The following is a 72,089-nucleotide window of genomic DNA, read 5'->3' as shown; positions in this document are numbered from 1 at the left end:
ATGTTTAAAAAAAAAAAGTTTACCTGTTCAAAAAAAGGTAATGAATGAGCACTGTCAACATCATTAAAATAGTAAACTTCAATTTTGTCCTGAAATATGGAATTTCTTATTTCACTTCAAGGACAATTTTATTTTACAAATAGTATCTTAATAGGGGTCTTTATGTTTTTATATTTAGGAGACACTATCTAACCTACTTCTACAAAGTGTTTTACTTTTTCATTTACTTTCAAAACTTCTCCCAAATACTTATGGTAAATTTTATGATTTAGTCCCTACTTTCTTTCCTGAGCTCTACTTTGTTTGACCCAATGTCATTTTCCCCCAAATGTTAATTTATTAATGGCATTTTAAAAAATAGTGCCTAGGAAGAATCTGGGACTTCATGTTTTATGTATCTTGGCCAAATGAAATAAACCTATTGAGCTCTGATATGTGCACTATGGGCTGATGCTTATTATTAGTGAAGAAACAGAATAAATTTTGCTATTAGGAAAAAAAAGGCTACTTACAAAAAGAGCTCACATTTACACAGATTTAAAGAGCTTTACGTTATCTTATTTATGTCAACTCAGGTATTTAGTCCCAGTGTTCATCAACTTGTAAAACATCCAGAAGAGGATGCAGGCTCTGAAAGAAGAGAAGGGAGCTCCCACCCTCTTCTCCGCTCCTGCCTGGGGTTACTCCTTTGGAATTTGTACAGCGAACGACCCAGTTTGGACTTTAAACAGCTTATCTAGAAGACAACCCTAGCAGCTTCCCTCGAATATTATCTTCTTTGCTCTATTTATTAACGGAGCTCCGGCACGAAGACGCGAGAACCCCAGGGCGCCGGCGCGGCCGCGGCTCCTCCCATGGGCCCCCCAGTAGGGGGTCCGGGCGCCAAGTTCCGGGAGCAGGTGACAGACCGCCTTCCCCCCCCGGGCACGCTCCCGGGCACATTCGGAGGCTCGCGAAAAGCGCTCCAGACATTTAGCCAAGAAGACGACAAGGGGCGGGCTTCCCCTCCCCCCCGCCCAGCCCGGCCCTGCCCTGCCCCCTCGGCCGCGACACAGAACCCCTACCCTCGCTCCCTCCCTCCCTCCTTCGCACCACTCCCCCATTCCGGCTCTTCCCCGCCCCCAAGCCGCCGCTCTCACAGTTACCAAGCGGTCTCTATTCCTCCTCCCCCATCCATTCCTGCTTCCCTGTCGTATTCCACCCCAAACCCAGACCCGTACCCTTAGCCTCGGGCCGGCCTGCGTGGCGCGCGAGCCCGCGGCCTCCTCACCTCTAACTGAGAAGCCACTCTCTCCTCTTCACCAGGGCAAAGCTGAAGGTCTTCTCCACACCGACCCGCGTGCGCCTGCGCTGAAATCGCTCTCAGAGCAGCGCCTGCGCATCGCGGGACGCTACTTCTCCCGCCCCGCCCCGCCCCGCCCAACCCGTTCCCCCAACCCCACCCCAGAGCGATCGCTTCTTTGGCGCCTGCGCTGTTGTTTTCTGGCACCTGCCGAGGGGAGTGGCGGCGCGGCGAGGCGTGATGTCGTGGGGGGAATGGGAAAACCGAGGTGCCCAGAAGGGCGCAAAGCTACCCCCACAAGTTCCAGACTCTATATCGCTTACCGTGTACACGTGCGCAGGAGGGGTCCCCGACACACAAAGTAGCCGAGGGGCTAGGAGAGCGAGGGAATGGACGCTAGAGAAGTACGACCATCCCTGAATGTGCCTACTCTCGCGAGAACCGCCGTGGGCGGAACCCCGATTTCTGTTACCAAGGAGAAAGAAGGCGGAGCGTCGCTGGTTTGCGCGCTACCCTGGTCCTTAGAAATCCTCAGCAGATTCGGATCCCTGGGAAAGTCATTGAGGCAGTCTGACCCTTAGTCTCCTTCTCTGCAAAATGGAAATAATCATAATTAGCCAACCTCAAGGTTTTTGTGAGGTTTAATTAAGACAGTACAAATCGCTTTGCAAACATTTTGAAGGGCTCTATGAATGTTGGTTTTTATTTTGTATCATATAGGAATAGCCTGGACCATTCAACCTCCGTCCTGAATGGATGCTTTGGACCTTTTAATTTTAGGCTTCCCCGAGATATGTTTAAAAATTAAATGTTTTAAATCGGGTTACCGAATGCCTGGCCTAAACACATTACCATTATTTCATGTGATCCCCCATGCAAAGTGGAGGAGTAGCAGGAAGGTTCCCTATAAGATCAAGTAGAAAAGGATGGCTTATTTATTGACTAGGAGTGCTCTTGGACCTTCTTACAAGGCCTGAAGTCAAAACAGATGGCTTAATAAGCTTGTGCTCCTATTTTGTATGATCCATTTGGATTTGGAAGGTGTCCAAAAAGACTTTAGTTCTTTCTAATGACCTCCCATTTTTGTAGATCAGGAAATTAAAACTCTGAGTTGAGTGTTCTAGCCGAGGCTACCCACATAGTAAGTGATAAAGGATTGAAGTCCAAATCCCTTAACTCCAAATTACACTTTATTTAATTTGTTTTCACTACCCTTTATATTCTTTCCTTAATCCATCTTCACAAATAGTGAAAATACCAGGAGTCAATTATTTTTTCCCCTTAGCCTTCTATTTAAATATTCTAGCAAGTAACTTTTAAATTCTTAGTACCTATCAAATTTGGAAGACTTTGAATATGGGCTTCCCAATAGACTGCATATGTATTGTCCAAGAATCTTAGCTTTTTCTGAGGTAACTTAATCATGGCATCTCATGGAGAAAACCTACCAAAGCACATAGAAGTGATCAGGTACTTCTTTTAAATAATATTTTTTCCCATCACATATAAAGACAAATTTTAACATTCTTATTTTTAAATAAAATGTTGAGGTCCAAATTTTCTCTTTTCCTCCCTTCTCTCCCTCTTCTGTAAGAAGATAAGCAATTTGACATAGATTATATATGTACAATTATGTAAAACTTCTTTCCATATTAGTCATGTTGTAAAAGAAGAAACAAAACAAAAAGGGAAAAAAACTATTAAAAAAAAAAAGTGAAAATAGCATGCTTCAATTAGCACTCAAACTTCATTGATTCTTTCTCTGCATGTGAATAGCATTTTCCATGATGAGTCTTTTGGAATTATCTTGGATCACTGTATTGCTGGGAAGAGCTAAGTCAATCATAGTTGATCATTGCACAATGTTGCTGTTACCATGTTTAATGTTTTAATTCTGTTCACTTACAGGTCGTCTAAGTCTTTACAAACAGATACTTCTTGATAAGTATCTCAAAAATCATAATGCTAGAATGGTTTGAGATTTGCCAAGTTGGTGGAATAGGAGGACAGCTTAATGCTTTCGACAGCTATATGAACAAAGATTTCAAGAAAATACAAGATTGGATAGTGATCAGAAATCTAAGAAGAGATCAGAGTGGGTCATCTTTCCAAAACAAATTCAACCTATAGCTAGGTAACCAGGGCAGGAACTCTGGAATAGAGGTGGCCTCAAATCACAGAGCCAGACCTCAGAAGCAAAACAGGGAGATTAATCTCCAGACTCAGGCCCTGGGTTTAGGAGTATTTCTCTAACCTAGATTGGACTCACTACCCTAAAAAGAATGGGGCCTCAGCATTTTCCATATAATCCTTGGGGGAAGGAATCTGAGACTAAGCAAACAGCCCTATGGTATAGAGGTCCCAGCTGAGTTATTTGGCAATCTAAGACTCAGTTTACTACCTCAGAAGGTCGTGATGCTGTTGTTCTATCCAAGAGAGGGAATCTCAGAACTATGCTCTGGGAACCGAAGAGGATTACAGCTCTGACTCCATAACTCAGGAGAAGAGATTTTAGAAGCAAAGGAGTCAAAATCAGGACCAAATTGTAGTCCTATGGGAGTACAAATAGGCCTTCAATGAAACAGAGGACTTCCAAACATTCCTGGTGAAAAGACCAAGGCTAATTGGAAATTTTGAAGTATTGATTGATTTGATCTCTTTGTTCATATTCATAAGGGATGTTATTTAGGTCATATGGACCAATACAGTCTGATGATTTTTTCCTTCTTTCTTTAATTTAAGTCTAATTTTTCAGTAAGAAACTTATGATCTAAGCCATAAATCTTATTTTATTTTATCTGCAGGTCTTGTTTTAACTGGATATAAAGAACTTCTCCTATTTTGGCTTCAAAGTATATAATCAAACTGATTTCCATATTAACCATCTGGTGATGTTCACATGTAGAATTACCTTTTAGATTGTTGAAAATGAGACCAGATGCCATCATCTAGTATGTATGTCATCCATAGGCTGGGCTCTCAAATCTCTTCTTAGCCCATCTCCTAGAACACTCTTGTCCTCTCCAATGTTAAATGTTAAAACTAGTCAGTAACTTCCTCTATGAGGGAATGACACTGTAACCATCAGAACTAAGAAGTTCGTGACAAACAGAATTTTTTCATGTAAGCAGATGGTCATAGTTATTCTTCATCCTGAAAAGGCTATAGTATCTAAATATCTAAGATGGAAATTCAAGAAAAACTGACCAAGATATTTAAGACAATTCCAGATATCATTTTTGTCTTTGGATTGAGAATCCATTTTGGTGATCACAAAACAATAGGCTTTAGCATGATTTATGATTTCCTTGACTATGCAAAGAAAGATGAACCAAAGCATAATTTGTGTGAGAAAAGGCCTGCATGAGAAGACCCCAAGAAAGAGTAAAAGCACCACAAGCATAGAATGAAGAAAGACAGTGGTACTACTACAAAGGGAAATGTCAATGCTTGCAAAAAGTAAGCTAGAGATTTCATAACAGAAGTAATAAAAGATACTATGGATGATGTTTATACATGAAGATAATATGGATTTTTCATAAAGCGTACATAATCTATGTAAAAACTTTTTTTAAAAGAGTTTGTCATGACCAACAATTTATCTTGACAAGACAGTTAGTTAAGCAGTTGCCCTGCTTCATTTTGTACTCCAAGGCCAAACTTGATTTATTCTTATTATCTTTTGATTTTCTATTTTAGCATTCTAATCCTCTATAATGATTGTGACATCTCTTTTGGTTTTATTTCTTTTTAAAAATATTTATTTAATATTTTAATTTTTCCCCAGTTACATTTAAAACAATTTTTAATATTTATTTTTAAAACTTTGAGTACTAGATTCTCTTCCTTATTCCCATGCCAGCATACTTTAAGAAAGCACTTGTGAAGTTATGCAAAAAATTTCCATACAAGTAATGTTGTGAAAGAAAAGATAAATCTTCCCCTTTAAAAAACCAACAACAACAGTGAGAGACCAGAGAGATAGAGACAGAGACAGAGAGAATGTTTCACTCTATATTCAGACACAATTAGTTCTTTCTCTGGGTATGGATAACATTTTTCATAATAAATCCTTCAGAGTAGTCATGGATCATTGTATTACTGAGAATAGCAAAGTCATTCACAGCTGATCATCACAGAACATTGCTATCGTACATAGTACATTTCACTTTGCTTGAATTGGTGGAGATTGCAGAAACTCTCATAGCAGAGATGGAAACTTGTTCTGGATGTGACTAAAAAGCATTTCCAAGTTTTTCTGAGAGCATCCTGCTCATTATTTCCCATAGAACAATTATATTCCATCATAATCACATATCACAATTTATTCAGCCATTCTTTAATTAATGGGTATCTCCTCAGTTTCTAATTTTTTGCCCTGAGAAGAGAGCTGCTATAAATATTTTTGTACATTTCCTTTTTGAAAAAATCTCTTTTGGGATTCATGTCTAGTAGTGGTATTGTTAGGTCAAAGACTATGCATGATTTTATAGTCCTTTGTGTATAGTTAATTTCTTTTAATCTTTTCTCAATTGGGGCAGGTTCTACTTTTTATAAATTTGACTCAATTGAAAAAGGAGGCCTTATCAAAAAAACTTTCTTCAAAATTCTTTTTACAATGACTATTGCTAACTATTTCCCTCCATTTACTCTATTCTCTCTCTCCTTTCAAAAAAAGTACTTTGCTACTGACCACTCCCTCCCCTAATACATCTTCTCTTCTATCACTTCCCTCCCCATTCCCCTCCTATTTTCCTGCAGGGTAAGATAAATTTCTATATTTGGTTTTATATCCAGAAGTTATAAGACATCACAGAATTGACCAGGTTTAGCCTCTTTAGCTTTAGTGATTGGAGCATAGACATATTACTGTGCATCCAGCCATTCTGGAGAACAATTTGGAACTATGCTCAAAAAGTTATCTAACTGTGCATACCCTTTGACCCAGCAGTGTTTCTACTGAGCTTATACCCCAAAGAGATACTAAAGAAGGGAAAGGGACCTGTATGTGCCAAAATGTTTGTGGCAGCCCTGTTTGTAGTGGCTAGAAGCAGGAAAATGAATGGATGCCCATCAATTGGAGAATGGTTGAGTAAATTGTGGTATATGAATGTTATGGAATATTATTGTTCTGTAAGAAATGACCAGCAGGATGAATACAGAGAGGCTTGGAGAGACTTACATGAACTGATGCTAAGTGAAATGAGCAGAACCAGGAGATCATTATATACCTCAACAACGATACTGTTTGAGGATGTATTCTGATGGAAGTGGATCTCTTCGATAAAGAGAGCTAATTCAGTTTCAATTGATCAAGGATGGACAGAAGCAGCTACACCCAAAGAAAGAACACTGGGAAATGAATATAAACTGCTTGCATCTTTGTTTTTCTTCCCGGGTTATTTATACCTTCTGAATCCAATTCTCCCTGTGCAACAAGAAAACTGTTCGGTTCTGCACATATATATTGTACCTAGGATATACTGTAACCTATTTAATATGTAAAGGACTGCTTGCCATCTGAGGGAGGGGGTGGAGGGAAGGAGGGGAAAAATCGGAACAGAAGTGAGTGCAAGGGATAATGCTGTAAAAAATTACCCTGGCATGGGTTCTGTCAATAAAAAGTTATTTAGCAAAAAAAGAGAGAGAGAGAGAGAGAGAGAGAGAGAGAGAGAGAGAGAGAGAGAGAGAGAAGAAAAAAAAAGGAATTCTCCAATTCTTTCCTATGATATGGAAAAAAAGTAAATAAATGAATGAATGACCAAATGAAAAAAAAATAGACATATTCCTGTGATATTAGTTTTTTGCCTTGAATTTGAACAGCTATCGTTCTGTTATTTTTGAGATTATATCCTTACTGTTTTTCCCAACCTTTTATTATTAGGGCTATTCCATTTCTTCTTCAGAAAAATAACCCAGAAACCTCAGAAAATCTTGCTTATCAGCAATGTCCTTCAAACACTGACTGAATGACCTGCAGGGCTGGTTCCTAAATGAGGAAATAGAAAAAACTTAGATTTTAATGTAATAATTCATTATTAATATAATAGAAAAGCAATCATTTCTTTCATATCCATAAAACAGAATAATATAGTACATTGAATTGGAAAAAAATAATTATTGTGTTGTTTGTAACACATTTGAAACCAAAATTCACAAGTTAAAGAATTTAGAACAATCATGATTTTAGAAGAAGTGGCAGCAAAAACTTTTGCTTAATTAAATGCTTAATTAAGCATTTAGCATTAAATTAAATTAAATTAAAAGCATTAATTAAATGCTTAATTAAGAGATTAACAGTATAGGACAAAAAACAGTTTATTGAAAGATGCCATAGATAATGAATTTAAGTGCTTAAAATATAGGTACTGGAAAAATGGCATAGCACCTACATATTTAAAGCTAAACAAGTTGCAGGAAGAAAAAGACGGTAAAAACTATAAGATGGGGGACTTTGATATACCCCTTTGGTAATTAAACAAATCTAATAAAAAATAATAAAGAAGTTAAAAAATTGGATATTATTTTGAAAACCAGATACCATGGATCTCAGGAAATTTTTGAATGGAAAAAATAATTTAGCCGATTAAGAAGCAATATAGTAAAGTAAATAGAGATCACTGGAACCAGTTAGGCCTGAGTTTTTAAGTCACACTTCTACCTTACCCTGACTCTGTGATATTGAATGAGTCACTTAATCTCTTAGTGCTCTAGGCAGCCCTCCAAGACTATTAATTGCAGAGAAGGTTCGGGCCTGAATTGGTAGAGTTTCCTCATCCAGTTGTTTATTACACTAATGAAATCACAGTTCAAGAAAAGAAAAGGAAGGAAGAGAGAGGAGGTGGAAGGGAAGAAGAAGAGAAAGAAAGACGAAGGAAGGAAGGAAAAAGAGAAGGAAAAAATGAAAATATTATGGAGTAGGACAGAAAAACTTTACAAACAAATGCAGAAAAACAATAATATCAAACATTCTTTACTGACCACGATAAAGTAAAATTACATTGGATAAAGTCTTGGAGAAAGGATTAAAAATCAAATGAAGACTAATAATTCTAAAGAATTGTTGAGTCAAAGAACAAATTGTAGAACTAATGGAAATAATTAAATAATTTAAAGGTAAAAACAGTTTTTGAATGCAGCCAAAACAATTGCCTAGGGAAAATTTTTATCTCTAAATATTTTTTGTCAACAAAAGAGAGAAAAAGCTGTTCAAAAAATTCAGCATGTGACTAAAAAATGCTAAAAAAATTTTTAAAAAAAACTTAATTAAACACCTAAACAGAAAACCTAAAATGAATAAAGTAATGAAGTTAAAAGAAAAAAAAATCACTGAATTAATAAAAGTAGGAGCTTTCCCCCTCCAAAAAAAAAAAAGAAGACAAGAAATTAGCTAAATTGATTTTTTTAAAGTGAAAAACCAAAACACTAGTACCAAAAATGAAAAAGATTTAATAATAAATGTAAAAAGAAAATAAGGGATTGTTAGAAAAAAGTTTACCTAATTATAAGGCAATAAAACTGACAAATGAAATGGATTATTATTTTAAAATGTAAAATGTCCAGATTAACACGAGACAAAAGAGTATTAAAAAAAACAACTTTCAGAAAAATGTCAGCTATAATTACATAATTATAATTACATTATTACAAAAAAACCCTCAGGACTGTATGGATTCATAAACAAATTATATCAAATGCTCAAAGAGATGTTAATTCAATGATTACATAAGTTAATTTGTGCCATATTGTCCTTATGGTAAACAATGAACAATTCTGAAAGATTTAAGAATGGATTTATCAAAATGAACAATTATGATTCCAGAGAACCAATGATGACAAATGCTACCTATCTTATAACAGAGTTAAACTAATATGTGGAATGGGACAAACCTTTTTGGACATTGCCAATATGGGCATTTGCCTTGCTTATCTGCACTTATATAGATGTTTTGTTTTTCTTTTTTACCTCTCTATGGGAAAGAACAAGGTGAAAGGAAGAAAAAGATATGTTTGATAACTGAAAAAGATAAATTTTTATTTAAAAAGATCACATAGCTCTAACATGGATTTAAAGGAGGTAGCCTATAGATGTGAAATGTGAATCCTTATTAGTTACAGTAGGTCATGATCCCTGTACACATTTTCATATTTTCCCATAGCTCTCTGTAAGAATTTTCGCATAGTCCTTCAATTCAATAAGTGTTTGTTGAATGATTGTATGAATTAGAATCTCCAATAATTTCCAAACTCATTTTATTGCAGTGTAGAAGTAGGATAGTAGCACATGATTGCAGAAACTCTGATAGCAGAGATGGAAACTTGTTTTAAAATGGAAAGCCGTAGCCGTTGGTAGAAGTTGGAAAAATGGTTTAGATTTTTTTGCAAGAGGTTCTGTGATCTCATAAGCTCTCAAATCAGAATTTGGGCACTGCTTCTAGAATAAAGTCCCTACCAAATTATACTCTTCTGAACTCATTTTGGGCCACAAGGTGGAGCAATGAAATAAGAAAAGATACAAAAAATGGTAGATAAAGAACTTCAATTTCTACTTCATACTTAGGATAATATCCTGCCATTGTTTGATCAAAATATAGGAGAATGGTCTGCTCTAGATATGTGTGTGAGATTTCAGTTTTCTGGGGAATTCCTGATGTGGAAATTCCTTCTGTCTCTGTGATTAGCCATTTTCCCTTATAATTTATATAGTCAGAGATTTTGCCACAAGGACATGAGAGTTTAAAGAACTTATCTACCAATACAGCTAGTATGTATATGTTACATTATTTGAATTGTCCCTCTATCCATTATGATGTCTCTTGTACTACATCTCAACTTCTTAGAAGATACTTAAGAAAAGTTATCATGGTTGGATTGTTTGCCCAATGGATTCAAGTTGAGATATGCTTTCATATTTAAATTAAGAAGCTTGTGTTTTCTATTAAGTACATGTAGGCTATTGGGTTTTTTTAATTATAGAAAAGGAAAGAAGGACCACAAGACTAGAGATAAGCAAAATGTTCCTTTTTCCAAAATGGGAAAGAAGGAAAATTTTCAGATAATTGAACAACAAAATTGAATTTGGTTTCTGGTAAAATTTTAGAAAGCATTATTAAAGATATAGTTTGTACACCCTTAAAGAAGGTAGCAATCACTTTTGGTCATTTGAGCCAGTGTGGATTCATAAGGAACAAAGTATACCAGATCAATCTCACAGATTTTTTTGGCTAGATTTACTTACTGGACTTATAATTCAGGGAAAGGCCATTGATGTCAACTACCTGAATTTCTTTTAATATCCTTGAAAACTGCATGAACTGGATAATAACACTATTAGATAGATACAGAACTGACTGAATTATTGAGCTCAAAGTATGATGATTAAGGAAACACCATCAACCATGAGAACTTCCTAGGGAGAATACTATAAGTCTTTGCCCTCAGCCTATTAATAATAGTAATTCACATTTATATAGTGTTTTAAGGTCAACAAAATAAGTTTCTCAATCCTATGAAGTATTTTTTTTATTTTATAGCTTTTTATTTACAAGATATATGCATGGGTAATTTTACAGCATTGACAATTGCCAAATCTTTTGTTCCAATTTTTCCCCTTCTTCCCCCCACTCCCTTCCCCCAGATGGCAGGTTGACCAATACATGTTAAATATGTTAAAGTATAAATTAAATACAATGTAAGTATACATGTCCAAACAATTATGCTGTATAAAAAGAATCGGACTTTGAAATAGTGGAAATTAGCCTGTGAAGGAAATCAAAAATGTAGGCTGACAAAAATAAGGGATTGGGAATTCTATGTAATGGTTCATAGTCATCTCCCAGAGTTCTTTTGCTGGGTGTAGCTGGTTCAATTCATTACTGCTCTATTGGAACTGATTTGGTTCATCTCTCCTATGAAGTATTTTATATTTTAATCTTCTCTGTTCATAATTTTTCTTTCTGTCTTGGATGAAAGCATAAATAACATATCAAATTTTCAGGTGACACAAAGCTGGGAAACTAACATATTGAATGACAAAAATGAAAGCCCAAAAGATTTTGAAAAGCTAAAATAATTGGATAAATATAATATGAAGAAGCAATCATGGAATCACTCAAGTTTAAACGATCAATTGCACAAATGCCAGATAAGAGAATTGTGACTAGTTCAAATGAAACAGGCCTGGACATTTTGGGGGACATCCAGACTCAATATAGGTCAATGGCATTGTGTCATATTCAAGAGGAGAGAGGGAGCACCTTGAGGAGTCAGTACCTTTTGGAAGCATCATGTAGGGTGCATCAGCTGATTGATCTTTTCCATGAAACTGACTTAGCAGAACATGCTGTAGGTGTGCTCATGAGCATTAGGCTTATTGGCCAATTTCCGTTATTGAACTTAAAGTATTTCTGAAGTGGTCCAACTCTGTAACCAGTCCCTGAAACGGGAGTTCCTTGAATGTGCCTTTACTGAGAAACCCAAAACAGTTTGAACCTTGAACTTCAAACAGAAAGCTGAGAGTGCTAATTAGGAAGGAAGAAAGCAAAGTATTGATCTCCTCTTTCCTATCCATAAGGGAGGGGTCTGAAGATTACAAAATAATTGCTGCCTCCTGAGCTAGGGCCAATCTTGACCAGAAGCAAAATAAATCATTAGGAGAATAATTGGAAATAATGGAAAAAAATATTCCCTTCTCCCAAATTCCTTTGTGACCTAATTATATAGCTATTTCAATAAAAAGAGATTTTTTTGGGGGGGGGGGATTGAAAAATTAAGGTATAAAATGTGTTTTATACTGTATACCATATATATTTTAAAATATATACAATATAGAATATATTTATTGTACAAGGTTCTTTTTCAATTTTCCTTTTAAGCTAAAGAAGTTTAATTCATTTTTATAAGTGCTGCCCTCTTTATCTTAGTCATTTCATAGTTATTCTAGATGGCATAGTAGAAGAGTATTGGACTTTGAATCACAGAAACATGAATTCAAAGTCTCAGTCTCAAGTATTTACTAGTTGTGTAACCCTGGGTGTTGGAATCTTTACAAACTGTTAAGTCATTAGAGTTGAGATGTTTTGGGCTGAAACAAGGTACTAAGTAGAACTAATTGATACAATGCTTGTGTTTACACCTTTATTCATTGGAATTCACAAATATGGGAGATTCACAAAGTTAACTGTGTAACTTTGTGAATTCACACCTCCCTTGAAGTTCTTAGGGCCAGAGAGCATGCTGGGAGATATCCTATAATCCCACTCTCTGATATATAAGAAGAAAGCAGAGGCCCAGTTAAGGGAGTTCAGCTGAAAATTGAGAAGGGAGCATTAGTTCAGTTGAGGAGAAGCACTCTCTCAGAAGCGCAACCAGATTCATCTTCATCTCACACCACTGTGCTGGCTGGGCTCCTGCACTTCCCCCACTGAGACCAAACTGGTTTGAAAGACTCATCAGAAAACTAGCTGAGCCCCAAGTGAAGGAGACAAGAGATTCATTCCATCTTTGTGCTGGCTGGAGGCTGAAGAAAGCAGAGGCAGAAGCAAAGGACAAAGCTGCAAGAGTTCTTAGAACCAAGCAGAGAGATAGACCTCAACTAACCGGGAAGGAGAAAATATATGTTTGAACTTTTTATCACCTGGCTGCATTTTGAGGTGATTATTACTCTTAATTGAAACTAAGGCTGTCTCCAGAAAACTTCCCCGAGAAATCTGCTTTCCCCCAGAGAAAACCATCTCTTATATTATTTTAAAGAAGTACAAGAACTCCAACATTTTGGCACCCAACATGGAGCACCAAATAGGGAATAAAAAATAGCCCTACTATGTGCCAAATGTATGTTGCTGCTACTTTTGCTCCAGTAAGAAAAGCATTTCCAAAAGTTATGCTATTACATTATATGGATGATATATTGGGATGTGCACCTGAGGAACAAATGTTAGAAGCATGTCTACAAAAAACCATAGAAACACTAAGAAACTACAAACTTCATATCACTACAGAAAAAATTCAAAGACATGCTCCTTTTCAATATTTAGGATATGAAATATATCCTAAGGCACTTACAGTACAAAAACTGTCCTTAAGAACAGAGAAGTTAAACACCTTAAATGATTTTCAAAAATTAATAGGAGATATCCAATGGATGTGTCCACTGTTAGGTTTAACTACCAATCAATTGCAACCCCTATATGACATTTTAAGGGGAAACACTGCTTTAAATTCACCACGCCAGCTTACAAAAGAAGCTCGAGAGGCTTTAAGAGAAGTTGAACTGGCTCTATCCAATATGGTTGAAAGAGTAACTCAAAAACCCTTGGAAATATCAGTTTTTGCTACAAAAGAGGCACCTACAGCAGTCCTTCATCAAGGAGACAGTGTGATAGAGTGAGTGAACCTCCCGGCACAACCAGAACAAAGTCTTACTCTTACCAGTGCTTGTGGCTAGAATTTTATTAAAGGCCATTAAGCGAGCAGTACAATTATCTGGGACAAGACCTGACAAGATATATACCTTTTATACAAATGCACAAATTAATGTATGCTGTGAGACCATTGCAGAGTGGCAAATTTTATTGGCCACGGCTACAAATTTTGCACATGGGTCTCCATTAAAGATAACCAGATGATTGCATAATTGGCAATGGATTTTTGAGGAGAAGATTTCTAAGGTTCCTCTTAAAGGACCAACTATCTTTACAGACGCATCCAAACAAAATATTTGTGCTGTATACTCTCATGATTTAACCATAAAAAGAGTAGTCAGAACTCCTTTTCAGTCCACTCAGCAGAATGAATTATATGCGATCATGCTAGCTCTCACTTAGCTAGCATAAATATAATATCTGATTCAGCCTATTCAGTAGGTGTGGTACAAAGAATTGCCACAGCCCAAATAAAATTTGCAACTTCTAATATATATCACCTCTTTAAGGAACTTCAAGAGCAAGTGAGAAAGCATCCAGGAAAGATTTATATCTTGCATGTCCACTCACATAGTGGACTTCCAGGTCCTATTTTTGATGGGAATTCAAAGACAGATAGCCTTTTAACTATGTTAGTCAGTATGCCTTTATTTCAGGAGGCCCAGGAATCCCATACTAAATACCATTAGGCTGCTCGAGCTTTACATTTACAATTTGGGATAACAAAAGAGGAAGGTAGGAGCATAGTAAAAAGCTGTTCAGCTTGCCTTCCTTTCCACCCTCCTATGCTCCCCCCAGGGAAGAACCCTCGTGGTTTGAGACCCAATGAAATCTGGCAAATGGATGTGACCCATTATAAATCTTTTGGTCGTCTGTCTTTTATCCACATTGTAGTAGGCATCTTCAGGATTCACTTTTGCAATACCAGCAGCAAAAGAGACAGCCCGAGTGGTCACTGAATTCCTCCTTCAAGCATTCACAATTATGGGTGTGCCACAAGAAATAAAATAGATAATGGACCTGCATATACCTCCAAACATTTTGAACACTTTTGTGCACAGTATAAGATTTTACACACTACTGGCATACCCTTTAATCCTCAAGGTCAGGCAATCATAGAAAGAAGAAACGGGGACATTAAGACACTCCTCCAAAAACAAAAGAAAGGGGGAGCCACGGGTAACCCTAGAGAACTTCTAAATTTAGTTCTCTATACCATTAATTTTTTAATCTTTGATAAAGATGCACTGGCTCCAGCAGAAGGTTTTATAACCCATCAGAAGAGCAATGTCCAGTGCAAGCAGCTCCACTATCTTTAGATAATCGCCAGGTGATGTGGAGAGACCCAGAAAGTGGTGAATGGAAGGGACCAGATAGGCTAACTGCTTGGGGGAGAGGGTTTGCTTGTATCTCTACAGGGGGAGAAGGAATCAGATGGGTGGCAACGAGCCGCATTTGCCTTGTCCATTGCAGAGAGATAGAGCAGACCCTTGAAACGAAGGAGAAGATCCAAGAAATATCGGGTGGTTCTGTTGCTGATTGTGCTCACCACTGAAAGAGCATGGTTAACAATGAGACTGTTAAAAGAACTTTAAAATCTTCAGCTTTCAGTTCCTGAAAAACCAGCAACAATCACTGGATTCCCTGAGATGAAACAGAAAAAGAGAAAAACTTCAAAACAAAGGAGATTTAAGAAACATCTGATACTGAAAGAGCATGGCTGACAATGAGACTGTTAAAAGAACTTTTTAAAATCTTCAGGAATCATTGGATTTCCTAACACAAGATGAGACTGTTTTAGTTCTTGAAAAACCAGCAAGAATCATTGGATTCCTTGAGATGAAAAATTGTTGATGAGACTATTGCAGTACTTCAGAGCTTACAGGAACTATTGGATTCCTGGCACATGAACTAATGAACAATGGATTCCTTTTGGACTATTTCTAGGACTTATGGACTTGTGTAAATTTTCATGCTGATTCATGTTATTTGTTACATTACTACTAGCCTGTATTATATTGCTATGTGCTTATGTAAATTATATGTAGTGTCTCCCATATTGATGGATTTATGTATACCATGTATATCTATTTCAAGTTCTGGCCCATATTGATGGATTTATGTATATCTGTTTCAAGTGAGCCCCTTCAGAAACCTGCTAATCTGATATGACTTCCTATTTCCTTTGGTGTTTTCATCTCCCTTCCTGAGATGTCAGGGAGGGCATGACCATCTTCTTTTTATGGTGTTTTCATTCCTTTTTTGAGCAGTCAGCGAAGGCGTGATCACCTTTTTTAGGGGGATTCTCACCTCCTTGAGAAGTCAGGGAGGTCATAACCACCCTATGTTCTAAAACAAAAGAAAGCGGGAGATGTTGGAATCTTTACAAACTGTTAAGTCATTAAAGTTGAGATGATTTGGGCCAGAACCTGAAACAAGGTACTCAGTAGAACTAATTGATACAATGCTTGTGTTTACACCTTTACTCATTGGAATTCACAAGTATGGGAGATTCACAAAGTTAACTGTGTAACTTTGTGAATTCACACCTCCCTTGAAGCTCTTAGGGCCAGAGAGCATGCTGGGAGATATCCCATAATCCCACTCTCTGATATATAAGAAGAAAGCAGAGGCCCAGTTAGGGGAGTTCAGCTGAAGATTGAGAAGAGAGCATCAGTTCAATTGAGGAGAAGCACTCTCTCAGAAGCGCAACCAGATTCATCTTCATCTCACACCACTGTGGTGGCTGGGCTCCTGCACTTCCCCCACTGAGACCAAGCTGGTCTGAAAGACTCGCCAGAAAACTAGCTGAGCCCCAAGTGAAGGAGACAAGAGATTCATTCCATCTTTGTGCTGGCTGGAGGCTGAAGAAAGCAGAGACAGAAGCAAAGGACAAAGCTGCAAGAGTTCTTAGAACCAAGTAGAGAGATAGACCTCAACTAACCGGGCTATTTTGGAAGGAGAAAACAAATGTTTGAACTTTTATCACCTGGATGCATTTTGAGGTGATTATTACTCTTAACTGAAACTAAGGCTGTCTTCAGAAAACTTCCCCGACAAATCTGCTTTCCCCCAGAGAAAACCATCTCATATTATTTTAAAGAAGTACAAGAACTCCGACACCTGGGCAAGTCACTTAGCCTCTCTCAATCTCACTTTTCTCATCTGTAAAATAGGGATGATGACGATACCTACTGCATCAGGTAGTTAGAAGGACTGAATGAGATAATATATATAAGGTACTTTGTAAATCCTAAAATGCTATATAAAAGTTATACAAGATTACTGACCAATTAACTTCTACTGAAAATCTAGTCTATGGTAGACTGTTTCATTCATGAATTAATTAAATTGGAGAAATCTAGCAAAAAGCATCTTTGTGATATTCTTTTGTTAGGATGCGGTTCCCATTGATTATTGTTGTTGTTTTTTCTTCATTGTTGAAGAGGATCAGTGACATTACAAGGATTCCCATCTCACTTAAAAGTTCAGCAAGTGGATAGAGTTCTGGGCCTGGAGTTAGGAAAACTGGAATTCAAATATAGCCTTTGACACTTACTAGCCATGTGACTGGGCAAATCACTTAACCTAGGTTAACTCAGTTCCTCATTTGTAAAATGAATTGGAGAAGGAAATGGCAAATCACTCCAGTAATGTTGCCAAGAAAACCTCAAGTTAGGTTATGAAGAATTGGACAGAACTGAATAACAACAAAATTAATCTTTTATTTTTTAGAAACTTCAAGGAAACATTTATTGAGTTTATCAATTGGACATGATAGGCTGAACTGAAAAGAATTATCAACATAAGGGAAAAATCAAAAAAAGGAGAAGAATGCTGGACTTAGAGATGGCAGAGGAAGAGAGATCAGGAAGGACCATTGGTCCTGAAGCCATCTCAGCTCAGAAAATACAAACTATTAGCATCAACTGTACTCATTTCCTCAACACTGAAAGGAGTTTCAAGAACATATTTGTTTTTTCCTCTAACTTTCCCTCCCAGTGCCTATATATTAGCAGATACTGTAATATCCTTGGCTTCTTCTTTACCCCAAAATTTCAAATAACCTGAATTTTGTCACAAAGAAACTAGAGGTAAGTTAAAGCAAATAGTCAAACTTATTTTTAAATGTTGGGATTTTTTTTTAAATTGGAGACTTAGAGCAATTGAAAATATACTCCTAACCATTCATTTAATACAAATCCTTAAAATAGCAGAGGGAACCACATGGGCTGGGAGGCTGCTATATTGTCTTTAAACTTAATAGGAATAATGTGCTATGGTTTCAGACAATTCTTGGATCCTTTTCTCAGTTAAACAACCCCAATTCCTTTCATCTTTGCTTACCCCTTTATTTTTCCATTTCTCTTTTCTCTGAGTTTTTAAATATCTACCTGAAATTGCAAAATTCAAAATATTCAAACACTCAAATATATCTGTGATTTCCTCAATGTGGATTTTTCATCAAATGATGCAGATTGGAAACTATCCACTTCTGCCCATCTTGTATACTTTTATTCATATTTTTCCAAAAATTCACCACAAAGGGGCCAATTAATGTGCCAGAGACCAGTCTGTCCAATGGTCATCACTAGTTTTTCTTGTGTGAGGAGTCCATCATTTTTAGTCATAAATTTTCTTGGTGACATCTTCTATTCCAGTTTTTAAAAATTCTTTATTTGTTATACCTCTCTACTGATCTCTGAGTGATACTCATTTTTAATTCTTCAGAGACATTGAATTGCAGACATACAACAACACTGCTAAAATATTGGTCTTAAAAATATGAGCCTGGGGCAGCTAGTTGGTGCAGTGAATAGAGCACTAACCCTGAAGTCCGGAGAACCTGAGTTCAAATGTGGCCTCAGACACTTAACACTTTAAATCATTCTCTTGGCTTAATTCTGGGCCCTTGTTTCTTTCCTTTCTTCCTCTTCCAGCGCCTTACTTTCCGTTTTTCACATATTCAGCTTTTCTTCACTGTTGTTTTCCCCTAAATCTACAAATAGGGCCCAGTCTCCCTCTGCAAGAAAACTCTGCTTTCCATCCTTCTTCCCCAAGGGTTAAGCATTTTGTCTCTGTTCCCTATTACTGTCAAACTTCCTGAAAGAGTAGTCTGTTGCCTCCATTTCATCATACCCCACTCTCTCCTTCTAATCTTGTAACCCCTTTTCAACCTCACTTGATTTCCCACCACTATTTGAGCTTGCTGTACCAAAAGTCAACCACTAAACTTAATAGTCTCTTCACAGCACTCACTCATCCTCACAGATCTCTTTAGAACTTGTTGGCTAGTCCTTTCTTGATTCAGACTGACCTGGCTTACCTGACATTACACTATAATGTAGTGTAATGGTTCTCTTATCACCTCTCTGACTATACCTTCTCTGCCTTCTTTGCTACTGTCTATTATTCCTCTTTTACATGAAATAGATTCTCTAAAGTTCTCTCCTAACTTTATTTTCTCTGTATTTTCTCTGCCATAACCTTCTTGTCTCTTCCCAGTTTTCAGTTATTATTTCAATGCAGATAATTTTCAAATCTTTCCTCCATCCTTGATTTTTCTCACAGGCCCGAGAGCATTATCCCCAACTGCCTTTTGGGCACTTCCACCTGGGTGGTTCACTATACTACAAACTCATGTTCAAAGCTGAACTGATCTGCTTTCTTTTGATTACCCTATGGTATTCTCTTAGTCACTAAGGTTCAAAACCTTGGATTTGTTTTTGAGTCCTCTCATCCTTTCCCTTAATCTTCTTGTTTTTCAATTGTGTCCAACTCTTTATGACCCCATAGCCATACACTCCATTGAGTTTCTTGGCAAAGATACTAGTGTGATCTGCCATTTCCTTTTCCAGTGGAATAAGGCAAACAGAGTTTAAGTGACTTATTAAGGGTCACAATGCTAGAAAGTGTCTGAGACTGGAATTAAATTTAGGAAGAGGAATCTTTCTGACTCCAGGCTTGGTGCTCTATTCACTGTACCACCGACCTCAACTTGTTTAATCATTCTCCAATCTATGGGCATCCCTGCAGTGTCCAATTCTTTTCCACCTCAAAAATAACTATCATAAATATTTTTATACATATGGATACTTGTCCTCCTTCTTTAATCTCATAGATCTGACAAAAATATCGCTGAGTCAAAGCAGATGAACAGTTTAATAGTCCTTTGGATATAATTCCTTCTTGCTTTGCAGATTCATTAACCATACATTAAGTATACTTCATTTCCCATATCTCCTCTAACCTCATTTTCCTGTCCTATCCTGTTAGCCAATGTGATAGGTGTGATTTGATATTTCAGATGTGTTTAATTTGAAGTTTTCTAATTATTAGTAATTTAGACCATTTTTTCACTTAACTATTGATAGCTTTATTTCTTCCTCTAAAAACTCTCTATTCATATCTCTTGATTATTTATCAATTGGGAAATATCTCTTATTTGCATAAATTTGACTCGCTTCCCTATTTATTTGAGAAATGAATCTTTTATAAGAAAAACTAGCGGCCAAGAGTTCCCCTTCCCCATTTATTTTAATGTTAGCCACATGTTTTATTTGTGCAAAAACATTTTAATTTTTTTGTAATCAAAATTATCCATTTTATCTTTTGTGTACCTTTCTCTCTTCTTTGGTCATGAACTCTTTTCCTTATTCATAAATCTGTCAGGTAATTTCTTCCATGCTCTAGTAATTTACTCATTTTATTCTTCTAATGTCTAAATTTTGATCTTGTCATAGAGTATAAAATGATACTCTACTCCTGGTTTATGCCAATTACTTTTTTGCTGCCAACTACCCAATTTTCTTAATAGTTTTTGTCAAATAGTGAGTCCTTACTGCAATAAGAATCTTTGGGTTTATCAAAATTAGATTACTAGGCTCATTTGCTTCTGTATATTGTATAGCTAATCTGTTCCATTGATAAACTATTTTCTACCTTTTTTTTTTCGCAAAAGGTAGATTTATTTAAGAATAGGTTAAAGACAAAATGAAGGGATACAATAGACAATGGTAATGGTAAATATGAAATAGAGTGGGAGAGCATATGAAAGACAAATTCCTTAGTGGAACTCACAATTACCCAGTAGAAAGGGAGCACCTCATGAAGTTGAGGCAGGCCCTTAACTGGCAAAATAAATCTTGAAAGGGATTTAGCACCCTAAAAGAGTTAACTATAAGGAAGAGAAGTGGAATTGGGAAGCATAGTGGAATTTCTCTATCTTATTTTGTACCAACTGTTTTGATGATTACATCTTTGAAGTATACTTTGAGACCTGGTGACTCCTTTCCTTCATGGTTTTTTCCTCCATTAATTCCTTAGATATTATTGAACTTTTGTTTCTTCACATGAATTTTATCATTTTTTCTAATACTATAAAGTAATTCTTTGATAGTTTGATTGTTATACTACTGGTTAATTAAATTAATTTAGATAGTATTATAATTTTTATTATATTGACTTGGTCTATCCATAAGCAATTAATATTTCTCCAGTTATTTAGATCTGTCTTTATATGAATTTTATAATTTTGTGTTTCCTGTTTATGTCTTGGCAGGTAGACTCCCAAATATTTTTTCTTCCTCGTCTCTACCTGTTTCTACTCATTTTCAAAACCTAGCACAGATGCCATTCCCCTCATATAATTATATAAAGCTTTCGTTAATTCTCCTAGCTGAAAGTATTACCATCCCTCTCTGAATTGACATAATACTTGGGTTTCCCAATAAGGATTTGGTCTCTTGTGTTTTCTAGATCCATTAGAGGAGTTTTGGTTTATTTGGGCTGGGGTAGAAGTGGTGGGGTTGCATGGAGCTTGCTTTATCTCTTCTTGCTACTTCATCATTTTTTGTTCCATCTCCTTGCATACATGTGGGACTTCAGAGCAGTAACTAATAACAGCTAATAATAACTATATAATAATTACAGTAATGCTAATTATTATTATTCAATTAATATTTATTAAATATTATTTAAAATAAGATAAATAATAATAACTAAAATGTTGCATGTGGAAAAGACTATAATAAACTAATTAGAGGAGGAGTATGTTACTGTATAAAGAATATTGGACTTGAAATCAGTAGAAAATCTGCCTTTGATGCCTAACAACTCTCTGAAATGGAGATCATATCTATAAAATGGAGATCATAGTTCCCATAATAATTACTTCACTAGGCTGAGATGTTTGTAAAGTGCTTGGAGAACTTTAAAGTGTTATAAACATCAAGTATTATTAAATAAGGCTCAAAATGTAGATTGGAATCTACTTAGAAGTTCATGTCCTCAAAAGGATCAAGCTAGAAGGCAGCTTGTTTTTGTGGTTGCTCCTGGTCTAGCTACTAGTGTTGATACTGGAATAACAATAATAGGTAACAGTTATGTTTTCCTTTGCCAAAGTGTTTTATAAATTTACAAATTACAAAATCTGAGTTGATCCTCCCAACAAGCTTGGGAGGTAATTACTAATATTTTCCCCATTTTATAGATGAGAAAATTGAGGCACACAGAGGTTATTTGCTCAGGGTTACACAATTTTGTTTCTAAGTTTCTTTTGAACTTGGGTTTTCCTGACTTCAAGTTCAATGCTCTATCTAATGTGCAATCTAGCTGTAAGGCTATTTGAGCAACTCTCACTAGAGAAGTGAGATTTCCCTGTCTGGACTCCTCTATTTATTTTAAAAATCTGAAGCCTTACCTAATCAGTCTGAAACCTCCCACTGCTGTCTACCCTTAAGCCTCCAAACATGGTGGCCCATCCCCCAGTCTGGAATCTTCTAGCTTCACACTATTATAAATATCTCCTGACCTCCAGTAGCCAGGCGCCCCAATTCTGTTTACTCCCATAAAATGACAGGCTGTCCCTTTTCATCTCTTTACCTTCACTCATTAATTCCTGTGAGATCTGCCAGGGAGTGACTTTTTCTAGTTTCTTTGATGATTTTTTTTTTTCTTTAGAGAAAAGTAAAGTTTATTGCAAATAAAATGGTTTCGACCTAGGAGCTCTAACAAAATTAAAATCTCCATTCCTAAGCGAACTATAAATCACCTGTCTTGACATCTTGCTTTTGACTTAAGTGATAGCAGCTGTAATTCTGCAGGCTACAGGTGTACAGCTCTCAAAATGAGTCTGGAATTCTTCTCTCTGGGCAGCTGACTGACTCCAGGAAATGGAATGAAACCTGAGCCTTGGAAAAGGGGAGCTGGGCGCACATTTGTTTCTAGGAACTCGCCTTGCTTCTAAAGATGATCAAGATTGCTCAGTTTCAGTGTTCCTTTGCCTCTCTAAATAGATCTGAGGGGGTCTATTTGAAAAACTCACCTGATTTTATAATCCTTGCCAGAAGGAGTCAAGATGCCAGCTCCCTGGCAAGTGATGGGTGGATTGGGGTTCTGCTCCTGTTCTACTAGCTCTGGGTTTTTCTGTGAATGGGAGCTACACTCTAAGGGCAGCTTGTTGTCCCCATTGGCTTTTAAGGTGGGGAGCTGTCTGTGCATGTTCTACAGTATTTTACTGTTGGAGTCAGAGCTGTGAACTTTAGTAGCCTGAAACTATCAACTAGGAAAATACTTTTCAAGCAGAAATGAACATTTTAAAACCTTTCAGAGTTCTCCCCCAGGTCCTTTCCTCTTTTTCTTCCCCCACCTTAATCCTATAATAATTGAGATCCTAGATTAAGGCAGCTTTCTGCAGACACAATGGGGTTCTTTAGTTAGTAATGGTGACATATTAAGCAGAGTTCTCAAAAAAGCATTCCAGAAGAAATAGTCTTATTCCAAAAGAAGTTTTCCAGAGAGTACTCTGTAGAATGAGTTATTTTCAAAATAACTTTTTCTCATTAGGAGACAATTTTTTTTTAAAGAAACAACTCTGTTGCTGTTGAATCATTTTTCACTACTGTTTGTGACCCCCATTTGGGGTTTTCTTAGTAAAGAAATTGAGTGATTTGCCATTTCTTTCTCCCACTCATTTTATTATAGGGAAACTGAAGCAAACAGGGATATTTGGCTTGCCCAGGATCACACAGGTAAGTGTCTGAAGCTGAATTTGAACTCCAGGCTTGGTATTCCATCCACTATGCTACCTAGCTGCCCTTTTGAGATAGTTCAGGTGGGTCAATCCAAGGGGCAGGTTAGAGAAGAGAAAGGATCTGTACTTTGGCTCAAAAAGTGGTTGATTGCTTCTTCATTTCCCATTCCAACTTCAACTTAAACATGTATTAAGTGCCTTAAAAAGGGTTTTAAAGGGTTTTTTCCCTCACCTGGGAGTTCATTATGTCAATGGCACTATAGGTTTGGTCTCTTTCACTGTTCCTACTATATGCTGAACATTGTGCTAGGCTCTGGAATTAAGTAAAACAGAGCCTAATTATCATGGAGTTCACAATAGGAATAAATGACAATAATTTTAATGAAAAGTGATATATGATAAATACATATGAGATGATTTTTTTGAGGTGAGAGGATAAGGAGTCATTATTGCTTGGAATGAAGCTGTCAAAAAAAGCTTCCTGGAGGAGATGGCATTTGAGGAGGATAGGTGGGGTTTGAACAAGTAGAGATGTGATGGGAAGAGCACTACAGGTATAGGGAACCTATAATTCAAAGGCATGGTGTGGATGTGTTTAAGGTCATTAGTTCATGGAATATAGAATCTATGCAGGGGAATATCATGAGATGAGGTTAGAAAGATAAGAAAACCTGAGGAGGGCTAAAGAGCCTGATTTTGACTCATACAAAGCCATTAATAATTTTTGAGCAAAAAGTTATCAAACTTTGCATACTCTTTGACCCAGCAGTATTTCTACTTATATCCCAAAGAGATCTTAAAGAAGGGAAAGGGACTCACATGTTTAAAAATGTTTGTAGCAGCCCTTTTTGTAGTGGCAAGAAACTGGAACCTGAATGGATGTGGGAATGTTTAAGTTATGTTATATAAATGTTATGGAATATTATTGTTCTATAAGAAATGACCAGCAGGATGATTTCAGAATGGCCTGGAGAGACCTACATGAACTGATGCTAAGTGAAGTGAGCAGAACTAGATCATCATTATATACGGCAACAACAAAATTATACTACTATCAATTCTGATAGATGTGGCTCTTTCAACAATGAGATGATTGAGGCCAGTTCTAATGATCTTGTGGTGAAGAGAGCCATCTACACCCAGAGAGAAGAGAGTGGGAACTGAGTGTGGATCACAACATAGCATTTTCATTTTCTCTGTTGTTATTTGCTTGTATATAGTTTTCTTTTCCAGTTTTCCTTCCTTCTTGATCTGATTTTTCTTGTGCATAACTGTATAAATATGTATACATATATTGGATTTAACATATACTTTCATATCTTTAACATGTATTAGACTACCTGCCATGTAGGTGGTGGGAGTGGGGGAAAGGAGGTAAAAATCTGGAACAGAAGGTTTTGCAAGGGTCAATGATGAAAAATTACCCATGCATATGTTTTTTTTTTAATTTTTTATTATAGCTTTTTATTTACAATACATATGCAACCCATATATATGTTTTGTAAATAAAAAGCTTAAATTAAAAAAAAAAAAGATTTTTGAGCAGAGGAGACCAATTATTTCTTAGTCCTATCCTCATGCTTCTTAGTAACCAGGAGGGCAAAATTTTATGGACTTCAGGAAATCAGAGAAACAGACTTTTACTTCTCTAGTGGATATTTAATAAATCAGAGTCAGAGTCTAACATTTATTCCCTACTGTGTGTGCCAGACAGTCCTGGAGATAATAGAGAAAGGACAATCCACAATCTATCTGGAAAAGGTGAGGAGTAATGAGGGTATGATGAATTCCTGCAACCAGGGTGATAAGAATGAGTTATAGAAGCGATTTCATCTTGCATGAGTTTCTAGAGATCACAAAATCCAGGAAAACATTTAAGTGGGAATGATAAAATCATTGATAATTGATAAATTAAATAAATAGCGTGGTTAAGAAAGTGATTAAAATGTTCCTATCTTTTGACTGAGAGAACCCAGTACTAGACATGTACTGCAAGGAGATCAAAGATAGAAATAATGGTAGACATAGATCATAGATACCAAAAATTTTAAAGCAGCACTTTTTATATTAGCATATAACTGGAATCAAGTAAATATTAATTAGAGAATAGCTAAATAATTCATGGTACATGAATGTGATGGAATGTTATTAAACAAATATTATTGAATAAAAAGTGATGAACATGAAGAATACAAAGAAGCACAAGAAGACATAAGGGCTGATGCAAAATAAGCATAAAAACATAATACAGGCAAAAATTAGTCCCTACTTTATAGGAATGTGTAGACTAATGAGGAAGATGACATACCAACAATTATTTGCATCTAAAATATTTATACAGGGTAAACTGGAGGTAATCTTAGGAAGTGGGCACTGACATTGAACAGAACCATGAAAGGCTGAGGCTTGAAGTAAACGAGGAAACTGAGAATAAGATGGAGAATATTCTAGGAAGGGGGAAAAAGTCGTTGAAAGGCAGAATGGGGAAATGGAGGGGCATGTGTGAGGAATAGCAAAGGGGCCAGTTGTTGTGAGAGGGAATCAAGTACAAGAAGACTGGAAAGGTAAGAAATGAAGAAATTTAAAAAGGCAAATAGATTTTTATATTTAATTCTGGAGATAACAGAGAGCCACTGGACTTTATTGAGTAGGTGGGTGAAAAAGACAAATTTGCCTTTTAGAAAGACCCAGTGCAAAAGCATGGAGTTGATAAGATGATTACTGAACATTAGGATCAGAGACAAGACTAGCTTGACTGCATTGCAGAGGAAGCAATCGGCAGTAATATCCAATGACAGGACAGATAGGCTGAAGTGAGGTTATAAAGGACTTTAAAAGCTAAACAGAGAAGTTCATAGTGAGTATCATCTATCAGAGTTTGACAGTGGAGGTCAGTGGAGCTGACAGCAGGAGCAAGAGCACCTACATCAACTGGGAGAAGAGAACAATAATACCAGTGAGAGTATCCAAGATGCCACTAGAAATATAAGAGAGATATAGAGGGCAATGACCAGAGAGCTGCATGAAAGAGTGATACAGAAAAGTGGAGAACCCATGTGAAAAATAGTATGATATAGGAATATAATAGTACCTATAATATAATAATACCCATGGTACTTGTATAAGTTAAAAAGATTGTATTGCTCTCTGGGGTAGGTTAATTTACTGGTAATTGCATGATTCTCTATGGACTTTATTTGTCCTTTTCTTTGGGAATAAAGCCATCCTATTCAGAGGCCTTGTGAGACTGTGTACTTGTAAAAGGAGCACTGATACTGAAGTTTCCATGTTCTACTTAAGAATGGTAATGAGCCAGAGAATATAGCTCTAACTCATACCCAAGTTATTCATTTCAGGAGAGAGTCTCTGATTACATGCAGGAGTGCACTGGTAAATGTTTAACAATAAGATTTATTATTTATTTATTAATTTTTTTGGCGAGACAATTGGGGTTAAGTGACTTGATCAGAGTCACACAGCTAATAAGTGTTAATGACTGAGGTCGGAGTTGATCTTAGGTCCACCTGACTACAGGGCTAGCACTCTTTCTAATGTGGCATCTAGTTGCTCCAACAATCAGCTTAAAAAAAAATTAATCTGCATTATTAACCATCACTAAATTCTACACAATCAACAAAACAAAAAATCAAACTCTCATTTCTAAGGTATAAATGTTGACAAAAATTTAATAATTAGCTCCTGAAAGTTCAAGCTGGCTCTAGAACATCATTGGTAATGACACCATTCTATTAAACATCTAGACTTCAAAAATGTCATTAAAAAATTCCTCCCTAGCCCAAAGGTCCCACCTATGGTTCTTTAAAGCACAGCTTTTAGTGACAGACATGTGATTGGAACCCATCTGACCACAGGCTAGTGCTCTATATACCTCTCTGCCTCCATAGATCTTGATGTCTCCTTGTGTCCTTTCAATTCCTACTGCTATTATCTTGTACTATTCGTTATTTCTGGGTCTGGGTTACTGCATTAAACCTCCCAATTTACTACTTCTTGTCTTTTACACAAACAGTTCATCCTTTACCCTAAGGTTTACTTAGAGTACTTACTTACACCTTACTTTCCTGCTCAAAAATCTTCAATGACTCCCATATAATGACTGAATTTAAATATTAACTGCTAATTACTACCAACATGAATTTAAATACTAACTGCTAATTACTACCAAGCAATTTCTGGGCAAAACAAAAACCTCTTTGGGCCTTAGTTTCTAGTACTAAACCCATGATTCTGACTACAATCTTTATCTCACTTTTTAAGACTTCTCACAATCTGGGTCTAACTTAGCTTCTCTTCTACCTGAACCTGACAGGTTTTCGTGCAAAGGCTGCACTTCCTTTCCTCCTGGCCTCTGCAGTATTTTATGTATCTAGATTATCTACTCTTGATCTCTCCTGTTGAATTTATAGCTTCCTTTAAGATTTTTCCCAAATGCCTCTGCCTCTATGAAGCTTTCCCTTTTTTCCTCAACCAGAATTCGGGTAGCACTACACTTTTAAAAAATTAAAACATTTTATTTTATATATACATACATATATTTGGATAATTTTCAACATTCACCCTTACAAAACTTTTGTTTTAATTTTTTCCCTCCTTATCCCCTACCTCCTACCCTAGATGGCAAGTGATCCTATTTGTGTTAAATATGTACAATTCTTCTATATATATTTATACAATTATCTTGCTGCACAAGAAAAATCAGATCAAAAAGGGAAAAAATGAGAAAGAAAACAAAATGCAAGAAAACAACAGAAAGAGTGAAAATGCTATGTTGTGGTCCACACTCAGTTTCCCACAGTCCTCTCTCTGGGGCTCTCTTCCTCACAAGACCATTGGAACTAGTCTTTGGCACTTTTTATATTCTACTTTGTATCATGTTTAGCTGATTTAAACATGTAGCATGTTTAACTTTCTAAGGGAAGGGATTGTTGTTATTTACCTTTAAAATTCTTTCAGTCTTTAGCACAAGAACTTGTACATAGTAATCAGCAAATGTTAAATGAATGAAAGGAAGAGACAAAAAACCTTGCAGGCCTTCCCTATTATTCTCTTAATGATTGGCTAGCATGAAGCACACTTCAGCCACATCTTTACTTTCCCATCAAACTGCATTTTCTCCAATTGGAGGAGGGGTGTTAACTAGTATAAATAGTTTACCAATATATTATATAAACAGTAAATAATCCAGTAAGGCCATGGGAAGGAGAGAAAGCCATACAATTAAGACTTGGATTATGTGCAATCTTGTATAATCCAGTTTTATACAGATTTTTATCTATCGTGGACTTTAAAATGGAGACATCTCATATTTATAAAGGGATATTTAGATTAAATTCCAAGGGATTGCTATATTGTGAAAATATTCTTTAATCATAAGCCATAAATTAAAATGTGATAAAGGCTGAATTCAATTTAAAACACTTCCATCTGAAATACTAGGATGCATTTAAACTGAAAAACAAAAAAGAAAGAAAATGAAGAGGGAAAGTAGCAATTACTCTGACCTCTTTTTAGACTCCAAACTTAAAGTACTTAAGACACGTGATCTGACTTCTCAAGAATGATAGAAAAAAACTTAAACTGGAGAAAAGCAATTTTTAATTAGGAAGGTTAGAAATGGATCAAGATGATAATTAAGAAATCAGCTAGCATAAGTGGTTTGCTTCCGTTTAATTCAATTTGAGAGAATGCAATATAAATTATATCACATGTAAAATGAACCATTGGCTGTTAGTTCGTTCCAAAATGGTGTATAACTGAGTAAAAAAAAAAAAAAAATGGCATTTTTTTCCTAATATCTATAACATCAGAATTTTTTTTTATGAATCTCATTTTGTGAATTAACATTAACTTCAAACAAAAAATTTTTTTTTTCCATTTAAGGAACTTGTATCTTCTTTCTAAACTGATATTTAGTTGAACAGGTGTTATTCTGGCAGCTGTTTTTAAACTGGATTTTTTACATCTGGATAGGGAGCTAATCAGAAAGTATTTCCTACTTTTTTCATTATTTGAGACACAGTTTAAAGATTCTCAGTATATTTTGTAACTCATTAATTTTTGGCATCCTCTCTCGAATACAGGCCAATATGATTCATTCTTTCTTTGAGCACAATTAGCTGTGAAAACAGATCTTAGGCTTTTTTTTTTTTTTTTTTTGCAAAGGATTATTGAAGGTAGGAAATGCAGGTGATTATCAGAGTTTGCCTTTGATACAGACATCCTGCTCCTCTCTGAGCCCTTTGAACTCACTTTGATATGCAATAATTAGGAGGGATTCAGCCCCAGGAGGAGAAGAAGCTGCGGCAGCCCTGCCTCCTCTCTCACTCTATTGAGTCCTTGTTTTGAACTATTGATCAAACAGATTTGAAGGGATTTGTTGAAGCCTGTGTGGGCTGAAGAGGAAGGAAATGTTGGGGGGAGGATGAGAGAAATGGGCACATCTGGCTATAAATACTCTAGGAAGGAGCCTCCTGGTCAGGTTTCATTCATCACATTTCACACACATTATTTAGCCTCGAAATTGTCTTTTATTGCAGAAACTTTGTAAGACTTTATATTTTTGTGTCTTGGAAAAACTAATTATTAGTTTGCAGGAACTCACGTGCAGAGGGTCAGGCGGTGAGTCTGCAGGCAAGTCTCTTTAGAGATCTGGATCCTTGGAGAATGGTGGTAGTCTTCCTGCTGGGACTGAGTTATGTGTGCGCTCCCCTGGGAGCCTTGGTTCTGGATTCTAACACCATCAAGAGTTCTGCCGAAGTGCAAGACCCTCGGAAGGTAAAGTCTGCGCTTGGGGTGAAGGCTTAGAATCGGGCATGCTGTTTCAGCCTCACTGGTGAAGTTCCAGATCTTACAATGAAATTAAATTCCATAGTTCAAGTCTCTTACCTGGAAGGGAGGGGGCTTTGGCACAGGCAATAGGAATAAAAATACAATTTGTTGCCTTCACTCTGGTATCAAGTTGTTGTTCTTGTTGGGGTGTGTGTGTGTGTGTGTGTGTGTGTGTGTATGAATGACACACACAGTGAAACACGTGCTTGTTTTTCCACATAAAGTGAAGCTAATAATCTGGGCCACTGAACAATGAGATGCTGAGATTCATTCCGATAATAAAACTAAAGTACATTTAAACTCTAGTAAAGAAAACAATTGAAAACAAGAAATTCTATGATGCCATTTTAAGGATAAAAAACATAAATTCATTTTGTTCCTTGACATCCTTTTCTATATGTGACGGCACTGCCACAAAATCAAAGCCCCAAATTTTGGGGAAGGTTCACTAAGAGCAAATGGCAATTCCATGAATGGTGGAAGTTGCTACAGTGACAAACACCATAATGGCGTGAAATTTAATAATTTTAAGAAAGAAAATGTGGGCTCTTGGAATAAAATTGGTAATTGGAATTGTTTAATAAATACTTGTTGGAGGGAATTTTGAAATGTAGGCATTTTATCCTGGCTTTGCTTCTCTTGGTCTTGATTCCCTCACTTGTAAAACAAGAAGGGTTGGATTAGATAATTTCTAAGATCCCTTCTAAGTCTTTTGAGGTATTTGAAATACTGATTTTTTTTGTTCCATATTTTGTATTTCATGGAAGAATTTTTACTCCACAGGCTTCTTTACAGTGCTTGAATGACAATGATTGTGGTGCCAAAAAATTCTGCCTCAAATCCAGAGATGAAAAGCCATTCTGTGCCATGTGCCGGGGGCTACGGAGACGATGCCAGCGGAATAGCATGTGTTGCCCAGGGACTCTCTGCGTCAATGGTAAGTTGTCAGCAACTCAAGCAGAGGCAGTGCATTCAATAATATATAGCTCTTAAAAGACACTGCACATATATAGCACATATAGGAGAACATTTCAAGGGCTCCTCTAAAAAGTTAAAGTTTCTTATTACACTTAACTTATGCTTCCTTAACTTAAACATTTCTTAATGAGTTATTCTTGGCTGTATTTATGTCATTTAATGACCCAAAATTAAATGCTGTATAATTATTCCTTTTCCTCATGATATATACTTCATACATTTTACTCTTAATTACAAAACTGACTTGAACTACCTGGGACATGTAAAAAAGTATTCCACTAAAATCCTCTTTTAAGCTTCATCATAGGATGGAAGTGATCCTGGGTTCTTGCCAAGGGACCAGAAGTAGAAGCCTCTCTATAGTGGAGAGGCTTCAAGTATGGATTGGATAGACTGGCGTGTGTGTGAATTCAATAGGCATTTATTAAAACACTTACCATGTATTGAGGAAACAAAGATAAAAATAGTCTTGATTGTCAAGGAGGTTACATAGTACCTAGGCAATACAAAATATACTATAAACCACTAGGCAGTCAATTTTTTGATCAACACAGCTCAATGCTATCTGGTCTATGTTCTGCATCACTGGAAGGTGTACTAACTGATATTTGGTTTTTTAAAATGCTGAAACATGCAACAAGTATTTGAAATAACAAAAATAGAAAATACAGGTACTGCCAAAGCAGGTTATGATGATGTGGTTGTGTGCCTCCTCTCAAAATGTAATAACTCTAACCCTGAATGATTGCCCCTCAGATGTTTGCACCCTCCTTGAAGAGACAACCCCAATTCTGGAGAGAAATAATGACCAAGATATCTTGGATTCTAAGGTGACAACTCAGCATCCAATTCAAGAAAGCAAACCGAAAAAGAAACCCAACACTAACAAATCTCAAGGCAGCAAAGGTAAGGGTAAAACTATTTTCATAGTATTAGTCAAATGATTTTTTTTCCCTCTAGGCTTCCAGGGTTAAGGGACCTAATGAAGTAAAACCTATCTTTTCCAGTATAATATTACTCAAAACTTTTTTTCTATCTTTTAGTTAATCCAATTCTGCTGAAAAACAGCAGAATAAAAAGCAAATTTGGGCTAAAGGGATAAGGAACATGAAATTAAAAAAGAAATCAGTGTAGTACAACATGGATATACTAATCACACATTATTCATTGATGAGAGAACCCACCAATTTACATCCTTGGGTCCTTAGACTGCATTAGTAAAGGCACTGTTCTTTTTATATTTGTAGAAAAACAAACCATACCAAGTTATGTAAGTTTTTCTAGATGATCCCTTGTTTTAATTTATAATAAATAATACTAAGATAAAAGTTCCTAAACTGTTCAATGGAATTCCAAGGTAACTTTATTATCAGAATATATATTCTATGAGAAAAATGATAGCAATATTTTCCCCTCTAAAACAGTAAACATAAAACCATGTTACTAAAACTACTTTCATGAAAATTTTTAGATATGAAAGCATTATTCTAGTTTTGACGTTAAATCCAATCCCTAATCCCACAGAAACTTAAAATATCATATAACTTGAGAATTGAAGGGACATTACCAACCACTTAATAATATACATACATACATACATACATATATATGTATACACATACATATATATATATATGGATATATTTCAAGAGCCATATAGCCATACACACAATAACATATATAACCTAAAGTCTGGAAAACTTCCAATGGGAATCAGATTGAAATGTAAGAGTGGAATGTTTAACCAAAAAAAAAAAAAAAGGCAATAAAACACCTATTAATTTCAGGGTAGCTATATGGCACAGAGGATAGAAGTCTGAAGTTAGGAAGACTCCTGCGTTCAAAATCCAGCCTCAAATATGTACTAATTATGGGCAAGTCACTTAACCCTATTTGTCTCAGTTTCCTCATTTATCAAAAGAGCTGGAGAAGGAAATGGAAAACTAGTGCATTATCTTTGCCCAAATAGGGTCAGGAAGAGTCAGACACAAATGAAAAATGACTAAACCACCACTACCTTTTGACATTAAGTGTAGTTGTTAATAAAAACCTATCTTGATTTTTCTATAGGGCAAGAAGGTGAAAGCTGTTTACGAACTTTTGACTGTAATCCTGGACTTTGCTGTGCTCGTCATTTTTGGACAAAAATTTGTAAGCCAGTCCTCTTGGAGGGGCAAGTTTGTTCTAGACGTGGTCATAAAGATGGTGCTCAAGCTCCAGAAATTTTCCAGCGCTGTGACTGTGGTCCTGGACTGTTTTGCCGAAGTCAAAGTACTGGGCCTCGAAAACATTCACGTTTAAGAGTTTGCCAAAAAATCTAGTTTCTAAATACTTTAAAATTTTGTGGAAACACAAAACTCAAAACTGATTCTTAAAGCCCTTAATAGACATTTCTTGTAATAGGATCATGCAACACTTGAAGTAAGTTAAAGGTAGACTAACTGTATGATACTTTGGAATTACTACTGTAAACCATGGTGGAAAAGGAGATGATTGTGTTCTTCAATGTACATGAACACTGAGGTCCCTGAAAACAAACAAAAAAAAATGTAGTTTTAACCTGGTGACTCAATTAATAACCATTAAGTGGTTCCTTGACAGAAATGGAAGCAAAGTGAAGGGGTCTAAAGGCAAAGGTAAATTAATTCCTAAAGATTTACAGTAAAAATAATCCCTGCAAATATTGGCAAACCAAACATCTGCTGTTTTGATATCGATTTGTCATTCACTAAGGCACAAATGCCATATCATCATGCTTAGGTGAAACTATGATCGTTTAAATCAAATACAGTTTTAGAAAAAAGAATTTTATACAGCAGATGACTTTTTTTTGTGTGTTGTGGAATTTTAACTCCTACGGAATTCTAGAGCAGAAAATACACATTTCACTTCAAAAAACTTAGCTTTCGATCTTTATCCATAATACCTAAATGATAATGCCAAGAAAAAGTGAAGAGGACATAATTTAATCGTTGTAAACATTGAAAGATGAACTAGTTTGATTTAGAAGCCAATTTACTGGTGCTAATTTCTTTTCAAGAGAAATTGCAGCTGTTTAATTTATAAATATTAGTTATGACTTAAAATAGTAAGAATAAAATAGACTTTTAAAATTTCCTAATTTCTAAAAGATGACATTGTTTCTTGAAGTCCAGACACAAGGTAGTTTGGCAGAAGCACAGTTATGGTCTAGGAAACAGCACTGAGAAATCCTTCTTAAATGGGGCAAAAAGAGGCAGAGTAAAATTTTTAGGAGAGTTCAAAAATTAGGAGACTTCAATTAATTTTCCTTCTCTCTCTCTTCATGGCATTTATCTAAAACCATGCATAAAGAATAAACATGAATAAAATGTATATATTTAAGTTATCTATTTGCTAATAAAATAAGAATAAAACCACTTGATTGTGCTGGATATTTTAATGATCACAAGCCTAAAAGAGTGAAAAGGAAGCTATCATTTATAAACAGTAAGAATTCTTACGTCGTAAGTTCAAGAACTAAAGATTGCTATATGGTGGTTCGTGGCACTGACAAAGGTATCACTCGCTTCTGTCCTTAGGTTCTCGGTATTTCCATTGAATATAATCAAATATATCTTTTTCACTGTCCACTGGGAGCGGCTCTCCAGCAACTCCTGTAAAATGAAGGAGGAAAAAGATTTCTAGAGTTTAGATTTGGAGTTTAATTCCTATGGCTCACTTTCATTCATCCCCCACATAGAACCAGTCACCATGTATTATTAAGGCTACCTTCATGAGACATTAGAATGTAAACTAATTGAGAGTAGAAATGATTTTGTTCTTTGTATTTTCATGCCTGACACATAAAAGTCTATTGATTGATCTCTCTCATCTCTTCCTTTATCTTCACTCACACAGTCATTTCTCTAGTTGAATCCCTCTCTCATCATCTCTTATCTGGAAAACTGCAATAGCCTCTAGTCTTACATAGGTAATACATAGTTGCCAAATTCCTAAGAACATGGATCTGACTGTGTCACTCCCTTATTCAATTTTTAATGGCTTTCTATTTGCCTTTGGGCTAACATAAAAACTCCTTAGTTCATTAAAGCCACAATATGGCTCCATCCTAAAGTTTCAGGCTTATTTCACAGTACATCTTTTCACACACTCTATGTTCAAGTTAAAGTGACCTCCTTGCTTTTCCCCAAACTCAGCATTTCTCTCCTGCCTCTGCCTTTGTACAGGTTGACCCTTTTGCTTAGAAAGCATTCTCTCCTCACAATCCCTCTGAGAATTTTTTAAGTTTTTTTTTTTTTTAAGATTCAATTTAGGCGCAGCTTTCTACTGTAAAACTTTCTTGATTTCCAACTTCTAAGTACTTTTTCTCTTTTCAAATTTTCTTGTATTTAATTCCTAAAAAAAAAGACTATACTGCAACCTATTTAATATACATAGGACTGCTTGCCATCTAGGGGAGGGGGTAGAGGAGGGAGGGGAAAAATCAGAACAGAAGCGAGTGCAAGGGATAATGTTGTTAAAAAAAATTACCCTGGCATGGATTCTGTCAATAAAAAGTTATTATAAAAAAAAAGACTATATTTATTTTTGTGTATAATTATATGCATAGTGCCTTGCAGATTAAGAGTCTTTAAAAATGCTTATTTAAACTGATAGGGAAAAAAGTAGTTAACTTGCAAGTGTTAAGAAAGTTATTTTGAAAACAGAAGAATTTATGACCAAACAAGAGATAGAGAGCATTACGGGATGTAAAATGGATAATTCTGGTTACATTAAATTAAAAAGATTCTTAATAAACAAAACCAATGCAATCAAAAATTAGAAGGAAAGCAGAAAACTAGAAAAGAATTTTTATAGCAAGAGCCTCATTTCTCAAATATATAAAGAATGAAGTCAAATTTATAAGAAAACAAGTCATTTCCAAATTGAAAAATGGTCAAAGGGTAGGGACAGGTAGTTTTCAAAAGAAAAAAAAAATCAAAGCTATCTATAGTCATGTGGGGAAAAAATGCTGTAAGTCATTACTGATTAGAGAAAGGCAAATTAAAACAACTCTGAGATGCCATTACATACCTAATCAGATTGGCTAATACAAAAGGATAAATGTTAGAGGGAATATGGGAAAATTGGGACACTAATGCCTATTGGTGGAGTTGTGAAATGACAGAACCATTCCGGAGAACCATTCGGAACTATGTATAAAGGGCTATAAATCTATGCATTTTACTCTTTGATCCAGCAAGAACATTATTGGGTCTGCATCACAAAGAGATGAAAAAAGAGGAGGAAGGGACTATTTGTACAAAAATATTTATAGCAGCTATTTTTGTGGTGGTAAAGAACTGGAACTGAGGAGATACCTATCAATTGAGAAAAGGTTCAACAAATGGTGATTGTAAAGGAATAGCATTGTGCTATAAGAAAGAATGAAGATGATATCAGAAAAACCTGGACTTGCATGAACTGATGAAAACTGATAAGAGCTGAATACAGTAACAGCAACATTATGTGATGATAATTACCTGTGAAAGACTTAGCTATTCTTAGCAGTACAATGATACAAGACAATCCCAAAGGATTTGAATGATGAAAAATGCTATCTATAACCAGAGAAAGGACTGATAGAATCTGAATGCAGATCAAAGCATACTAATTTTTTTTACTTTATTGTATGGGTGTGTATGTCTGTGTGTATGTGTGTATGTTTTGGGGATGGAGGGGAGTTTCTACGTCTTTTATGACATGACTAATATGGAAATGTTTTGTATGATTGCATCAAATTGCTTGCTGTCTCACGGAAGGGATGGGAGAGAATTTGGAACTCAAAAATTTTTTTAATGTACATTAAAATTGTTTTTACATGTAATTGGGAAATTTATATGTGTGTGTGTGTGTGTGTGTGTGTGTGTGTGTGTATAATATATATGTATGTATTTTTAAAAGATTACCTTAATGGACATTATGCTTTTTGATGGGGATGAGAATGATGGGGATGAATAGTGAGTACTGCTTCTTAGGACATTAATACAGATCCTTGCTCAAATGAACTCCATCATTTTTTGGATGGTTTTCTAACAGATCAAACTTGCTAAGAATAACATTTCTCTGTGATGACTTTTGTTGCTCAAAATGCCCATCTCTCATTGCCAACAAAAGAACAATACTCACCAGTGACTCCCAAGGGCCGGATTGTATACTCATTGATTGTGAAACCCTGTTCTAGGGCATGGGCCCTCATATTCTTATTGAAAATGTCACTGCCAGTGAAGTAAAGAACACCACAATAATACTGGTCCTTGGGAATCAATCTAAAAATATGGGGAAAAAAGGACAACATTTTTTTCTTATCTAATATGATATATATGAGGATTTTTTAAAAGTATCATTGAGGGGGAAAACACCTAAAAAAAAAACCCATCATATTATCTAGTACTTTAAAGCCTTTGTCAACATTCCTCAAAAGCTCTCTGAGGTACCATTCCTATCATGCCCATATTAGAGAGGAAGAAATGGAGGTTTCCAGAGGTGAAATAACATGACAATGGTAGCACAATGTTCAAGGCCAGTTGGAGTGCCATGAAAATGAAATTGGCCAAGAAGTTTCCTATGGATCTGAATTTAAATATACCCATAAGGGAACTAGTGAGAGTTACTGCAAGAAGCCAGAAGGCAATGTCCTGTTGAGAATAAAGGAAGAATGAAATAGTAACATCTTTAAATGTTTAGCCTCTGACCTTCAGACATGAATTTTTTTAGGTGCTAAGAAAAAAGGTAAGATATAGCCCATCATTAATATACAGCTTCTCTACAAAGATCAGAATATGTTTAATGACAAAAATCAGAGTTTAGAATGAGATTTTTTTACATATGTTTTCATACTAAACTACATATGCAGAAGGGATATATGGTATTTTAAAATTGTTATTTTATTAAAAATAAATCTTACTGAAAACAGAAATAAAAGTCCAAGGTTTGCTAACTTTCTAGAAGCGAAATGGATAAGAAGAAGAAACAAAAAGGAAAAACTGCTTAAGTAGGTTTGAGACAGATTGTGGACAATACCTGATATCAATTCTTCTATATGGATATGCAACTTCTTCATCTTCACTTGATAGCTGACAAACACCCTAAGAGCAAACAAATGTTAAAAACCAGAAAAGGTAATTTAAATAATTTAATGCTTATTTTTAATTACATATTTTAAAAAGTACAGATGTTTGAATTTATACTTTTGGAATCTTGAGTTTTAAATTGATTATCTATTTTATCAGTTATTTTGTTTCCCTGATATAAAGGATAAGGTCATTAACCACTGAAAAAATCATTAGCTTGTTATTACTTCATTAATAAAATACAAGTCTAAAATACAAGTCCTTTAAGTTTATATTTAAGATTTTCCATAATGTGACTTCAATTTCCTTTTCATACTTTTCAAAGGTATGATTTGCCTTGGACAATGACACTCAAATATATTCTACAACATTTTTCAACTCACTGATTTGGAACTTAACTGTTTATGTCCATGTTTTAATCTTTTTTTATTTTATTTTATTTTTTAAGATTTTATTTTATTTTATTTAATAATAACTTTATATTGACAGAATCCATGCCAGGGTAATTTTCATGTTTTAATCTTTAACTATTCAAATAACTGACAGAGTACCCAATATATGCATGCCCTTAGGGGATATAAAAGAGAAGATAGTTATGAGAAATTATTAAAGCCCTAAAAAAAGTATTCAATAATTAAAAATGAAGTAAAAACCAATATTGTCCCTCTTTACCCATTCTCTATTCCAGCTAAGGTAGAGTAGGTAGCTAGGTGATTCAATAGATAGAGACTGTGGCCTGGAACCAAGAAGCCCTGAATTAAAATCTGGATTCAAACTGGCTGTATGACTCTGGAACAGTCATTTAATCTCTATTTGTTTTAGTTTCTTCAACTATGAAATGGGGGTAATAATACCACCTACCTCTCAGAATTGTTGGTAAGTTTCAATCTGACAATATTTATAAAGTATTGAGCACAATGTCTGGCATGGTAGGTACTATCCAAATACTAACATTGCAATTAATATTCCATGGTTCCAGATCTTGTCCTTTTCCCAAAATTCTTTATATAGCACTTTAAATTGTGTGAAATACTTTCTTTACACACATTATTTCATTTGAGTCTCACAATTCTTAGAATTAGGTGCTAAAAGTATTATCATCTCCATTTTACAGATGAGGAAGTTGAGGCACAGAGGATTGGAATTACTTACCTCTGTTTACACAACTATTCAATGTTTGATACAGGTTTCAAACTCAAGACTTCCTGACTCTAAGTCCAGCACTGTTTCCCTATGATTTCAACCCCACTGGATCTCTGACACATACTTTCAGATGATTTTCACAAACAGCTATAATGTTCCCTAAATCCTCTCTTCTCCAGACTAAATATTCCTAATTCTTTAAACTAACACTGAAATGCTTAGAATGCAATGCTTTTTACTATCCTGATTATTCTCTTTTGGATACTCTTCAGATTTATCAATTTCCTTCCTAAAATATGTCATCTAGAATTGAACATAACACTCCAAATTTTGTCATACGAGGGCAGAGAATAATAATGGGACTATTTTTGTCCTTATCCTGGAAAGAATATAAAAGTCAAGCTTCCACCTTATTTTTATAATTCATTCCACCCCAAAGAAAACATAAGACAGAAATGATGTGTCATATAAACAGTGAAACATTAATTTCTTTACAGTAGAAAATATAATAAGTGGACTTTCAATATACTGAAACAATATGAAAAAATACATATAGATTAATGCTAAGGGTAGGGTTTTTCAAGTGATAAAGAAACCATTGTATTTTATTACTTTTTAGGTATGAACCCACAATGCCTTTCTAGTTACATTTATACAATAAAATGAATTCCAGAAATTTTAAGTAGAAAGTCCTACAAGAGTACTGATTTATATTTTCTAACAATTTCATATTAATGTTTTTGAAAAAAAAAAAAAAAAAAGCAACGCTTCACCAAACTACAAAGCAGGTAGTCTCAAAATAATGTTTTCTCATTAAAACGGAGCAATAGCATCTAAAACTTGACATATATAAATTACACATCAAATTCCTTCATTTATCACTTATATGAAGCATCAAGGTATTCTATACAAGAGAAAGAAGATAGTATGTACCAGGCAAGTCGATCTACCAACATCTAAGCAATTATTGCTCCCAATTACACTTGGATAACCAAGAACCCTGACCCCAAGAGCCTTAGGAATAAATATCTCCCAGACACCCAGTCCTGCTTCTAGCACATCTGAGAGAGCAAATCCTGTAAAGGAACCTGCTGTTCCCACCAAACTTAATGCAAGGCAGCATCGCTGAAACAGCAAGGCATCCTAAGAGAAAGCCAGGAGATTGCCTATGACAAGAGAATCAAATCAGCAGCACTACCTCCTGAAATCTAGATAGCTAGCTCAGGGCTCTGAACCCAGAAGTCTTAGAAATAGCAGTGCCCTCCAGACCACTAGTCCTGCTTCCAGTTTGTGCTTCACGGCCATCCCTCAGGTGACAAACATCTCCAGAGAATGGAGCTACCTTCCTTGCCACCAATACCAACAGCTGACCAAAATCCAAGAGTCCTGGAAAAGGCAGGGCCCTAGTCTACTGGATTTTCTTGTACTTTAGCCACTGGATAGCAATTCCCATGAAAATGTGGCCTGGCAACTACTTCTGCAGGAACTTCAAATACAGTTACTAAAGATGTCCAAAAGTTCTTGCCACCAAACTCCTGGGTACTATAAAATGATTTAACTAACAGGATTTTATTATAACTGATATTAAAGACAATGCACTATCATCTGCTTTGTTGCTATATCTCATAGGACCTTTCCACTTTATTTTGATGCTGAAAAATGCCATTATGTGTAGTCTCCCTGCATTAGCATATGAGCCCCTGGAAAGAAAAAGACTTGTTTATTTAAATCCCAGGCACTTAAAGCACAATGCTTTCTATGTACAACATTTAATAAATGCTTTTTTTCATCCATCCATCCAGTCTTTATGGCTAAAAAAGAAAAAAGCAACAACCAAAACCAGGGGTAGAATTTAGTCTAACCTTCATCTAGAAGACTATATTTAGGCCTTTCCCACATAGTGGCTTAAAAGCAGAGCTTCTACTTGTGACTGCTTTTCACTTGAGAAATTTTTATATGACCTTGGGTAAATAGGCATATACAATAGGTACACAAACCAAAAATTTACTGATAATCAATCATAATTTCATGGTTCCCACATTCAGCTATGAAATCCTATTAAGAAGCTGAGGCCTAGAGAGGCTAAAGGATTAATAAAATTTAAGGTTAGCTTCACAACATGAAGCTCATCTTCCTGAGACATTAACAAGTTTCAACTAAACTTCCATCCTCAACTGGATTAGAAATTATTTCCATCTGGAATTACCATAAGGTAATACCTTACGGATATGGCTGTTTTTGTTCCTGAGACTTGCTGTTTATTAAGTTAGTAAAAGGATTTTATCTAATGGCATTGCTCCCTTCCTCAAGGCTAATTTGATTTCCGGCACTTTTGCTAGAGAGCTAGTGTCAAAGAATTTCTGTCTATTATTGTAAATTCCTAACTGGATTGAATGGATTAGCTCTATTTGGCATTTCAATTGGATGGATTCATGTTGAGTGTTTGAAATAAAACCTCTTTCATTTCCTCAGGGGATTCTAGGTACCTTCTATTATGGTTGAAATCCTTACTACCTATTCTTTAGAAATTATTAAAGGCCAAGTTTTCACTCAATACTACAGTTTAACTGATTATAGTAAGTCAATAAGAGGCATCTAAAAAGGAGAAAAGCTATTTTTTTTTTCTTCTAAATGATATGGGATAGAATAAACAGTTTAGTCTAGATAATCTAGACTCTGATTAAACAAACAAACAAAAAGATTTGGAAGAGTCCCAGCTTTTTAAAGACTGGATTACTGCTGCTTGCAGGAATTAAAAATATATTTTTTTACATCAAGTCCTGAGGATAACTAATACAACAGAGACGCTCATAACTGAATAGGCATTTAGGAACAATGTCAAACTACTTTCTTGTAGTAAGTAATAAGTCAGAAAATGTTCATGATTGCCAGCCTACAAGTTATACCATCAAGAGGTTAGGGGAAAGGTCTGTAACAGGACTTTGATAGTTTACTTCTATCTTTTAAATTTGAATTTACTTGAAAGTCAGATAATCTAGAGAATCCAAAACATTGTTTTATCACCTGTTCTCTTATTCCTTGATAGTCATTCTCTCCATTTTGCTCCTATTCACATTCACTTCTCATTTTCCATTCCTCAGTGTATTTCTCAGCAGGTTTCCTCTCTTCTATCAATTTATTTCTGGAATATTAATCTGTCAACAAACATCTATTGCGCACTTAAATGTACCATACACTGTGTTAAGATATGAGGAAACAAAGAAAAGCAAAAAAATAGCTCCTGACCTAAAGGAACTTGAATTGCAATGGAGAAGACAAAAGGATGCATGAAAATTATATAAAGAATATAGAAAGAAAGTAAATGATCTCAGAGGGAAAGACACTAGCAGCAAAGAGGACTAGAAAAGGCACATGAAGACATGGGACTTGAGCTGAGCCTTCTAAGAAGCAAAAAAGGCAGAGGGGAGAAGGATAAGCATTCCGGGCCTGGAGGGAAGCAACCAATGCCAAGGCAGTGAGATGGAATGTTGTACACAAGGAACAAATAGGCCAGAGGAAAGGGATCACAAAATGTGGGGTGGGGAATAAAGTATAAGAAACTTGTAAAGAGAGAAAGGAATCAGGTTAAGAACTGTAAATGTCAAATAGAAGGCTTTATATTTGATTGTAAAAATACTAAAACCTAAAAAAAAAGAACAGATCTCTGCTCTAGAGAATCACTTTAGCTGGATGGATTAGAATGGAGAGAGAGACTTAGAATTGGGAGGCCAATTGGAAATCAACTGCAATAGTCCAGATTGCGGTAACAAGGGTATGAACTAAGATAGTGGCTGAGTGAGTGATAAAAAGGGGACATATATAGATGTCATGTAGAGAGAAACAACAAGAATCAGCAAGTGACTGGTTATATGGGGTGAATGAGAAAAGAGGTTGAGGGAGGGACCTGGGTTACTGGGAGGAGGGCAGAACCTTGAATAGAACTTGGAAAGAGATTGTTTAGGAGAAAAGATCATGAGCTCTGTTTTGCATATGGATTCAAGATGTCTATGTAATATCCAGACTGAGATGTCCAAAAGGTAGCTGATAATGGGGGTTGGTGTTCAGGAAAGAGAAGAAAGTTGGATTATACAGATATGGGAATCATCTGTATAAAAATAATTGAACCCATGGGAATTGATGTAACCAAGTCAGACCCTATAGAGGGTATCCTCTAGATAAAGAGAAGTATCCTAGGAGAAAGCCTTGAGGGAGACAAGTTAGTGGGTGTGACATGGAAAAAGTGTCCCCAAGAACACTCACAAAGACTTAAGAGAAAGTGTACAGAGTGAGGAGGTAAGCAAATGCCAAATATTGCAGAAGGGCAGAAAAGGATGACTAAGAAAAGGACATTAAGAAATTACTGGTATATTAATAATGAAAATAATACATGAAATGTGGATGTATACATCCTCTGTACTTTCTTCAAAGTGGTTTCCAGGTATCACTCATTTGAGTTTTATAACAACTCTGTCAACAATAGGCAGAATGGAGATGATGCTAATTTAAAGATGAGAAAACTAAGACTTGGAAAGAGGAGATTAAATCGATAGAAGGAATTTATAGTCTATATCTCATTTCCTAGTCTACTGCTTTTTCCACTGTCCTGAAACAGATAGCCCCTTTCCCTGTTCAAACACATTCTGATGCCCTGGGCAAAACAATCCCACTCACACTTAGGAGGGCAAAGTTAAGCTTTCCTCATCCTTACAGATACACACTTTGTCCTATGAGTCTCATTGTTATTGGGTCTTTATGAATTCCCTATTACTCAGTCAACTGAACAGCTCTGGACATAGTTATCAGTGCTACTGGGTTGTAGTTGTTGTACAGAGTCGAATCTCTGAAAGTTTAACTACAATAACTGAATAATTGTATAGTGTACCTAACTCATTATTTCTGAAGGGTTTTTACAAAGAAGGGTGGTTTTATGTGTGTGCTATTACTCCAGATGACAAAGTTTTTACTATTGTTACTAGGAAAATTAATTTAAGAAACAGATGGAATTTAGACCAGAGGTTTTACACTTCCAAATAAAGGCTAGAAGAATAGGATTATAAACACTAACAAATCAAAAAGGAAAAGGATTTTCTGGATTTATGAAGAAGACTTTCCTTTGATATTTATGAAGTATTGTTTGATAATCTATTTTAATCCACATGCAGTTTTTTCCTTCTGGCATTTTTCTCTCCTAAATCTCAAGGAAGACTGAGGGATTAGGATGACTGATTAGAGTTGGTTTCATTGTGAAAAACTCTAGAAACTGTGCTTCCATTTCCTTTTCTAATCAAGCCTTGTTTGCATTCCTTGCTTCTTCCCTCATATGTCTTCTTGTAGGTTTCCTACTGTTTTATTGTGTTGCTCTAATACTTCTGAACTCAATGAAGGAAGAGATCTGCCCCAAATTCCAAATTCAAGATGAACTTTAGGAATGCTGCAATTTCACCGGAGTAGGCACTTCTGCTGACACTGATGTTTAACCTACTATAACTTAGCAGATGGACTTTGAGCAGACAACCTTGACTTTCTGAAGCTGGATAGATATGTCCTTGGATACAAGACATGCAATTTATTATTAGGTACATACTGAAAGCTTCTCCACTTCCACAGAACCTGCCAAGGCTTATGCATCTGCTAATCTAGCTGCCAATAACACAGGGTCACCTCCATATTATAATGAAGCATGAAAATAAGATGTTAGCAGAAAATTTTTGTAATGAATTTAATGATAATAATTCTGTAAGTCATTTTAGAAACTTTAGAAATAGCATTTGTATTAAGAACCCTGAAGAGTTCCCTTGATTAACTTGATTATCCCTTGATTGTTGTTCAGTCATCCCTGACTTTCGTGACCCCATTTGGGGTTCTCTTGGCAAAGATCCCAGAGTGATTTGTCATTTTCTTCTCCAACTCATTTGACAGATTAGGAGACTGAAGCAGGCAGAGTTGAGTGACTTGGCCAGATCATTTAGCCAATAAGTGTCTGAGGCCAGATTTGACTTTAGGAAGATGAATCTTCTGGTCTCTAAACCCAGTGCTCCTTGCTGTTCCCCTTTGATTATATAATTCAACAGTAAAGATTGATCACAAGTGGGAAACTTCAAGCAAATTTTAAAATAAATTTATTATGACCTAAATGACCTATAAATGCCATTTTTGCCTATGATAATATTAAATTTCAAAGAAAATTGGCTTGCAACTGATCAGGCTGATTATTGGGAAGGTTTCTGAGAAGAAATTATTAATTTTTTTTATGTTACTGAAAAAAACCTGAAATCTCACCATAAACTTTGTGTCTCCCTTGGACAAAGTATCTGTGATGAAGTGGACTTTCTGCAGTTGTTCTACAACTTGGTGCAACAGCTTAGGCTACAAGATGAAGGAGAAAAAGGTTAGAAATTAATGATGAGGGACCTACAAAAGAACATCTGGCATTTTTATCTTCTTCTTTAAGTACTTTTTTTCTCCAACAAAAATTGATACAAATAAATACTCATTTAAAAAAATCATTAAACTAGGAAGTATATACAATTCATTAATATTTGAATAAATCATATTAATAAACTAGGTGATGCTTAAAGCTCACATTTTCCAAAATGAATTTAATATATTTGAATCTCCAGAAGATAATGACATTTTTCATGGAATCACATAATTCAGAGTTGAAAGTGATCTCAATGCCACAGTCCAGATCTTTTTTAAATTGCTATTTAATTATATCTTTCCTACCTTGTGAAGTTGATTTCTTGAATTCAAATATAAAACTTTACAATTCTCTCTTCAATTCAGACAAATATTCTAGGCCATCAAGACCATTATGGATCCTGTAATTCCAGTCATCTGCATTTTCATTAATATCAACTTTATTTTAACTGAAAAAAATCTTACCTTCATGAAATACCAACTATAATATTTAGTACTAAATCCTGACAAAGTCAATCAGCAATGGAATTACTTTACCAAAACTTACTGCTCTTTTCACAGCTTGTTGGAGGAAAAGATACTATACTTAATTTTCCTTACTTCTTTTCTTTGTCATTGAACTTAACATAAAAAAACTTGTCCTAAATTAGGGTCTTCTCAGACCTACTGAAACTACTCAAATACCAACAAATACAAATAAACATAAGCATTTTTATGAGAAACTGACTGAACTTAACTGACAGATTTGGATACCTGTTTAGTTGACTCAGAAGTGAAACTAGGATGGGTGAGGAGAATATCCATATCTCCACTTGACTCTGCACCTGTGAATATAAACACCAAGACCAATAAATTAAATTTTTCTTCTTCATTTTATTTTATTTTTTTGCTGAGGTAATTGAGGTTAAGTGACTTGCCCAGGGTCCTACAGCTAGGATGTGTTAAGTATTTGAGGTCAAATTTGAATTCAGGTCCTCCTGACTTCAGGGCAGATGCTCTATCCACTGCTCCACCTAGCTGCCCATAAATTAAATTCTTAATGCAAAGTTATGAAATCAAGTAAACATGAAACCTGGTTGATGACACAAGAAGATCTTACTTTTTTGCTTAACTTTCTTTTTAAATTTTCTTCAAATTCAGAACAAATTTAAAGATCTTAACTATCTAACTATTTAGGTAAATACTGATGCTGTCAGCAGAATCTGAGATAAAAACAGTAACTAGTGATAGTTTTATACAAACAATTACAAAAAGCACTTTTGGTTTAAGCTTCAAAATATAAAATCTTAATTAACTGGAACATTCATGTATTTTGGATAAATTAATGTTAACCAAAAAACCCTTGTTCAAACCTTATGGTTGGAAATTTTTCATAAATATATTGGTACACTTTCCTGTCCTGGTAAGTACAGCATTGTGAACATAAGCTTTTTTGGTGACTGAGAATCTTCATCCTAAACATCAATGAATGATCTTTGTCCAGTACTGCAAATAAGGAAGAGATTACATTGAATATGTACTGATTTTAGGACACATCCTAGATCTGCTTTTTAAAATAATTTCTTCCTATCAGTTTGAATTTCTTACCATTTGTCCTTACTCCTAAAAACAGTGAATTCCCTCCATGCCCACTAAAATTAAAACTTCTGAAGAGTCTGGTCAATGGATGCTAGCTGTAGTTATTTTATTTTAAAGTTTACAACTCCAGGAGAAAACTCCAGAATGAAGATAGAATTCTTTCCTGACTAATGGGCAAGCAAATAATTCTGTTAAATGGATACCTGATCAGATGTCCTGGGTAGATGCCTAAATGGAAAGAGTTAAAACTTTTCTTGGTATATTCATCCACATTTCTTCCTAGTTGTGTACCTGGGGAAGAACGGAGATGATTTTCTCTTCCTAACTTCTAGCCCCTTTTCTAAACTGCTGTTTCTAAGTTTTAACTCTAAGAAAAGGAAGCTATGGTATTATTTTTTCTGGCTTATCCTATACTAGATTCTTATAGCAATTACCAATTTCATTTCTGACTACCTAACTTCTTCTTCTTCTTCGGTAAAAGTTGCTGAATAAGGTCAGGTCAGTTTTCTAATATTATTTTCAAAGATTCTGTGATAACTCTTATATCATCATCCTACAACAAAAATAAGTAACTGTTCCTTGAATCTAACAACACAGATTCTAATTAACCAGAAACAACTACTCATTTCTTCAAGCCAATACTACTAGGTTTCAATGACTTTATTGGGGTTTAAAATCTTAGTCATGAAAGGGAAATCCAGTTATCATTATATGACATTACAGGCTTGGGAATCACTCACCACGTCGGAAACTTCCACAGACTGTAGCAATATATTTTGAATCAACTTTCTTAATTTCATTCAAAACAATATCCTAAGCAAGAGAAAAAAAGGCAAGTCAAAATTCAAAAATGTTTTGTTTTATTTTAGTCACTTTTTTCTCACACCACCTGAACACAATAAAGGAATATCTTACTTGCATTTGTAACATCTCTTCTCTGGGAATTCTCTTCTCAAAGTCTTCAAAATATCTTCAAAATATCACAAAGAAAGAATTAAAGACAGTGAGCTTCAATTGTCCTTAAAATTAAGCACTGGCAGTTAAGTGATCTCCCATTAAAGATTTATCATAAACCAATTTTTATACAAAAATTAACTAGTTAAGTAATAGCAACTTGTTTCTTTAATATTTTCCCCCAGTTATATTCAAAACAAAAATTCTCTCCCTTATCTCCATCTACAATTAAGAAACCACATGTGAAATTATGCAAAACATTTCCCCCAGTATCTGCCAATTTATTATGCCAATTGGCTTCGCAAAGGCATCAATTAATATGCTCCCTTAGGAAAAGCAGGTTCTTTAGAACATTTCAGACATTGAATAAAAGCTTGTAAATTAATGACCTAACAATACTGCTCACTTCTAGGAAGAAAACCTGGAAAAGGTTAAATTTATATAGAAGGACATTCATCTAAAACATAGATATGTTTAGATAAAGGAATGATGGAATATTCTAAAATCAAATATATTCTACAGTTTGAAATATTATTTTACATTGTGAAGTATCCACATTTCATGAAGGGGAAATCTGAGAAGGCTTACAGGCTTACATCATTTTCCAAAAACAGTTTCAACTTTTTATATAGCATATTAACATAAGATTAAACCTTTCTAAAAGCATGTAGAACCAAGAAAAATTTAGTCACTAATATTGATGATAAGAACAATTAAATTTATACACTGATTTAAGTTTCTGTTCTCTTTATAACAATCTTGTGAAGTAGGTAGACTTGGAAGGCCTTGATAACTGATTAGTTAGGAAGAAAACTAGAAGCCAGTGTGTTAAAGAAGCCAACAGAGGAAAAAATATCTAAGAGAATTAGGTAGTCAAATGTTAAAAGATGCAGAAAGACCAAGAAGGATAGGCCTGAGATATGGTTATTAGACTTAGGAGAGAAGAAATTAGTGATAATCTTCCAAGATAGTGATGCATTGAACTTGGAATCTGAATTTGAGCTTCAAGTCCTGCCTCTACTACTTACTAGTGCTGGGATTAGAAAAAGCCTTTAATTTCACAAAGCTTCTGGAGATGATAAGACTTGTATGAGGCACCTTCTAAGACAGCTTTAAGGAAAGTGTTCTATGAAATGTAAAGACATGTATAGATGTGAGCTATAATTATTCAATACACTTAATATTTGAGTGACTAGAACTTATTTCCTTTTCACAATGCTATCAAACTTTTCATTTCACTTTATGCTTTGTCAACCAACCAGTATGTGCATATGTGTGTGTGTACATAAACACCATTCCACACACACAAACTTTTTAAGATGCTATTTGTTTAGGTGGGTGGGTAGCCCACTGATCCAGAATACAGATCTTTTACAATTTTGTAGGTAGTCTTATGCATAATAAGCCTTTCTATAAACTCAAGCTGAGTCTTGAACAACAAATTTACAATTTTATTGAGACCAAAAGTGAATGTCTTTTCAATTTGGTAGCATTAATCAAAGAATAGCATTTTAGAACCAAGGTAATATCAATGCCATGATAAGATACCAGAGAAGGATTTTAGTAATGGAGAATATATATTTATTTGAGAGAATATTTATGTATGTAGATACTTATGGGCATATACATATAAACATATATGCACATGTGTATATGTATGTATACTTGAACATACACACACACACATACACACATACACACACACATCCTAAAGCCTTTCTCTAGTGACTCAACAAGACATAGAAGTGACTGTGGGTTCTTGAAGGTTACCCCAATAAATTGTAAACTTTGGAATATCTTAACAAGTTAGAAAGGCTTCAAGTGTCAATGTGGCAAAAAAAAAAAAAAAAAAAAGACTGTCAGTCTAGGACCAGTCTAAATTAAGGGAGATTCACTAACATGAAAGGCTTGTAATTTGTGTGGGTATAGAGTACTTACACTGGTTTAAAAATGAGTCTTTCTAAATATATTAATATATGTTTATATCCATTTGTAAAAATAACTAAATCTATGAAAACACTGGAATATATGTAATAGGATATAGTCATAATGGGGATTTGTGCAATGAAAAATTATGAAGTTCACCTAATTACCAAAATCTCAAAGTTTTGGAATTAACTTCCAAATTTCAAGTGTCACCTAATTACCAAAATCTCAAAGTTTTGGAATTAACTTCCAAATTTCAAGTGTCAACAAAAAAGATGTCTTACCTCAACCCAATTCGCTGATGGTGGTTCAATTTATTTTCATTTTTCCTAAGATCTATGTAGGAAACAGGAAAAAAAATTGAAAAGTAAAAGTTAACACTTTAGAAAAATCACCTTGGTTTAAATAAGAACTAATCAAAATATTAGTTCATTGAAATGATCTTTCAAAAACTTATCAAAAAAGAAATATAAAAATATTTTGATGGGATTAAAAATCAGATATTTCATAACCATACTATCTCAAATTGCTGTACTTATAATAGATTTGCATTAACTACATTCAAACTGTGCAACAATTTCAAGAAATTAGCAAAGTATTAGACAAATTCCTCAGGATAAAATATAGAAAGAACAACACTGTATAAAACCTGTACTAAAAATTACTTCTCATCTCCTGAGATAAATTTGCTGAATGGTCAATTTTATGTATTGAGAGAATAGGTACACTGTGACATTCTTTAGTTTAGTACCATTGGCTCTGAATTAAATCTGAACAATTATGTGGCAACATTAATATAATTCAAAAGCTAACTGATAAACCCTTAATCTGAAGGATAAAATGATGCAAGAAAACAATATTAAGAAAAAAAATTAAACACCTTTAGACCATCTAAAGCAAATCAATACACATAACAATCACAGATTCAAGTTAATCATATCATATGGTTTAATTTTCATATGCAGTGTGACAAAATAAAAAAACTTTTTGCATACACAAAAACTACAAAATAATCTCTACATGCAGCAATGAATGAAAGGGATTTAAGGATTTTTAAAAGTAGTTAGAAAGGATGGAGAAAACAACTAGCCACTTGTTTCAATCGGAAAAGCTACTCTTCTATACTAGTTTATTGCCTCCTGGCTTCAAACATGCTCATACCTCCCCATTTTTTTAAAAAAAGAAAGAAAAAGAAACAAACAAACCAACCTTGCTTGACTCTTACTTGTTTCAATCTATTTCCTTCCTTCACAGAGAAACTCCAAGAATAGATGATCTATATCTATTTCCTTTTCAATTATCCCCATCTACAACCTTGTTTCCTTAACACTCTACTAAAATTACTCTTTTAAGAATCAATCTGGCTAAAGCAACACCTTCTTCTCCAGTCTGTTTCTTATTCTTTGTATCTTCTCAGAATTTTGATACTGTTGACCACATTTCTTTTCAAAATCTTCTCCTCTGCCTTACATTACTACAGTTTGCTGACTCTCATCCCTCTGAACTATTCTTTCTTTTTCCTTTTCTGGATCCTTATCCAAATATCTAATTATGAGTTTCTTTCAAGGTTCTCTACTCTTCTTTACCTTCTCTTCTTCAGGGATTTCATTTATTTTGATTTTATACTACAGCACACAATTATCTAAAGCCTTTAAAGGTTTACAAATCACTTTCTCCTGAACAACCTTATAGAGTAATTAATATTATTCACATTTTACAACAGATGAGAAAATGGAAACTTAAAAAGTTAAATGATTTGTTTATAGCCACAAGTAACAGAATTAATCCCTAGGTCTTCTGACTCAAAGTCCAGTTACTCTTTCTATTATACTGTACCACTTTTTACCTGTATGTTGGTAATTCCCAAAATTACATTTCCCATCCTGACCTGATCTGTACAGCAGATATTTTAAAATGATCATTAGGAATCTCTACTTGGGTGTCCTAAGTCACTTCATTAAAGAAACTTCAAACAAAACTCATTACCTTTCTCTCACAATTATTCCCCTTGTCAACTTTCTCGTTTCTTTCAGTGAATTATACATTCTTCTCAAACCAAAAACCTTGGAGTCACCTCAACTCTTTCCTTTCTTGGCCATCTATATTTATTCTGTCATTAAGCTATGTCATTCCTTCCATTAAAATGCTTTCTGAAATAGGTTTTTCTTCTCCTATCCCCATTACCTCTTTCTTAAAAAGTCACAACACATGTTTTCTTCCTCAAGAAAAACCAAATTCTTATAACTAAAAAAATACAACAATATATATATGTATATATATAGACTATGTTCAAAAATGTTTGTCACTTTGCATATTGAATTCATTACCCTTTTATCAGAAAGTAGGTAGCATACTTCCTCATCAGTCCATTGGATTTGTAGTTGGTTATGGCATTGATCAGTACTTAAGTGTTTCAGAGTTACTTGTCTTTATAATGTTGTTGTAATTTTAGAGATTATTTTCCTGGTTCTACTAACTTCACTTTTCATTAGTTCATACAAGTGTCATTAAGTTTCTCTAAACTCTTCTTTTTCATCATTTCTTGTTCAACAGTAGTATTTGTTCAGCTATTATCCAATTGATGGACATCCCTTTAGTTTCCAGTTATTTGCCACAACAAAAAAAACTGCTTTAAATATTTCTGTACAAAAGGGTCTTTTCCTTTTTTTGGATCGCTTTAAGGTATAACACTAGTGTAGAATTGCTGCTACAATCAAGGAATATGCAGTTGGTGGCTCTGAGGATACAGTTCTAAATTGCTTCTAAATTCAGAATAGCTGAAATAATTAGTTTTATTAACAATGCTTTAATGTACATGTTTTCGATTTGTCATTACCATTTTTTTGGTCATCTTTGACAATCTAATTAATATGAGGTAGAATCTTTAGATTTGCTTTATATTATATTTCTAATTATTCTTCTGGCCACTGATAACTTGAATTTGTTCTTTTGAGAACTGTCTGTTCACATCCTTTGACTATTAACTGGGGATCTATTACCAATACCGCCTCCATTGACCAAGTTTCTCTCACTTTTCTCTAGATAATTATGATAGCCTTAAGCATATTTATTTCTCTTTCCTCTCCAAAATACCCGACATTTATCTAGTCAGATTAATATTGCTAAAATATCACTTTTATCATGCTATTTTATTGCACTAGAATCTATATTGTTCAGTTATGTTCAACTGTTCAAGATCACAATTTTGTTTGGGATTTTCTTAACAAAGACACTGGAATAGTTTGCTATGTCCTTCAGTGGATTAAAACAGAGATTAAGTGATTTGCCTAAAGTCACACAGCTAGTGTCTGAGACTAGGAGTGAACTCAGGTCTTCTTGACTCTAGCATTCTATTCATTGAAACATCTACTTTTATCCAAAGCAGAGAGGTTAAGTGAGTTCCCTAGGTTTTCCAGCCATTAAATGTCAGGCCCTTTTGGAACTCAAGTCCCTCCTAATTTTGCAGGTTTAGCCTTCTGTCCACTGAATTATGGAGCTGCCTCTCTGAAACCTATTAATAGTTCTTCTGAATCATCCAAACCAGAGTTAGTGTTCAAAGTTCTCAGTAATCTGGCCTTGCCCTCTCTAATCTTAAAGTTACAAATAATAGTTTTATCCTCACACCTTTGTTCATGCTATTCCCATATTAAAATATTTTCCCTATACGCCTAAATTTCTAAATATATTAAAAAAAAAAAAAAAGACACCCCCCCCCCATTTTCCTGGAAAACTCCAACTTAAAGGGATTACTCTCCTAAATATCTATAGCACTGAATTTCTATAATCAGTTCAGCTATCAATGACAATATTGTTTCTAAAGGTTCTATGTGTCTTAATATTAATTATTTTTACTTAGTTTTAAATTACTGAATACTTTTTAGGGTTTTGATACTTTCTCATAACTATCTTCTCTCTTATATCCCCTCGGGGCATGCATATTGGGCTATGAATCAGTCTTTGAATAGTTAAACTAAAACGTGGACATAAATATTTGTTAAGTTCCAAATCAGTGAGTTAAAAGTTGTTGTAGAATAAAATTGGGTGCATTGTCCATCCGTAAATCATACCCTTTAAAAGTGAAAAAAGATTACATTACATTTTGTGGCTTTCTACATGAAATTTAAAAAAAGTTTTATATTTATTTGATTTAGTTTCTGGCTTCTAAGCACATTCTTTTGCTATTAACAAATCTGGGATTGTTCCCAAGAATCAGAAATTTCTCCAATAACTATGCCTTTTATAAAGCCTTTCTCCACATACATACTTTAATTCTCTTAATTGTAAAGGCCTAATAATCCTGAAAATATTATACAAAGAAAAAAAGCAACTTACAATCTTAAAACTAGCACAAAAATATTATAAAATATTCCATTTTCCTTCATTAAGAGAAAAAAAAAGCATTTTTCCCCCAGTCTTAAATTTAGGAAATATATGATCAGAAACTATATTGACCAGTAAATTTTACTGCTTATATGTATCTAAATATATATGTATACTATATCTTAGATTTTGGTAGTAGAGCTACAGCCACAGCCTATCATTTGTGCATGCAAGTGATAGGTTTTTCATATTTCATGTAATACTAATGGCCTTTTCTAAGAACAAATTTGGTTGACTATTCAGATTAAGACAACAATCCAATATAATTCTTGAAGCTGTTTGGGGCAATTGTACCTACCCAAACTGACTACTCAGGAGTCACTCCAAATAATGTACAGAAAGAATTTATTAGAATCTCGAGAAGCGGACTGTCCTGGCCTGTGGGCCCGAAAGGACAGCAAAGATACCCACAGGAGGAGAGTCATTCACGTGAAGATGCTTACGACTTTTATACATTTCAGACAAAGAACCCCCAAAATCCCACCCTTTACAGGCTGTGTGATTGGTTACATAAATCTTTATCCCCCTATTTGGTCAGTGGAATGCAGTGAAAAAGGTGATATATAGCTTTGGCCACTTAATTCCTTCTTTGGACAATGGAATGCAGTCCAGGTCTCATCTAAAATCACGTGACTGGGCCTATAGGCTTGATCTACTTCAGTTAACAGTCTCTGATCAATATGTGCTTAATCTGTAAGTTCTTCACCTTTCCACACAAAGCCACAAGATGGAAAATGCTATCTACAGAATAATTTATGAAATCTCAATGTAAATTGAAGTTTAAGGAGAGTATTTGGCACCCAGAAATTATTAAAATTTTTTTCACATGTTATTAGGAAATATTTAATGAAATAAAGAGAAATATTTTTTAAAAATTTAGCTTACAAATGACAACTAATATTTTACACTCACCTTCCAATGTTTTAATCCCTTCATCTACAAGCTTCCTTGCTGCTGATGGACTGCAAAGAAAGGAAACAATCAACTACACATAAAAACTGAAAACTATGCCTTTGAAACAGAAGGCTATACAGTTATATGTCCTCATAAACAATTTAACCTAAGAGTTGCTATTTAAATGAAAGAGTGTTACTACAATAAATTACTGTTTACTCTAACTTCTATTGTAAGTAACACAGTCATCAATTCTGGTCCATGTTGGACCAGCTATTAATCTATGCTCTTTACTCCACAAGATAATTATGGAGGTGCTAGCAGGCCCCTCCTATATTAGAATAACACTGTACAAAATTATCACTTAAGAAGTAACAGCTGATAGCAAGAAAAAATTCTGCTCAATTCAACAAATATTTATTAAGAATCTTCTATGTAAAAGGCCCACTACTAGCAGTTGAGGGATGTGAATGTGTAATATAGTACTTGTCCTCAGGGAGTTTACATTTACCTTGAGGGGGTGGGGAGGGAGAGCCCGAGGGGCGGAATACAATGTATATGCAGGTAAATATAGTACAAAGTAAGGAGTGAATGGGCGAGGGAAAATCAAAGTTCTAAAGGGGAAGGAGATTTCACTAAAATGTCAAAGAGTTGGAAGAGGACCAGGGAGGGCTCATAAGAAGATGTGGTATACAAGAAGCTTTGAAGAAAGATAAAGACTCTAATAAATAGAGAATATATTTCAGGTTTACAGAATACTGGTATGAATAAAGGCAGAAGATGGAATGCTGAAGTCAGGAAATAGCAGAAAGTAAGTAAAGAGGAAAAATGGGAAATAATAAAGTAGACATGAGAATTATGAGTGTGTAATAGTCTGAGGTCATTTATTGGAGTGGAAGACGGTGTCTTATATCTGAATAGTTCATAAAAGCACAATCCCTATATTCTCAATTCAAATTCACAATAGCAAGACAGTGGTAATACAAAAAGCACAAAATGGATTCTAGTCCCAGTTCACTAGTTATATGATCTTGTGCATATCACTGTGTCTCTCTGAACTTCATTTTCCTCATCTATAAATTGACAGGATTTCTTAACTTTTTTCCCCTTCCCACCATGGATTCCTTTGGCAACCTTGTGAAGCCTACAGATCTCATCTGAGAAAAATGTTTTTAAATACTTAAAATAAAATAAGAAACCAAATGATAAATAATAAAACAAAGGGAACCAATGATACTGAAATAGTTATCAACATGCTAAAAAAAAAAAAAAAAGTTCACAGACTCTAAGTTAAGAACTCTTGGACTAGACAGTCTCAAATTCATAGATTTAGAGCTGGAAGAGAATGTAGAAATCATCCAGTTCTGCTCATTATAAATTTATTTAAAAGATAAGAAAATTGAGGTTTAGAGAAACTAAGTGACTTTCCAAAGTCACTTAAAGCTAAAAATTGGATTTGAACCCAGGCCTCCAAATTCTTCTATCCAATGTTCTTTTCCTAGAACATGAGGTGGCTTTCACTATAGTGTAGTCATCAAGAAAAGGTGAACATAATCACCATCTGTACAGCAAATGTATCCTACTGAAGACAGGTAAACACATAATGTAGCAATATGTCTAGTGAAAGTGCTTAAAGCTTTGTCTTTTGCCTCTGGAAGAATATTTCATGCTGTAAAGATAAAATGGGCATTCCTGTGTTATATTTCATTGCTATATTTTACTTTGTTCAGTGTCAAAGTGGCTTACTTTGATACAAAATTAAAGACTTTTCTTTAAATAAATTAAACAAAACAAACTATGGTTTTAAATGTATTTCTTACCCAATACCACTAACTCTTGTCAGGAAATTGATGGAAGAACTTGTATCATCCTGCCTAATCTTCAAAAAAAAAAAAAAAAAAAAAAAAAAAAAGGATGTGAATCTGAGTTTCCTTATAAGTAATATGATTTCATTTAAGTCATCAGTCAATTAACAGATATTCATAGCCATTTCAAGTGACATTTTTAGATCTGCAAAGAGAAAATATTCAAGTATAATGGATAATAAAAGGAACTTCTTAAATTGGCAGAGCTAGTTACAAAACCTTCTGAAGACTTCCTATCTCCAATTTATCCAACTCTATAAAAAGATCTATCCATAAAGAATCAGAAGAAACAAAGTTGCAAAACTATTTGAGGTAAACAGTTCTTCACTTAGGGAATATATTCTTATACTCTGTCCTATGGAATAGCAATGAGAACATTTAGATCATTTGATCATAGCAGATGAAGCCATCTCTTAAAACAGAGTAAAAAGTGAATATTTTATTAGGATGACAAACATTTAAAAACAATGTTATTAATGGATTTCATTAGCAATACTATCTCTTTCCTTTAGTAATCCAATTAATATTTTTATAAGACATTACTAATTCTGAATACATAATAAAAGTATAAAACATTTAAGCAAATTAAATGAAGATTACCTTTTCCAGTTTACGTAGTTTTCCAGTAGCTAAAAACTCATCAATCTTTTCAGCAATTTTTGCTCCTACTCCATCCTAAATTGAAGACAAAGATTAGTCAATAAGTATTTATTAAGCATGGACTAGATGTTAGGCAATGCATACATAAATAAAATATGCAATCTTTGAAGTCTAGTACAAGTAGACTTCTACTAAAGTAAAATAAAAAGCAAAAAAAAAAGAAAATAAGTCATCATCACCTAAAAAGTCTCGAATAAGGAATAGGCAAAATGCTGCCCCAACTAAAAACATCTCCTCTGAGGGAGACTGAAATATGCATCAAAATCTATAATCATTGAAAATGGAGAAAACAGATCTCCTGAATTAAAATATTAAATCAATTTCTTAAGTTCTCTGGAGGTAAGTTCAAGTTACTGTTTAAAAAAAACACAAGTAGAGGCTAAAAATTAAAAAAAAGTAATAGAAAAAAAAGTTCAAGAAATTTGGTTTTTAGTAGCAGGATACAGATTTCTCCCTTTTTCACTAAAAATATATTCATTTCATTCTTAATAAGAACTTTTTTCCCCACAAAGAATAAGTGGAAGAAGGATATGAACAATCAATTTTCAGAAGAAATACAAAATGTCAGCATATGAAAAAAAAAATGCCCCAAAGAACAAAAGGCACACCAATGTACTTTCTAGAGCTGTGAAATGATCTGCCATTCTGGGAAACAATTTGGAACTAAACTGTGTACACCCTTTGACCCTGTAAAACTATTATGGGAATTAAATCACAAGGCAGTCAAAGACAGAAAAAAATTCCATGAACACATAATATTTTTATTTATTTTTATTATTATTATTTCTTTTTAACATATATTTTTTTATTTTTTAAAATAACTTTTTATTGACAGAACCCATACCAGAGTAATTTTTTATATTATCCCTTGCACTCAATTCTGTTCCAATTTTTCCCTTCCCTCTCTCCACCCCCTCCCCCAGATGGCAAGCAGTCCTATATATGTTAAATATGCCACAGTATATCCTAGATACAATATACATGTGCAGAACCGAACACTTCTCTTGTTGCACAGGGAGAATTGGATTCAGAAGGTAAAAATAACCCGGGAAGAAAAATTAAAAAGCAAACAGTTTACATTCATTTCTCAGGAACACATAATATTTTTAATAAGAGTATCAAATTACTGGAAACAAAGAGAGAAATAGCTGAACAAGTGTTATAAAAGTTTTTTTTTTTTAACATTTATTATTATTATTTATTTATTTTAATAACTTTTTATTGATAGAACTCATGCCAGGGTAATTTTTTACAACATTATCCCTTGCATTCACTTCTGTTCCGATTTTTCCCCTCCCTCCCTCCACCCTCTCCCCCAGATGGCAAGCAATCCTTTACATGTTGAATAGGTTACAAGTGTTATAAAAGTTAAACATAGTATCACTGTGCCATAAGAAAGGAGAAATGTGAAGCAATTAGGGGGGATAGTAGATAGAGTACCAGCCCTAGAGGCAGGAAAATCTGAGTTCAAATCCAGGTCAGATACCTGACACTTACTAGCTATATGATCTGACTGCCTTGTGGAGCTGCACAACCATAGTTATAACAACCATGTAACACAGGTACTACAAGTACGACAAGGTAACATAAGCACTACAAGAGATGAGGACAAAGACTCAGGAAATTAAGTTCACAGTAGCATAGATATGTTAGAAAATGTTAGAAGTAGAATTTCAAAGTCTTTTTGACTTGATATTTAGTACTCTATGTGCTATGATAGGTGACAACTATTTCTGTATGATCCATGAGCTGAGAATATTTTTTAAATTAAAAATTTTTACTATATTTAGTAAAAAAATTTACTATATTTAAAAATGTTAAAACCATTTTTAGCACATGGGCCATACAAAAACAGATGCCTGCTGAGTTGCTGATTCCTGAACTATATTACTATCTACTCCATAAGCAAAAATAATGCATTTTTGGAATGCATTTAAATGTTTTTAATTTATTAAAAAGAAGATCTTTAAAATTAATCTTTGGATTTTAGTTGCTTCAACAAGCTGGATGATATGTTAAAGTCATTCCAAGAAAATGAATAATCTTTAGTTTAATATCTGGATATGATGCAAATTAGGATATTCATTTAATTGGTTATAAATCTTACCAGTTTCTTTGCTTCTGCTCCACTCTTTATTTTGCTTGGATACTTGGCTATCACAGAGGCTGCTTTTCTTTAAAATAAAAACAAACAAAAAAAATAAATAAAAAAACCCAGACCCCCCAAAAAAACCAAAACCAACAAAATTAGATTTTAATCTTTATTAGGCAACACTCAAACGCCTCAATTTCTACCAAAATAATCTTTTCTTCCTTAAAACAGAACCTTTATAATTCTCAGATATGATGTACCAACGATTTATTGAACTTTCACTGCCATGTATTTTTGTGGAAGTACTGTGACCATCTTCAAGTTTGGAGATGACACTGCTATGGCCTTACTCTATGAATTTATTTATAAAGATTAATAACACCAATAATGCTTTTAAAAATGTATTCTAAGTTTTAATCTCAATTATTATTAATGAAAACACAAAAATAAAAACATGAAAGAAAAAGGCCATTTTCAATTTTCTAAAAAGAACATGAATTTTAATAAGATAATAAAAAAGTCAAGTTTACTTTTCTGTTTGCTTTTAAATTCTATATATAGTTTTATCTTTTCTAATCTAACTGCAGTCAATCTATATGCTATTCTGATTTAATTTTTTTTCAGCATGTATTAATTCATATAAGTTATCCTTTTATTTCTTTGTATTTGTCATTTCCTTTTTTCTTTTTTTGGCCCAGACCTATAATTTCATTGCTACTGTAGGGAACTCCCATTGAAGAAACTCCCTCCACCAATATAAATCAGCAACTGTTTGGAAGCTAATTTAGTGAAATGTCTTATCATTGAGAAATTAAATGATTCTCAGGGTTGCTTAGTGTATACGAGAAATAGTACTTCTGAACCCAGATTTTTCTACCTCTAAGACCAGCTTTCTAGTCACTAATTCCTTATCATTTCTTATAGTACAATAATATTCCATTACATCCACAGACCAAAATTTGTTTAAGATTGTCATAAGGTATTAACTTTATGCTTTGCCTTTTCTGTCTTTCTCATTCTTATAGTGACCAAATTTTCATACGCCCTTATCTCTATTTTTTTGTCTAGGTTAATAACCCCATTTGTCTCTCTCTCCTTTCCCAATCCTATATACAGCTGTCAGTGTAATCCTTCTATTGCACAGATCGGATCACATTATGTCATTGCTCAAAAACTCTGGATGGCTTTTTACTGTTGAATTTTATAAGACATGCTCTAAGCCTCTCAGTATTAAATCAAATCCATGTTGGAGATACACAATTTTGAGGATGTTAAAGATCTATGGGCTCCAGTGGAACTGACAAAGCATCAAGAGATCCAAAGAAAATACACTGGATGGTCCCTTGTGAAAGACCTGCAGAACATGCAAAGAATGAAGGTACTTGTGTCAAAGATCTATGAAGTTTATAACATATCTAAATTAATATTTTATTATATATATCAAGTCTGTATCATATTTATCTTTGTACATAGAATTACCTTCTATTAGATGGTAAACTCTTAAGGGTCAGGAAAGAGATTTATTTTTTATCTTTTTTTTCTCTCCCAGGTCCTACCAAGATACATTGTATAGTATTTAATATGCATGTAATGACTTGTCTGTGAAATAGCCAATCTATTGAAATCTATTTACAATTCTACCTTTTTAAAACAAAAAACTCAAAAAAGTAGACTAAAAGAATCTTAAAACTAAAAACTTTTGATTGTGTTTTCATCACTACTAACATTTATCCTATCCAAGATCACCTCTCTTGCATTGATTTATTGACTAAAAAACACACTGATAGCAAATCCTAAAAGGCTCTGGCCAAGTTTATCCGAGAATAGTTGACCAAAAATAATTTGATCACAGCATTCTATTTTCTTGAAGACAGTCCAATAATATTCAATTCTGCTAACTTAGATTACTAATTTACATGGCAAAATTGTGTATTCTGTGACACCAAGTATGATCAAAAATCACAATGCCATCCTACCTGTAAGCATTGTACTTATGGATTGCTCGATTCACATTTCTCTCATAATTTGCAAGCTCTGAAAAAGCAAGAGGAAATATATGACGAGTTTGAATGCTTAAAAGGCAATTTGTGGCAAGTGGACCTCCTGTTCCAAGACTGGGTAAAAATACCTGTACTGCACCTATTGACTCATATCCACTGTTGTCTGTGGCAGGGCAGAACCAGACCAAGCAAAAGGCCTTGGAAAGAGGATATCCAAGCAACCTTTGAACAGTAAATAATAATAAATAACATTTATATAGTGCTTTTATACTTGCAAAGCATTTATCCCACCCCATGGAGGTAGATAAATATCATTCCAATGTTATGCAGGTTAAGGTCTAGTAAGGTAAGCAGCTAGAGGACACAGTGGTAGAGTCCTGAGTCAGGAATATCTGAATTCAAATCTAGCCTCAGCCGCTTACTAGCTGTGACCCTGGTCAAATCCCTAAACTTCTGCTTCATTTTTCTCATTCTTAAAATAGGGATAATAAATAAACTTCCTACAGTTGGAACGAGGATAACATTAGATATTATTTATAAAGGGCTTTGCAAATGTTAAAGAGCCATATAAATGTCATTATTATTCACACAGGTGTCTGAACCAGAACTTGAACTCAGCTCCTGATTCCAAACCCCGGGTCCGAATTTCTAAAAACACTTTATAAGTCAACAAGGCACTTTCTTCACAGCCATCCTGCTGAGGGCAGCAGCGCCTGCTGGTGACATCATTCCTGTTTGACAGGTGAGGTGGCTAGAATCAGGTAGGGGCAGGTAGAGCACCTTGCTCCGCCCTCCTCCTGAGTCCCCCACCACCCTTCAGGGATCTAGGCCTCGGAGGGCCCCCTCCATGCCTAGCTTCCCTCTAAACCTGAGGTTAATTGACATTATGCTTATGACGGTATCAAAGCGATTGGCTTTTTCGAGAAAACCTATCGAAATCTGCTTGGAATCAGCGGGGGGGGGGATGCAGGGAGAGGATGCAAGTTGTGCCTGGGGGGAGGGGTGGGAATAGGGAGAGAGCAGGCAGTTCGGCGCCCAGTTTCTGACCCGTCAAGAAGTCGGTGATGCCCGCGTTGAGAGTCTCTTGCGGCGCCTTCCGTTTGCTCATGGCGGAATGGGCTGGAGTCCCAGCTCGGGACCTTCCCCGCTTTATCTACGAACGCCCGGCAGAGTGGTAGATAACTCGCTGAGGGCAAGGGAGGGCTGCCCCCCCGACAAGGAGCCGTGCATCCGCTCCAAGCAAACCCAGAAATCAGAAGAGGTAACAATGGCGACCCATACGCTCTGACAGACGGAGATTGGGGCTACGCACGCGCATGCGCCTCCGTCAGCACGTTGAACGTGAGCTCTTCGGAGGAGGAGTCACCGAATGGTTCCTTCTTTCCCCACCCCCTCCAATTTTGTAAAAGGGGAGAAAGGATAAAAAGAGAAAGAAGCTTGAGATGTTTGCGCCTGCGCAGTAAGTGTCTTTAAAGCGGATCGGGGAGGATTAAAAAGGTTTGCAGAGTAAAAGTAGCCAAAAGAAACCGCGAGAGGGCTCTCGCGACTTGGAATTCCTTCCCGGAGGAAGGGGGCGGGGCAAAATAGGCCCCTCCCCACAGGAGCTGGCCTGGCGTCACCTTTTCGCAAATTTCACATAAATTCTCCCTAGTGCTGTTCGTGGGAACTGGGTTTCGGCTTAAAAATCATAAATCATCTGATTGTGCTTTAGAAATATCCAGTAATCTGCAAACCTCTTTCTCCCCTCCCCCCCAAAAAAAAGTAGGAAAGGATTTAGTCCTTGGAAAAAGTACTTGGGGACAGGTTTGACATTTACTCTCCTGCTATGAAATTTTCCATGACTCCCTAATGTCTGTGGGATGAAATGTCGATTATTTAGTTCAGTATAAAGTCCTGTTTAATTTCGTTCCCACCGAAAAGGATTATTAAACACACTGTGTCTCCAACTATCAGCTTGCTTGGTCTGCCTTCTCCTGCGGGAGGATTCATTCCTCATCTGCCTAATACAATCCTTCTTTCTTCCAGGTTCAGCTCAAGGACCATCTCCTCCACCAGACCTTTCTTAATCTCTTCACACGCAACCGAAAACGCTTTCTCTCTCTTGCAGTGTTTGTGGAGGTTTTTGTTTGTCCAGCTCCTCTGCCCCCAGTACTGTCATACTGCATAAAAGTACCTCCTGATAGAATGTAAGCTTCTTGACAATTAGGACTGTGCTGGGATTTCACATTTCTGACTTACAAACCTAGCCCAGTCCCTTTTACTGGTGTTCTGTACACACATGGATCCAGTCTTGAGCTCTGGACATCTTCACCTAAGACGTCCTGCTGTCATTTTGAAACATAACGTTTCTCTAACTGAACTCACCTTTTCCATTCCTCTCCCAACTCCCCTATTTCTATTAAGAATGCTTTTTATCACCCAGGTTCAAAACCTGGGAGTTTTTATCTAATCAGTTGCCGAGTCTTCTGCTACATCTCTCTCTGTATCACTTCTCCATTTTTAGGGCCACTCACCCAAGTAAGAAAGTCCTATACTAATACAATAGCCTTAATAATTTGTTTTCCTGCCGCTAGTATCTTACCTCACCAATTTGTTATAGATAGCAAAATAATTTTCCAAAGGCTCAAGTCTAAATATGCCAAATTTTTTTTTTTTGATCATTAGTTCTTTCCAACTCTTTATGATCCTATTTGGAGCCGTCTTGGCAAAGATAAAGGAGTAATTTGTCATTTCCCTCTCTAGCTCATTTTATGGATGAGGAAATTGAGGCAAATAGAGTTAAGTGACTTGCCTAGGGTCACTAGGCTAGTGTGACCCACTAGCTTGTGTGAGGGTAGATTTGAACTCAGATCTTCCTAATTCCAGGCCCTGTGTTCTTTCTGTTGTGCTACTTAGCACTAAAATAAAATAAAAAGAGTACTTTAAGATTTGCAAAGCCCTTTCCATATGTCATAATCATCCTTTCCATATATCATAAATTTACACAAAGCTTAGTGGCATGCCAATCACTTCACAAATATTATCTCATTTGGTTCTCACAATATGAGAGAGGTACTATTAATTAATCCCCATTTTACAGATGAGGAAACTGAGGTTAAGTGAGTTAACCAGGTCATATGGCTAGTATGTGACTGAATCTGTTGTCTTACCTGATCTTCACAACTCTGTGAAGCAGGTGCTTTTTATCACCTCCATTTTATAGAAGACAAAACTGAGGTTCAGGAAGGATAAGTGACTCATCCTGACTCTGGCCATCTGGCTAGTATGAATTATGAGCATGACTTATCTTTCCAATCTCATTGTTCTCCCTCCCCCAGTCCTGTGATCTGGACAAACTGGCCACACAACATGACTCACCCACCTCCTATTCTAATCATCTATTTCCCGGAGAAGAGTTTTTTAATCATTTGTTGCGCGCGCAGCGCACACACATACACACACACTCACACATACTTGTACATCTTTATCAGTGGTATGCTATACCTACTTATATCCATTATGAGCTTCTCCATTGATTGCCCTTTAGGTTGCCCGCAATTCTGATTTTTCTGATATCTTTTTATTGTATATTCATGGACAACTAGCACAAATGGAAGAATACTGGTATTAAAAGATAAATTGAAGAGTCGGTGCAGATTATTATCATTATTATTGTTATTTTCCACTTATTCACACAGCTGAGAGGCCAGACACAATTTAAGGCCATGAATAGCTACACATTTCCTATGACGATAGCTCCTTCTATTCTAAATTAGCAGGTTACTAAAACTCCACAAGCCTTAACATCTTCATTTGCTAAATAAGAATGACTGTAGTACATACTTTACAGTGTTGCTGATGTAAAGTATATGTAAAGTTCTTTGCAAATTTTAAAGCCCTGTTATTATTATTATTATTAATAATTGTAATGGGCTTAAGCTCGAGTTGATGCACTGAGGTCCCAAGCACATGAGGCTAAATAGTAATTGGACATACTCTATTAACATATATGCTTGGAGAAAGAATGGCCCCAGCCCACTCTTTGTGCAAGTCCTGATGTGTTACATAGGAAATGACGATTTTGGTGGGTGGAGGCAGAGGGGCGGGGAGAGAAGCGGAAAGAGAGACTGCTGGCTGGTTTCTTGTTGCAGCTGCTCACATTGCTAATCTCCTTCACCTCAAAAGGAATAAAGATTGAAGATTTTTCCTTAACCTGAATTCCTGACTCCAGCTGATTTTAAAATACACGGTCATCACAATTAATTATTTGATCAGATATCATGTGAGTACAGTGGATATAGTGCTGAGCCTAGAGTCAGGAACTCATGTTCCTGAGTTGAAATACGGCCTCTGATACTTACTAATTGGGTGACCCTGGGCAAGTCACTTAATCCCATTTGCCTCAGTTTCCTCATCTGTAAAATGAGCTGAAGAAGGAAATATGTGATGACTGTGTATTTTAAAATCAGCCAGAGTCAGGAATTCAGGTTAAGGGAAAATCTTTGATCTTTTTTCTTTGTGGAAGTGAAGGGGGATGGCAATCGCAATGTGAACAGCCACGGCACCAACCCAGCCAGCAGTCTCTCTTTCCGCTTCCCTTTCCACTCCCCTGCCTCCACCCACCAAAATCGTCATTTCCTATAGAACACATCAGGACGTGCACAAAACGTGGGCGGGGGCCATTCTTTCTCCAAGCTTATATGTTAATAGAGTATGGTCCAATTACTATTTAGCCTCATGTGCTTGGGACTTCAGTGTATCAACTCGAGCTTCAGCCCATTATGAAATGTCAAACCACTCCAATATCTCTGCCAAGAAAATTGCAAATGGCATCAGAAGTGGTTCACAACTGAAAATGCCTTGTAATGGGCCAGAATTCTGGAGAAAGGTGTTAACTCAGTGGAACTGATAAGACAATGGTTATCAAGTTTAGCATGGTGATTAATAGTTCTCTAGTTCAGTACATGTACTTAGTACTTAATATACTTCTACAAGATTGACACCTATTCTACAAGATTCACACCTATGATTATGTAATTATAATAGAGTATATAAGAGCCAACAAGGACTCGGAGACAGATTTGGAGAAGACAGAGGACTGGAGGCTGGAGCTCAAGGTCTCAGAGCCAAGGAGAGACATTCATTCCATCTCCCACCATCATGGTGTCTGGCCTGTCCTTCTTCATTTCTCCACTGAGACCAAGGTCTGTCTGAAGGGCCTCCAGAAAGCTAGCCTGGGCCCAAGGCAAGGAGACAGACTGTGAAGGAGACAATAAAGACATTTGGACTTTATCCCTGACTATTTTCGTGGTGATTACTCAGCTGAAATGAAGGCTGGTCCAGAGACCTTCAGAAAACCAACCAGAACACTATAATGACTGAATAAAAAAATAATAATAATTCTCAGGGGAAGTAGTCTTCCAAAATCTTCACTTATGATTTTATAATATCACAATTTCTTCACATTTCTGGTTATTACATATAGTATCTGTTCAAAATAAAAGGACCTTACAGTAGCACTGTATTTGTACCTTTTAATCACAATCTCAGAAACAGGTACAAAGAGGAATTATTTCCCCTCCAGGGAAGTAGTCTTCCAAAATCTTCACTTATGATTTTATAATATCACAATTTCTTCACATTTCTGGTTATTACATATAGTATCTGTTCAAAATAAAAGGACCTTACAGTAGCACTGTATTTGTACCTTTTAATCACAATCTTAGAAACAGGTACAAAGAGGAAAAAGTTGATAATTGTAGCCACTGAAGAATCTATATTAATTAAAGAATGAAATTCATTGCATTTGATATTTTGGGTTACTCTACAACCAAGTTGGAGGTGTTTGGGGCTTTTCCCCAGAGCACTGAAATTTAGAAGGTGTAAAAATTCAACTTCCTTCAATAGCCTAGAAACAATTGACTTTAGCACCCAGCTAACAAGGCTAATTAGTTAAAACAGGAAACTATTAGTTGGAGTGATTGTTAATAATATCCATTTGTGAGTCAGTAGAGTAACTAATTAATTCACTCTCCAGCTGCTAGGAATTTATCTTAATTACTTAAATCATTAGCACAACACGAATTACAAAGTGGTTTGAAGGCCTTATTCTTCAGGTTTGCCCAAGGTATAAAAGCTTGTACCTAGCCAAAGTTAAGGCTTTAGAGACTAGATATTTTAGAAACACCTCTTTATTTTGACTCTCCTCTAATTTATCTGCCTCTCTGACCAGTTCTTATTCCCATCCTTAAATGCAGACATTATGCATTGTTTCTTTCTATACTGTTTCCTTACCTCTATGCAAATAACTTCAAAATCTTTGTCTTCTCTTAACTTTGGAACCACTTTGCCAATTACCTGGAAATATTTATCGCTGAAGATTTCTTAAGTATTTCAAATTCAACATTCTCCAATCCACCCTTATCATTCTTCCCCCAAAACTGTTTCTTCTGACTTTTCAGTGCCACTAATGTTCATCTAAATTCCTACGTTCAAACCGTGAGTTTACATTTTAGTCCTTGACACTAATCTCTCATCTCTAGTTACCAAGTCCTATTGATTCAGGTCTATTGGTATTGGAGAGGTGTGAAAATTGAGGTGGGGAATCCCCTCTGGTCTGCTGCACAGGTCCAACTTGAAAGAATTCACAAAACTGAAAAGTCTGAATGGCAGAAAAGGAAACTTTATTGTTCACTAAGAAGGAGCTCTCTTAGTGGGCAAATTCCTAATGAGGAATTTTGCAGAGTGTCTTAACAGATCTCTGTTTTGTGAGTAAGTCTTGGCCTGGGGGCTGGGGAGCAGTTTGAGCTGACTATCAGACCAAGATCTCCAATTGAATAAAATCATTTTGAAGACTTTTTCTCACAGTCTGGGGATTTCCTGAAGAGGATCCGGGCCATCCCCCCAAAAATCAATGGAGGGTGATTTGACCAAGATCTCCAATTGAATGAAGCCACTTAACTTGTCTGGGAAGATATGCTTTCTTAGAGGAGAATTTCCCTTCTTTTACAGGTTAAAGGGGACACAGTTTCAGAGTTCACCCCCATCATTATCAATTCTACCTCTATAACACTTATTTTTTTGTAAAGATTGGATTTCCCTTTCTTGTCTAGGCTGAAAGTGGAACAACCACTCCTGGGTCTGATCCCATCATTGATTGACACAGCACAGGATTTTTAAAAAATCTATTCTGACCAGGATTTCAGGGCCTCCTCTTAAGTAGTCTTTCCCTTTCCACACACACCTCTCCCCCAGTTTCCCCAATGCCACCATTTTATTAAAAGCTCTCACTAATACCCACCTCCTACAATGCCAGTATGATGTAATATAGCTTGTACTGGAGAGAACAATGATTTTGAAGTCCTCTGACCTAGGAGTGCTCTTGTTGTAACAATCCTGTCTGTCAATAATTGCAAAGGAATATAATGATATTTCTTCCCTTGGATTTTAGGGAAAATGTATTAGTAATCCTAAGGCCCTCTGACCTAAGAGTGCTATTGTTCTAACAATCTGTCCATCAATAATTGTAAAAGTCCTCTGGCCTAGGAATGTAATACATTGCTTCCCTTAAATGTTTTAGGGAAGATATATTAATGATCCTGAAGTCCTCTGACCTAAGAGTGCTCTTTTTCTAACAATCAGTATATCAAAGATTTCAAAGTCTTCTGGCCTTAAAATAGTCCTACAAACATTACTGACTGTCAGATAGATAACTTGGTCAGTGATAATCAAGTTCCTGAGACAATAGTGAATAGACCATCCCTCAAACTTACTTGTAAGCCATAGAACTAGCAAGTAAGTAACATGAAGCTCTAATTCAACTCTGTCCTATAAATCTATCTCCTTTCTCTTGATTCCTAGTCTATTCTGGGGTTTATCCCACTTCAATTGGTGTTACAATTACAATAAAACTTTGTTTCTTGACTTGGAATGGGTTCAAACCTGCAAATTCTTTTTTTTTTTTTAATTTTATTTTATTTAATAATAACTTTGTATTGACAGAATCCATGCCAGGGTAATTTTTTACATTATCCCTTGCACTCGCTTATGTTTCGTTTTTTCCCCTCCCTCCCTCCACCCCCCCCCAAGATGGCAAGCAGTCCTATATATGTTAAATATGTTGCAGTATATCCTAGATATAATACATATTTGCAGAATCAAACAGTTCTCCTGTTGCACAGGGAGAATTGGATTCAGAAGGTAAAAATAACTCGGGAAGAAAATCAAAAATGCAAATAGTTCACATTCGTTTCCCAGTGTTCCTTCTTTGGGTGTAGCTGTTTCTGTCCATCATTTATCCATTGAAACTCAGTTAGGTCTCTTTGTCATAGAAATCCACTTCCATCAGAATACATCCTCATACAATATCATTGTCGAAGTGTATAATGATCTCCTGGTTCTGCTCATCTCACTTAGCATCAGTCCATGTAGGTCTCTCCAAGCCTCTCTGTATTCATCCTGTTGGTCATTTCTTACAGAACAATAATATCCCATAACATTCATATACCACAATTTACCCAGCCATTCTCCAATTGATGGGCATCCATTCATTTTCCAGTTTCTAGCCACTACAAACAGGGCTGCTACCAACATTTTGGCACATACAGGTCCCTTTCCTTTTTTTTAGTATCTCTTTGGGGTATAAGCCCAATAGAAACACTGCTGGATCAAAGGGTATGCACAGTTTGATAACTTTTTGGGCATAATTCCAGATTGCTCTCCAGAATGGTTGGATTCGTTCACAACTCCACCAACAATGCATCAGTGTCCCTGTTTTCCCGCATCCCCTCCAACATTCATCATTATTTTTTCCTGTCATCTTAGCCAATCTGACAGGTGTGTAGTGATATCTCAGAGTTGTCTTAATTTGCATTTCTCTGATCAATAATGATTTGGAACACTCTTTCATGTGAGTGGTAATAGTTTCAATTTCATCATCTGAAAATTGTCTGTTCATATCCTTTGACCATTTATCAATTGGAGAATGGCTTGATTTTTTATAAATTTGAGTCAGTTCTCTATATATTTTGGAAATGAGGCCTTTATCAGAACCTTTAATTGTGAAGATGTTTTCCCAGTTTGTTGCTTCCCTACTAATCTTGTTTGCATTCGTTCTGTTTGTATAAAGGCCTTTTAATTTGATATAATCAAAATTTTCTATTTTGTGATCAGTAATGGTCTCTAGTTCATCTTTGGTCACAAATTTCTTTCTCCTCCACAAGTCTGAGAGATAAACTATCCTATGTTCCTCTAATTTATTTATAATCTCGTTCTTTATGCCTAGATCATGGACCCATTTTGATCTTATCTTGGTATATGGTGTTAAGTGTGTTAGGTGTGTTTTAAGTATATGGTGTTAAGTGTTAAGTGTGTGTTAAGAAATTGCCTAATTTCTGCCATACTAATTTCCAGTTATCCCAGCAGTTTTTATCAAATAATGAAATCTTATCCCAAAAGTTAGATTCTTTGGGTTTGTCAAACACTAGATTGCTATAGTTGACTATTCTGTCTTGTGAACCTAACCTTTTCCACTGATCCACT

The 72,089-nt window shown here is 35.3% G+C and overlaps 3 protein-coding genes and 1 long non-coding RNA gene across 7 annotated transcripts in view; 2 read left to right on the top strand and 2 right to left on the bottom strand.

The window, feature by feature from the left end:
* VDAC3 (voltage dependent anion channel 3) overlaps nt 1-1,719 on the bottom strand; it is a 16,481-nt gene extending 14,762 nt beyond the window's left edge. The window contains exon 1 of one of the 4 annotated variants that reach the window (XM_051975612.1): nt 1,606-1,719. The gene's annotated coding sequence lies outside the window, so the exon portion shown is untranslated. Of the gene's footprint in view, nt 1-1,270; nt 1,378-1,605 lie in introns of those variants that run through there. The other 3 variants (XM_051975614.1, XM_051975610.1, XM_051975613.1) reach the window with 3 other exon arrangements.
* Nucleotides 1,720-30,421: 28,702 nt separating this feature from the next.
* DKK4 (dickkopf WNT signaling pathway inhibitor 4) lies at nt 30,422-34,873 on the top strand. The gene is made up of 4 exons (XM_051975602.1): nt 30,422-30,532; nt 31,370-31,523; nt 32,321-32,470; nt 33,635-34,873. Exons 1-4 carry the CDS (start codon nt 30,422-30,424, stop codon nt 33,883-33,885), a joined length of 666 nt encoding a protein of 221 aa, XP_051831562.1. The 3' UTR covers nt 33,886-34,873.
* A 94-nt stretch (nt 34,874-34,967) lies between these two features.
* POLB (DNA polymerase beta) lies at nt 34,968-63,879 on the bottom strand. The gene is made up of 14 exons (XM_051975601.1): nt 63,618-63,879; nt 62,547-62,604; nt 60,586-60,652; nt 58,419-58,493; nt 57,774-57,832; nt 55,972-56,021; nt 50,964-51,015; nt 48,715-48,769; nt 48,540-48,612; nt 46,975-47,045; nt 46,081-46,167; nt 38,609-38,673; nt 37,715-37,854; nt 34,968-35,199 (listed from the first exon to the last, which is right to left on the bottom strand). The coding sequence occupies exons 1-14, from the start codon at nt 63,676-63,678 to the stop codon at nt 35,105-35,107; spliced, it is 1,008 nt and encodes a 335-aa protein (XP_051831561.1). The 5' UTR covers nt 63,679-63,879; the 3' UTR covers nt 34,968-35,104.
* Nucleotides 60,680-68,223, top strand: LOC127548275 (uncharacterized). The gene is made up of 4 exons (XR_007950343.1): nt 60,680-61,948; nt 63,163-63,312; nt 64,596-64,756; nt 67,596-68,223. It is a non-coding gene; the product is annotated as an uncharacterized LOC127548275 (long non-coding RNA).
* The last annotated feature ends 3,866 nt before the right edge of the window (nt 68,224-72,089 follow it).

This window comes from Antechinus flavipes, chromosome 2 (genome assembly GCF_016432865.1).
Source record: "Antechinus flavipes isolate AdamAnt ecotype Samford, QLD, Australia chromosome 2, AdamAnt_v2, whole genome shotgun sequence".
Lineage (NCBI taxonomy): Eukaryota > Metazoa > Chordata > Mammalia > Dasyuromorphia > Dasyuridae > Antechinus > Antechinus flavipes.
Note: the sequence above shows the minus strand (reverse complement) of the source record. Positions and strands in the feature narration are given on the sequence as shown.

What these genes read in the sequence shown, in the direction of transcription:
- DKK4 (XM_051975602.1), top strand. Translation starts at nt 30,422, where the DNA reads ATGGTGGTAGTCTTCCTGCTGGGACTGAGTTATGTGTGCGCTCCCCTG. An exon ending in AAGTGCAAGACCCTCGGAAG is followed by an intron (nt 30,533 to 31,369) that starts GTAAAGTCTGCG and finishes TTTACTCCACAG; the next exon opens with GCTTCTTTACAGTGCTTGAA. An exon ending in AGGGACTCTCTGCGTCAATG is followed by an intron (nt 31,524 to 32,320) that starts GTAAGTTGTCAG and finishes ATTGCCCCTCAG; the next exon opens with ATGTTTGCACCCTCCTTGAA.
- POLB (XM_051975601.1), bottom strand. Translation starts at nt 63,678, where the DNA reads ATGAGCAAACGGAAGGCGCCGCAAGAGACTCTCAACGCGGGCATCACC. An exon ending in CTGTGGAAGTTTCCGACGTG is followed by an intron (nt 47,046 to 48,539) that starts GTGAGTGATTCC and finishes TTATATTCACAG; the next exon opens with GTGCAGAGTCAAGTGGAGAT. An exon ending in TATAGAAGAATTGATATCAG is followed by an intron (nt 37,855 to 38,608) that starts GTATTGTCCACA and finishes CCATATTTTTAG; the next exon opens with ATTGATTCCCAAGGACCAGT.